This window comes from Solea solea, chromosome 5, assembly GCF_958295425.1.
Source record: "Solea solea chromosome 5, fSolSol10.1, whole genome shotgun sequence".
NCBI lineage: Eukaryota > Metazoa > Chordata > Actinopteri > Pleuronectiformes > Soleidae > Solea > Solea solea.
Window position 1 is genome coordinate 28769586 of NC_081138.1, and position 72089 is coordinate 28841674.

General features: G+C 39.5%; 1 protein-coding gene across 7 annotated transcripts; it reads right to left on the reverse strand.

Moving 5' to 3' along the window:
• Positions 1 to 674: 674 nt before the first annotated feature.
• On the reverse strand, positions 675 to 37127 carry LOC131459943 (LIM domain only protein 7-like). 7 transcript variants are annotated; one of them, XM_058630118.1, is made up of 30 exons: positions 37036 to 37127; positions 36717 to 36811; positions 30711 to 30781; positions 30289 to 30358; positions 28274 to 28380; positions 26200 to 26230; positions 21726 to 21839; positions 21503 to 21644; positions 20034 to 20187; positions 15259 to 15318; positions 14426 to 14594; positions 13575 to 13711; positions 13242 to 13422; positions 12651 to 13163; positions 11293 to 11628; positions 9752 to 9866; positions 8935 to 9096; positions 8657 to 8832; positions 8511 to 8577; positions 8357 to 8416; positions 6686 to 6711; positions 6241 to 6348; positions 6066 to 6155; positions 4841 to 5016; positions 4648 to 4692; positions 4449 to 4501; positions 4192 to 4366; positions 3002 to 3196; positions 1297 to 1393; positions 675 to 1166 (listed from the first exon to the last, which is right to left on the reverse strand). In XM_058630118.1, the coding sequence occupies exons 2-30, from the start codon at positions 36783 to 36785 to the stop codon at positions 1113 to 1115; spliced, it is 3753 nt and encodes a 1250-aa protein (XP_058486101.1). In that variant the 5' UTR covers positions 36786 to 36811; positions 37036 to 37127; the 3' UTR covers positions 675 to 1112. The 7 variants fall into 7 exon arrangements, with proteins under 7 accessions (XP_058486101.1, XP_058486100.1, XP_058486098.1 ...); XM_058630117.1 differs by having other exon boundaries at positions 4841 to 5013; positions 21497 to 21644; XM_058630115.1 differs by having other exon boundaries at positions 21497 to 21644.
• Between the last annotated feature and the right edge of the window lie 34962 nt (positions 37128 to 72089).

The following is a 72089-nucleotide window of genomic DNA, read 5'->3' on the forward strand; positions in this document are numbered from 1 at the left end:
TTTGGACAAAAGACTTATTAATGGAGAAAACAATTAAATTAAATTAAATAATTCTTTTTTAAACAGAAATAAACATGATCAAACTTTATGAACTTCATTTTCCTGGTCTAGTATTTTCAGGTATTACTTTTGTGCCATTGCATTTCATTATTTGTACCCTGTAATGTAAACTAAAGCACTTTAAACTGTTTTTAAAAGTGTTGTAAATACAAAAGCTTATTTTTTATTGTTGCAGTTTCTTACTGCAGAGAATTCAGACCAATTTTATAATCGGAGAAGTTTTCATACATTATATAAACTTCACTCTGCATTTGCATGTTTTTCACCGTGTCGTATTATGTACTTCATTTATTTTATGACGTGTCCTCCGCCTGGCAACAATCAAATTCCCCACATTGGTATAATAAAGTTTGATGGTGATGATAAAATAAAAAGGGCAAAAATACAGTGTGTTCTTTGTCCAGTATTGTTGTAAAACATGCAAACGATGCATCTTTGAAGCTGCATAACCACCACCACAGTTATGTATCCAAGTTTTAATGTTTCCAAACACACCGTTTAGCAAATGTATCCACATTATTCTAATGTTAGGACCTCAACACCTTCCTTTATTTAGCCATGAGACCAATGACGCCATCATGTGGTGCATAAATGAACAGCAAACAAATGCATACTGTAGCTAATGTTCAGTGCACTTTATTTAGAAAAAATATTTCAGCTAAGAACCATTTTTTTAACGTGACAAATACATAAATAACCTATTGATTTTCCCCCCCAGTTGTGCTCTTGGTGATGAGAGTTCAACAGAACAGAGTGCGTCAGTACGAGATTAAACTGTGCCACCAAAACATGAGATAACTGAGACATTTAATGCACTTTTAGGGAAAGATCAAAAGATAACACAGAGATAATATGACAACCATTAAAATAAAACACTACTACTTTATTTCATATATTAATCTAAAGGTTTCCTCAAAATAAAAAAGTTACTATGTGGATTCAGATTGTCAAGATTTCATAATCACAGACTTTTACACTTTTAACCATGACGGTGAAAGGCTTGGCCGCGTGGACGGTGTTTCCACTTTGTTTCCAAAAGGTTTTCCGGCTGCTTACTCTGTAATCTGGAGTACAGCGTGTTGGTCACACAGAGGCGACACAGGTGTCTAAAAAAATGTTAACACAACAGATTATATCGTGATTTTGAGAGAGAGATGATTGACAGGAACGATGTACAGAAAACTGAGTGAGAGACAGAAACACGACACCAATCGTGTCACCGGGACTGATACTCACACTGGAGTGGGACACGGCAGAGCTCACAGTGGGGCTTCTCGTGTCAAACCTGGGCTCCAGTTTCCGTTCTTCTGAGATGTCGGAGGCGGACCACACACTGAGGAACGAGGAGAAAAAGACGAAAAACATCAAAGTCGAGCTCTTTCCGGGCTCAAAAACCAAACCAAGTGTCAATTTTATTCACTGTTACCACACTTAAAATTGATGTTAATTGTGCTGTGTCACAGTGAGAAAAAGCACAACTAACTCTGAAACGCGTAGAACGGCAGATTTCCATTGTGGCACAGAAGGTACATCATATTTTCATTCAAGGATTTTCAAGGGCCTATAGGTTGTATAGTGCTGTCAAAATGTACACTTTAAATATTGCAATTCACTTATAATATTAAAGGGATTTAAAAAACTACAAGTAACACAGATGCAGCTAGTGTTCCATCACGACACCATTAAAAGGAGAAGCACAGCCACCTTTGTTAAAGATCGATAAAGGGCTGCAACTTTTTAATCATCAATTAATCCCTCAATTATTTTTTTATTTACTTTATTTTTATATACTTTATTCATTCCCTTAGGGAAATTCTTCTGGATTAAACTCATTCCTCTACTGGGAACCTTCCTAGAATTAGGAGCAGTGGGCAGCCACTGAGCAGTGCTCTTTATTCTAGGAAGCAATGGGGCTGGGTCAGGCCTGGTGGGGACTCCAACCAATCAATAACTTCTTGGTTCATAAGATGTAGAAAAATGTTGATTGGCATTGGCTAAATCTTGAAATAATGTATTATTTTGTCCACAAACCGAAATATTTTCGTGATTTACTTTTGTGTTACATGGTGCAAAGAAACCAGAACATATTCACATTTAAAAAAGCTGAAAAATTAGACCTTTTATTAATCAATTGTATTTTTTTTTTTTTAAATAAGTTAATAAATGATCAAAATATCAAAATAAATTCTAGGCAGAAAATCTCATATTCACATTCTATAACACTGGAGTGTGTTAAACAAGCAAAAACATGTACTCAAGAACAAACTCATACTGTGGCTACAAATGTCACCAAATTAGAGGAAAATGGACCAAAAGAGCAAATGATTTAAATGGCATCTTGAACTTTGACCTTGACACAGACATATGATGCAGATTATGAAGTGTGAGCAAACACAGGTTTGTTCCTCTCCTCTGGTCTGAGTAATGACATTATCTGGGCACCACAGCGCACCCCACTGACCAAGACTGGGAACTGCAGTCCTTTGCATTAACTGACTTGATGGTTTCTTTTGTTTGACCTGTGTTTTGTTTCTCGGTTAATGTTAAAGTTCACAGGAGAGAATCTATAATCTTTAAAAGATGCTTTAAGACAGTGATATCTGAACTTACTGTAAATATGCATTCTATGTTTATTAATAAATATGACTGCTGTGTGTGTGTGTATGTAACGTGTGGAGCAGTGGACTTTGACATCTCCATGTTAATGAGCATATGTTTTCTAAACCTGGGCTCCTCTGGTATTTCTCTCTTCATCTCTATTTCGACTCTTAGTGTGAAAAATGTGACCACTGCGACAGACACTGTACCCAGATAGGAGGCACAAAACAGTGTCAGAGAGACTGAATCCAGCAAGCACCTACAGTCAGACTGATAAAGACTAAAAGACATGTACAGTATCTAATCTCTACATCCACCACTGAGCTGTATATGAATTACTCGCCTGTTGCCGTGATAAGGCCCGTCCATGGATGCAGCCTGTTTCCGGGATGAAATTCCTCCGGTGCTGTAGCGGGAGGAGGAGTTCCTGGTCGGAGCGCAGTAACCCGCGGCCGCAGAGTGTGGACGCGGGAGACCGAATGTGGATGCCGAGACCGGGGACTGACGCAGAGTGTCCAGGAAGTCCAGAGACTCGTACCTGCAAGAGAAGGAAGACATCATAGTTGACAAAACATCTCTCTATAAGAAACAAAAAATGTGCAAGGATAAATGACCACCGTTTTTTTTTTTTGGACCGAACTTGTACTTTCACCAAAAGTATTTGTTTTTACAAATAAAATGTCATTTTCATAAGGAAACTAATTAGGTAAGTCCATCATGTGTGCGTTTTTGTAGGTAACTGCACTGCTGGTTTCAGGGTTACCACACCTTGGTTGATATCAAATTTAAGGACCTTTCAAGGACTTTTCAGGACCAATTCCCTCAAATTCAAGGACGTTTTGTTTTCCTGAAAGCTGAGAAGTTGCACGTCAAAGTCAACATGTGGTTATTACGGTAATTTTACTCTCACTGTTGCAGGAAGTCGGCAAATCAGTGTCTTTGTTGCCTGCACATGGTTTCCATTTATTGGAGTTAGGGAGGGAGGGAGACATTTAGCTAAATATCAACTTCATTTCTTTCTTGCACAGAATTCAAGCATTTTCAATGACCCCCATGTCTATTTAGGGCGATTTTCAAAAAACGTTCAAGGATCTCGAGGAGACTTGGAACCATGTGCTTTAACCTTTATGTGACAGGGGCAGAGAGAGCAGGGCTGAATGTGCCTGACCATACAGTAGCACTTTACTGCACTAATGCATCGCCGTTATATGAAAGGCTGAACTGAAAGAAAGGCAATGAGTCACTTTGAGTGCTTTCAACAGCCTGGCCCCCGAGTTTACGGCCACTTCCGAGGACAATATGTCCAAAGAAAAGGAAAAACAAATAATGGCACTCTGACGCCATTATTACTCCCACTGGTAAATGAAAGTTTAAGACAAAGTTCAGCTGCGACACCCCCTCAAGTCAACTTTCCGGCTCAAAAAGTCAGACAAAACTGTGACACAGGATTCCAACATGGCTTGACAACAGCTCTGACTTCTGATGCAGATTGAAAGCACCATCACTTCACCGAAAACGACAAACAGATCCCACCTCTTCAGCGGAGCCCCGACACAGACCGGCTCCTTGTAGAAGCTGCCGCTGCGCTGACGTATCCAGCTGTTGTCGGTGAGGAGCTGGGTCCTTTTCTTCATCTCCTCCAAGATCTGCTGCCTTTCCAGCTCCACCTTAGACAGCGACTGTGCTGCTTTGGTTTTCCTCTGATCACCTGCAACCATCACGGTAGGTTAGCGTAGGTTTAGAACCCGGTCCATCCACAGAGCTCAGAGCACAGAGACAGAGACACAAACCTCTTTTCTGTTTGTGGCAGCCGGCTAATGCTGAGGTGGACAGAGACTTTGCCCTAAGAAATATAGACAGACAAAATCCACATTATTCTACAAAACTAAACTCAACTGGTTTGCAAGCAGATGTCGGCTTCAAGGCAGCTTTTTTATTTATTTCTTTTTTAAAGAAAATAAGGGGAAATGGAGCTCATTTTGTTCTGACCTGTGCGCAGGAGACAGCTGAGCAAAGCCACAAGAATCCACAGCCCTGAGGTAAAAACGTGAGCAGCATCAAAGCCCAGCACAAGCAGCAGGAAGCACAGCACATTCAGCAGTTAAAATAAATAAATAATACACTTTTACGTTCTGCATGGATGAAAGAGACCGGACGATAACGGTGGATAAAGTTACTTTACCAGTCATGTTCAGTGTTCTTGTCACTCTGACGTCCACGTGCATGAACGTCACTCATGGGTTTGGATCCCGCGTCTTCTTTCGGCTCATCTCTGTCAGGTGTCGGCTGTTTTTTCTCGCTGGCTTTGTGAGTCTGTGTATTCACCTGCAGGTGTGTGCCGACGGAACCTCTGTTCTGCTTCAAATACACACACACACACACACATTTAAAATTCTGCACCGTCTGCAGCTCCTTCATTAACATAAACCAAAATGTAAAATCTTAGTAGGTACCTATACAAGCCTACTGGACATTTTACAAGATATGAGAAAAATATTTGGTGCTGCTTTGCATTCGGATCGTCTCCGTTTGCTCCGGGCTATCCCGAGCCTGGATTCTGGATAATCACGTAATGCCCCCGCCCCCCTGAACACCTGACCCGTCTGCTTTCATGCTTCAGAGGGACGCTTTATGGAAATGTGGACACGATAATCTTCACTTCCCTAACTCCACGGCGGCTTTGGTGCTCGCGGGTATTGTCCTTTAGTTCGCCTTCAACTCCTGCTCTGCAGCCGTGTTCTCACTATAACTGTGATTGCGACCTTATTGTTGTTTGGATTATTTATCCGTTTGTACTGAGATGTTGTTTCTTAATTGCATCTCATTCATGAGTGTCACTGTACCTTGCTGCTTGTCCAGACCAATGTTTTGCCATTTTTTGTTTTAGAGAAAATAAACAAACAACCAGAGTTGGTTCCACTGGGACTCCATTATTAGGGAAATTAGGAACCTAGACTCTGATTAGTGAAGAAATTACTATTCATCAACCTCATTCTTGGGGAGCAATAAAACGTGCTTTCTGAGGTAAATTTATAAACCCAATATCTGATATAATTACTTTGAAACGTGTTATTACATCAACTTTTAACTTTTTCAACATTCTTTATTTAGATGGCGTCTAGATTATTGAGATTTCTTTTTACCAGTCTGCCAAAAAAACTTTTAAACGATGCAAAAAACACTCATTTATAAGATTTTAAATAATTTATTCCCCTCTTACTCAAGAGCTCTGGTGAAACTCAAAGAAACTTAAAACGTATCTTTTTAATATGGCTTTAAATATCTAATAAAACTATTTTTTCTTTCATTGCATGTTTTTATTTGATTGTGTAAACCACATTTAGGCACATATCTTTGCATGAAATGTGCTATATAAATTAAATCAATATAAAACTTCTCCGCTTTACCTGTGACTGTCTGCACGTGTCCCCCCCTGCATCTCGCTGTGCCCGCTGCCACTCGGCTTCAAGCCTCTCCTGATCTCGCTGGTATTGCTCCTGAGAGGAACGTGGGGGGGGGATTATTTAGATGAATAGGGGGAATAAAACTCCTCAGTGTGAGGACGCTGTGTCCAGACTGCACCTGTAGGAGGCGCTCCTGCTCTTCCTGCCACTTCTCCTGACGCCGTCGCTCCTCCTCGCGGTCCCACAACGAGCTGGATGAGGCGGGGCTGAGGGATGGCACCTGAAGCTGAGGATGCACACACACACACACGCAGAGCTCCAAAACTGTGCACTTTATAGGGTTACACTGATTTCTTTATTTGAACAGCCTAAACAAAGCCTTATCCATAACCAGTAAATACCTAACCCTAACCTTAACCTAACCACAATTCAAATCTTGAGCCCTAAACTCCTCAGAAATGAGGTTCTGCCTCATTAGGTCCAAGTTTGTGTCTCGATGAGGACTGCTGGTCCCGACAAGGTCAGTGTTTATGCCGGAAAACGTCCTAATACAAGTACACATACACACGCACAGAGATAGCTTGTGTTTGAACATGCATAGAGGAGGCATTATGGTAACTTACGTCAGATATTGCAGACTCTGAGCCTCCTGTGTGAGGAAAAAGACAAACATGACACAAGGTGATTGGGATTAATATCGCAAAAGGTCACACAGAAAGGCTGGGGACACTTTAGCAGAGAAAAAAAAACATAATGCATAATAAATCTCTGCTTTTATTTCCCCTCACAGGGGTGACACGTGAAAAAAGTTCCCCCAGACTTTGTAAATCCTACTGATCCCGGACCAATCTGCAGCATTCTTCTGTAAAATCTGGATTTATTCTCTCGCAGATTCACAGACTGTTGACACAGCATCGGAAAGCAGTTAAGCATCTTGGCTCAAGGGCACTCACTCACACACACACACACACACACACACACTGAAGGAGGTGAAATCAAAAGCAGGGACTTTCAGAAAACTAGTCGATGAAGTGAAACCAAAACACAAACACTGCACAATGTCACGTGACAAACGCGACCACGCTGGCATGAATTTGAGCGTGCCGTAGTCGCAGACTCCTAAGTACAGTTAAAGAAGTACACGGCACACAGTGGGAAACCATTTACCACACAAGTAAACCCATGAGCTGAAGCCTGCAGAGCCTGCAGAGAGAAGCCACACATCAGATTAAATAAAAACCACAAAAGGACAGCATTACAGCATCGGTAAGTCACTGTGCATCAGAATAAGGAAGTTACTAATTAAAACACAGCCAGATAAATATTCTTGAATTATTATTATGGGGGTATGTGTGTGTGTAACTGAGAAGCACCTACAAAGACTTGAATTACTACTAGACCTGGTCCAGTAGATTGGTTTGGCCGACAGCCACAACGCAGCAGCAACGGCTACAGAGTACACCAATGGAGCAACTGATACGTTCTTCATTACGTGCGATAAAAGTGCTTGTTTTCACCAATAAATGCCTCAAATTGCTATTGTAAGGATCAGAATTAGCGAGACTCAACTCTCACAGGGACTCGAGAGTTGTTGCAGGAAGATAAAGTGAGAGCCAGAGATGAGACGCTGCTGGAATTATTCCTCAGAAGGCTCCAAAGTCTTCCTGAAACAACTCTTTACGTCTCCTGGGAATTCTCGGGAGTCTTGAGCAGAAGTCGATCGCCACATTGCGAGTCGTCTGTTGCCAGATTGTTGCCCACGTTCAAGCGATGTCGAGGCACTTTGAGAGGACATAAGGAAGAAAGTCAGAGTTTCCCCCCAGGATTACACTGTAGCCGCGCTGCAGCTGCGCTGTCGAACCGTTTTTAACCGGAGCGGTTCTAAAAGTTTTTGAAGTACAATTCACGTACACACCCACAGATGCCATCCAGTCACTATGCAGGTTCAGCGTGTAACATAAGGAGGGTGTTCTGGCCAGAAGCTCTTTGTATATGTGAATAATCGCTTTAAAATAGAATAATTTGATGTTGTAGCCTTAAAATAAGCCTTTTTGTTATTTTATTTATTATTATTTTTATTATTATATGTGAGGCAAGGGCCCTGTCATAATGCAAACAAAGAAGAATGACATCTTTCCCACACATGTCATTCTTCTTTGAGTACTACACGTGTTATAATCTGCAGTCTCACCATTAGATGTCATTAATCCTTAAAGAATGGAACTTTAAACCATTTAACCAAGCCAAGCAGAAGCCACCAAAGCTATTGCGCAAGGAAAACTGTAAATTTTTACCTTCATGTTTGAAAAACTCTGCCCTCCTTTCCTGATTTTTCATAACAATTTTACTATAATCTACATGCAGGGGGGAAGGATGAGAGAGTACATTAAGCAAATACAGTATGTGAGGAGTTACTCCTACAGCCACTTTTCTGACGTCCGCTATTACCTTTACTTGTGGTCGTCTTCCTGTGGTTGTCTACAAGCCCTCCATCCATGACTGCATCTTGTACAACCTGTGGGCAGGTGAGAGAAAACTAAGATTCACCCGACGACATCACTTCTTGGCTTAAACTGTCCAAAAATATTGCTTACATTGTCCGTCTGCCCGTTGAATTTCAACGCTTGGGCGACTGTGGGGTCTGTGGAGGCGGCGCTGTTGGCATGGTGATCGGCACAACCTCTCAGCACAGGTGCCGCCGCGGTCAGATTGAGGGTCAGCCGGCCGTGGCCTGGCTGGGCGTGATGACTCCCCTCAGTGCTGCTCCAATCTAACGACAACAAGCAGCCATTGAAGGCGACAAAAATTATTTCAAGGTGGTGGCAAAAGACACTACTTTCTGCCCTTTCTTCCTTTAAGCTCATTATATTACCCTTGTTGCCATAGCGTCGTATGTCCATCGTCAGACTGCCGCTCTGCAGGGCAGATGTCATTTTATCCTTCCACTGGTCGTAGTTCAGGAGTGCCACCGCCGCGCCATCGACCGCCACGATCTCATCGTCCACACACAGCTGGCAGAGCTCTGCTGGACTGCCTGAGGAGGGGAGAGGGAGGGGGGAGGGAGGGGGGAGAAAAAGAAGAAGAAAAACAAGATAAGAGCATGGACAGGAACGTTACAGAGGGACCAGCTTCAGGAAATATACGCTTGGCACAAACTGAGAGACGAGGCTGCTGAAAAGTAGGCCAGTAAAGCAAAACTGCACAGCAGCGAGTTAAGTGACACCTCTCGCACATCGAATTAAACATTTATGGCCGAGTTTTAAATCACACATGACGCATCTAGAGTGTGTGCGGCAGGTGAAAACTACCCGAATTATCATTTCTCCTCTGGTGTATGTGATTATTATGAACAGTTTGGACAATAAAAGGTCTATAATTTCTTTTGCACATTTCCTGTTCCTTTCTCCGCCGCACGATCATTTTGACTTGAGCACTTGACCCGCTAACATTTTACATATCTCTATTCTGTAAATGTGAACTGTCAGGTTTGTGCATGGCCCGCTGTTGTAAGTGCAGACTGACGACAGTTACACGAGCACAATGCATCCACGTTATCCCCGTCTGTTCGTGTCTCTACAACATCCAGTGACCTAATCACCACATTATTTCGGCCCGACGTCGATTTATTATTCATGTGACAAAATTCTCTTTAGCAGTAGAGAGTTAAATATATAAGAAAAATGTCTTACCGGGTTGAACAGATTTTACTCTCACGCCTGCGGAGTCCCAGTGAGTTTGAAGACCAAAGTCTGGTCTGCTGTGGGGTTTGAGTGTGAGGCTCACCCTCATGTTACTGTGATCCACCTGAAACACACACACACACACACACACACACACAGGTAAAGGTGACACCCTATGATCCAATATCATGCTCTTCCTGGGGGAAATCAGAGATGTTAGAGTTGTGCTACACAAATACAGTGAGACACACACCTCGTCTACTACAGTCATGCCTGGAGACTGGGTCAGGATCCAGATTTGGGTCACAGGAGTTTTTTTTTATTTTTTTTTATTGCTGTATAAAATTCCATTATGTGTAAGCATTTTTAAATAAAAGGCCTAAAAATTAAGTAGTGATTTATTCATCAATTTATTGAAATCTTACAAATGGCTGGTTTTCTCATTCAAAATCATTTTTGCTGTTACGGAAATGGCAAATATTAAAGTGAGAAGTCTAGAGCTTAAACAATTACTTGGTTAATCGCTTATTTATCGATCACTAAATGAACTTAAGCCACCTTTTCGTCACGACTAAAACAAGATTTCAGTTTGTTTCAGCTTCTCAAATGTGAACATTTTCTAGTTTCTTTGCTCCATATAAAAGAAATCATTAAAACTTAATCATTTTGGTTTGTGGACAAAACAAGACATTCGAGAACATCATCAATAACCAGGTTTGACAAACACTGATCAAGGTATTTTTAGTTTTCTGACATTTTATGGAATAATCGATTAATCTTGAAAACAAACAGTTTAATCCATTATGAAAATAATCGTTCTTTGCAGCTCTAACTAAGTCATTTTATTTTAATTGGGCCTTTCTCCTCTACATGCCTCTCTGATCATTTACTCATGACCAGTTGATGTAGCTCAATGTTCAATTAGTGTCTGCTTCTTTTTGGCTCCTCCCTCTAGTGGTTACCACAGTGAATCATCTGCCTCCACCTTGGCCTATCCCTTGTGTCCTCGTTCAGAAAATACAGAACAGTTTCTGAAAGCTGAGAAGTTGCACGTCAAAAGCAACGTGTGGTTATTACGGTAATTTCACTCTCACTGTTGCAGAAAGGCCCGTAAATCAGCGAGAGTTGGAAAAATGCCTGTACTTAGTTTAAATGTTTTGGACACCGAGACAAAAACTCAAACAAATGTTAACTTAAATGTATTTATACTGTTCAAATTTCAGATTTAAGACACAAAATCCAGTGTTTGTGTACAACTACAATATGTTTTCTAAATAAAACATTTTGTTTTTCTTCAAAATGGGCAAAAGCACTTTCTTACAAGATCATTTTCTGGCTCTTTTATGGTTAAAATAATGTGATATCATTAATTGGTAAGCTCTTTCTGTAAGCAAGGATGTTGCTAACAGGACAAACCCATTCCAATGAAAACACAACACTGGTGGAGGTAACAAAACCTTATCCAAGAGAGAAAGATTACAATGTTGACAGTGCATTAATATACACACAGTAAGCTGTGTACTGAAATGAATACTGACAACAAATAATACCTTTGTAGAAGGCAGAGCTGAGCTTTTGTAGTGATGGTTTGACTTGAAGTTTGAACTGGGTTGCGGTCGTGGCTGGGTTTGGATGGAGGAATGATGGTCATCTCTGTTGGTGTTGAAGGCCTGGCTGGAGAGAGCGGCCACTTTCTTCTTCTTCTCCTCCTCCTCCTCCTCCTCGCCATTCTGCTTCGCCTGGTTGTCTTTCTTCTCTCGGATCCAAGCCTCGTGCTGACTCCTCAGATGACTCGCGGCAGACTGCCTTTTCAGCAAAGATTTGGTGGGTGAAGGAAGAGATTCTTCGTTGTCACAATTCAACAGCAAACCACAGTTGGCATCCACCTGGAGACGACGAGAAAGGGACAATACAGAGGGATACCATTCAAAACAGCTTGATATTTGATGTCCAGCAAACACCGGGCATTAATGGAAATAAACATGTGTGAGCCTGTAAGTGAGTTGACACTGTTGCATATGCTGCGGCAGCATTTCTATTATTAATGAGGTGGGAGACGCAAGAAAGCAAAGGTAACACAAGCTCACTGACGTTTAGCACATGCAGCATGTGCCCACTCACACAAAAACAGGAGATGCTCTTATTGTACCAACTAGAGAAAGCACTCAACAAACCTCCACCAAGGCCACTCGGTTTTCACACCGTGTCAGTACACTCGTATCTCGCGAGGATAACAACTGTTGAATCTGCACACCATCACCGATATTTGGGCTTTTTGACCCTCTTCACTTACTGAATCATATCGCTTACAAAAGAGACAGAAACTGGCAAAAAAAAAAAAAAACTCCTTGATGAAAACAACTAGATAAAATCTATGTGGCTGGTTCCTGAGAGCTAAACATCCAGAGAAGCTGGGGACACACTACACACTTTTCAATCTTGCAGTGTGTCCCCCAGCTTAAGACAAACTACTGGTCATTTTTAGGGCTGTCCCTTGATTTGGTTTAGCTTGCTTACAGTATGTTCTCAACCTTCACAAAGTGGATCTATAGCCCGGCTGTGCCCACCGCACCCTCTGCTGGATTTATGCGGTAATTACTTCAGACAGTCACGCTTCTAGGCTGTATATTTTGAACTCAAATTAGTTGTTTTTTAGGTGGTATGCCCTGGTCCAAAATGTTGGGAATAGTCTTCCCATTTTTAATGGGCAAAACTGTAAAAAAATAAATAAAAATAAATAAATAAATAATATCTCAAAAACTCATTGGATTTGAATGAATGGTGCATGTAAGCACATCAGACACTCTGCCTCCAAATCAATAATCTGGATGCCTTATGTTAATGTAAATTTAACACATGAGGACTCATTTAACAAGTTCAGATGTCATGGTGTAGACCGTTCACTCACACTGCACACTCTCGGCAGTGACGACACCCTTGACGGCTTGGTTCCATAGGGTCTGGCTGTGATCGCAGACGAGAGCCGCGACGAGCCCTCAGACCGTCGGAATCCACGGGGCAGACTGGCTGAGCCTGACCACGTCCCAGCTCTGGACAAGTACTTGTGGACTCCTGTCGCCTGCTGCTCGCCTTTATCTTTCCCCACAAATGGTTCCCAAGTTTTCTTGTGGCTCTCCTCTTCCTGGGACTTGGGGTTCTGGTGGGACATATCCATCGGATGATGGCAGAGTGCAATTTCCTTGTGATTCAACGTTGTGACCAGGGTGGAAATTTTGGGCCGAGCCAGTTCAGGTGTGGGCAAGAAAGGAGCCGCGCTACCCTGGACTTTGACTTGAGTCTGTGAGCTAAAAGGGTAGTCAGGAGTGGCTGCATTTATGAGGTCTGAGGCCAAGGAGGAATAGTGGGCGTCCTCCCCCAAGATGATCGCATCAGAAGCAGGCATGGCCCCAAGTGACGATCCCTGGGGAGAAATAAGTCAACAATTTCTGCAGTGAAATAGTACGTAATACACTCATTACTTCCAGAGGGTTACATTTACCTGTGTGTGGGTTGAATTATAGGGAACAGTTGAAGCCGTGGGGGAGAACGGCGCCTCAGTGGCGTAGCTGCGGGCCAGCAGAGCTCGAGTGTGAGGTCGCAGAACAGAGCTTGGTGATTTTGACGTAGGGCGGAGTGAAGACGGGGGGCAGGTGTTATTCTTCCGTGGCGACTGCTGGTCTCTGAGGAATTGGTATGTAAGAGAAGAGGGGCCAATGTAATAAAGGATGCAGAAAACGGTGGAGGTGGGGGTGTGAGGGGGTGGGGTCATGTTACAGGACTTCAACGTAGCTTTTCATGCATAAAGCCTCTGCAAGTATAAGCAGGGTCGTACCTCTTTAATGAGTCAGTCTTGGCAAAGTTGGTCACGGCTGCATTGGTCATCTGGCTAATGACGTGCTCTCTGTCTTGTGACTTCCTGCGGAGGTCAGACTTGAAGCTCGTGCGACGATTCTTCCACTTTGTGAAGTCCTGAAACAAAAACAATAAAACTTGTGTTTGTTGTTCATATACTGCAATATAAGGCATTTTTTAAACCCATTATAAATGTTTAATCCCCCTGTTACTAGAACACAGAATCATGCATTCCATGTGATTATTCTTCGATTCTGCGGTTCTTTCATTGTTTGGCATACATTTAATCATCCTTATGTTCCAGCAGGTGGCAGTGTTGTATTATAAAGGAACTTATTCCGAAAACACTGCAAGTATTTCTCTTTTACTGATCAGGACTAATGTTAGTTTGAAAAAAATTAATTAATCTAAGGTGAAAAGTAACTTTTTCAGTTTGCTGAATTATATGGATTGGACATTTTTGGCCCTGAAGATGCCGAGTGTGAGTAAATGAAACTATAAGTTTGTTTGTATAAGTTTGATAGCTTTGAAATAAAAGTTTGGTGTTCATCGCCTTTAAACAAGATTGTTATATGTAATTTAGGCAAGGGCCTTGCTTTACAGAGACTAACATGTTTCTACGGCAGTCCTGACAGTGTGTGTTTTGCATTTTAAAGTTGACATTTGGTTTTATGCAAAGGCCACCATCTTTTTTTGATGCACTTGGGAAAGGGGAAGGTGAGTGGAGGAGTCCTTTTAGTAAGTTACAACCAGCAGTCGGACTATTAGATGTCACTAATTCTAACACACTGGACATTTAAAAGGATGATATGAGTTTGACTCTTGACTTACATCCTGCCACTGAGCCTCACTGTCCTTGGCAGTAACATTGCTCTTCTGCGTGTTCTCTTTATTCCACTCTCTTGCCGCGTTAGCGTCCTGCTCCACATCGCCAGTGGCGTTGTCTTTAGGAAGTTTCCGCACGGGGTAAACCATCGGGATGTCGCTGAGTGATTTGCTCCTGTTTAAAAGCCACACAAAGAAACAGAACATGGAAATGAATAATGGATATAGAATATAAAAACAATGCCGCCGTCACTTTAGAGAGCCTTGTAGCAGAGCAAGCGTGAGGAATGTGTCAACTAGTTACTATACGCACACAATACATGAGCGGCAACGGCATTAACTGCAGCGGCACGACACATTCTGCATTCAGACAACAGAATCCTTAATCAAGTGTGAGCGGCAGTGTACCAAGCAAGTCAAACAGCGCAGCAGTATAAACGGCAACAGATGCTGCTGTCGAGATAACAACAGCTTTGACTCCACTGCTGTGGGCAACAGAGGATGTCAGACTTGTCATTCCAATAACTTACTGCAACATTTAGTGGGTGGAATATCGTAAACCTATTTACACAAATTTGATTCGAGGAAAAACCAAGGTTGTGATCACAATCAATCGTCTAAGTTTTGTCGTGAAGTCCTCCGGCAAGTTTCTGCCCAGACAATTAGCAGAAAGTGAACCAAATGCTCCATCATTAACAAGCAAAGGCGATGTTTGCGGCGTAATTTCCTTTGTAGCCAAGCTGAAAACAAACCAAAGCCAAGACACGGACGAAGGACAAGCAAAGTAGGAAAGATCAGAGCAGCCACGGACACCTTCTCACAAAAATGGTTGGACTCACCAAATCCAGCCAGGGTTGACCTGAACTGGTCTCTCAGGCCTGACCTGGTTTTCATACACTCTATAGAACCAAAGAAACAGACATGAAGACGCACAGACCAGAACTACCGTTACAAAATAAACTTAATACAAAAGCAGAGTTTACTGGCATAGTCTCAAATGGTGAATGTGAGGATTACTAAAATATAAGACCAACTATATTTACAGAAGATTAAAGAGCCGCAAACAAATATGACTAAACACACACACACACACTGAAGAACATGTTGACAAAATTGAAATAGTGCAGAATATTTTCGTCCGTTTCTGTGACTTTTATTATTCCACAGCATCATACCATATCAGAGCACAGGTGGGTGACTGGGAAAAACATGCCCGGCACGAGCAGCGTTTATAAATAACAGGATTCTGTTATGGCTATCATACAGTACCATGAGTCATTATGGGCTAATGAGTCACTCTGCATGACGCCGTCACAGAGTCATCAGCACTATAAAAAGGTGCCGGAGTAAAATGCCAGATAATGACAACATGCGGTGCTTAGGAAAATAACCCAAAAGAAATTCAAATTCAAAGCACATATAATTTGCCTAATAAGAAGACAAAAACATTTGATAAACAAGCAAGATTTGCATTAAATTTTGCAATGTGTGTCTGATACGATACTGTTTTCCCAGTGAAAAAAAAGATGCAAATTGCCACTGTGGCACACAATGAGATCATGAGTAGAGTAGAGCTTGCACTGTGCATCATGTGTAGTGTTTGGTGTTATGAGTGCACGGAGTATGGATCTTCAGGAGAGAGGAGGGGGGAGGGAATGATCAGGTTGAATAGGAAGGCTCTCTGATGGCGTTTGTGCCTCTCTCTCCAGATGCTGCAGAGAAGTCAAACTTCTCCTCTGAAGATCTCAAAGCTTTTAGGCTACGGTCAAAGAAAAGGAAGACAAAATGAGAACAAGAACCTTTTTCAAAAGTCAAGGTGATACAGGGTTTGGAAACCAAAAAAAGAAGCAAAAATATTAAGGTTTTAGTCTTTCATCAGTGCAGATAAGCTGGATATATAACCTGTCCAAAGTAGGTCATTTTGGTGTCAAACACAAAAAGTGTCAAGAGTCATATTACTGCAAAAGTGTTCAATTCAGCCAAGTAATGTCCACTTGGACAATAAGCAAAATGGCAAAAACAGCTCCTGCTGTGTCTTGTATTATGCCAAGGTCAGACTTCATAACTATGATTGTATCCCAAGCCATTAAATGTAGGATTCAGTACTGAAATCCAATCTTTTCATCCAATCATGTAATATGTCATACTTGAACAAGAACCACCGTCACATCAGGGACGCCTCATTACCTCCTAACAAAGTCTGGCATGTTTGATTTTTGCCTTCAACGTCATCTTGGCAACATTGTCCAAGAAGAGATCATGCTCAATCATACACAAACAAAGAGAACAAAGAGTGATACATTTGGTGTTGTTTGTGTATTATACACACTGTTTATACTGCTTTCTCAAACTTAATCATTTCCTAATCTGGATATCAGTGTGAAGAAAGTGGCAAACAGTAATGGATTCCTGTTTTGAAGCCTTCAGATTCCCAATTTGGCTGACGCCATGTTAAGGATTTACAGCCAACTATTAGATATACCAGCTGTCAATCACACTGGTGTCCACTCATACGTGCTGTGCTCTTCTTTTCCCACAAAATGGAAACATCTTCTATAGATAGAGCTGAAACGATTAATCGATTTTTAATCGATTACTAAATTAATCGACAACTAACTTGATAATTGAATAGTAGGTTTGAAGCTTTTTTCATGATTAAAACAATATTTCGGATTGTTTAAGCTTCTTAAATGTGAGTATTTTCTTCATTTCTTTGCTCTGGATAACAAAGAAATCATCATTCAGGTTTGACGAACAACGATCAACATTTTTTAAGGTTTTCTGATATTCTGAAGACCAAACGATTAATCGAGAAAATAATCGACGGATTAATCGATTATGAAAATAATCGTTAGTTGCGGCTCTAACCTTCTACTACTTTATCCTCCACATGAGGGTTGCAGGGGACGCTGGTGCCAATCCCAGCTGGACAGACATAGGGCGAAAGGCGGGGTACAGACAACCATTCACTCTCACACTTGATCCATTTAGAGTGTCCGATATGCCTAATCCCCCAAAACAGCAAGTTTTTGGACAGTGGGAGGAAACCGGAGAAAACCCGCGCACACACGGGGAGAACATGCAAACTCCATGCAGAAAGGCCCTTGTTGCTGCACAGGCAAGAGTAAAATGGGAACAAAATTTACATCATTTTCTAGGTTGTCTTCAGCCAGCAAAGCAGAAGACCACATCCACTTTATATGGTCTGATGTAATCATTTTACATCTTTTGAACAACTTTCCTGTTTAAAAAACACAGCGCTCCGACTGTGTAGCAAATATTCTGCTCCTATAAAAGGATATAAATTGTCCAGAATGAAAAATGAAATGCCGTTGCTGCTCCCCCCCCATCTTTATAGTCTGAAATTTTCAGACAGTGTTATCTAGCTCGGCCACCGCGGACACGCCCCTCTTCCTTACTGTCAGTCATCACGTACATCATGATGATTGGTTGGGTGATCTGAAAAGATTGTGTAGCCTGACATTAGTTCGGCATTAGTTTGCTTTCACACTTGCTACGTTAGCACTGCCGAGCATCAGACAGCGGTAAAAGCAGACAACGGACCTGAAGCCGAGCATTTTACGATACCAGGGTCTTTTCTGGGAGCCCAGGTAGATTGTCCGCACGCGGGTCTCTTCTTCGGGTGTCCAGTATTGGGGTAAGAAACGGTCATGGTTGGGATTAGAGGACGTTTGATGAAGAGTCTGCCGCACCCAGCGGAGATACAAGTCATCGAGGACGGGGTCAGCCTCGGCGTCGTCTTCTTCCGAGTCTTCGTCGCAGAGAGCCCACTGGAGAAGCTCTTCATCAAAGACGCACTCGGCAGGCGGAGCGAGGCGGAGCCGAAGAGAGACGGGCGAATCTTCTCCGCTGCAGTATAGAGTGGTATATCCAACATCTGTGTTTACTCACAGCTGACGGTGATGATCACAGAGGCATCACTTTGGGTGGAATAATAACGCGAAGCGTCTCAGGAACGATCACAAACATCTCGAAGCTGCTTCATAATTTACAAAAGGCAGAAGTGTGACTGATGATTCATTCACGGTTTATGCAAATTCACAAATTCTTTTGAGGATAAAGGATGGGGTGACACAGGGTTCGTGTAATTTCGGAGCTGTGGAGTAGAAATGTAGTGTGGAGGAATATGAAGATAAGAGCTTTCCGTCTACCTGACCCCACAGCATATTATATGGGATGCAAATCACCTCGTACCTCATGATTTGAAGATTTCTTTCAATATTTTTCAACTTAACTTGAAACCTGTACTGTAATGGGTAATGTGAACCTGTAATGGCAGCATTGAATATAGAATGCACTATTATTTTTCTATTTAAGCGATTTTTTTTTGAAGTAAAACAATATTTACTGCATCTATAGAAAAATGTAGAGGGGAAAAAAAAAAAATAAAATAAAATAAATAAAATAAAATATATATATATATATATATATATATATATATATATATATATATATATATATATATATATATATATATATATACACACTGTCACCTGTGGCTATAGACGAGGCAGCACTGTGCTGCTGCAAGGTGCCAAGAGAAAAATAGACTGTGAGTCTGCCAGTTAATTATGACAGATAAATGAATTAATGAATTCAATTGCTCGGCTAGTTCTATTCTTTAGTAAGTCCTATAATTAACATGCATTTAAATGAATACTTCACTAGGACAGGGGTAGTATTTTTGAGAGTCGAGAAATATCTTCATTCTTCTTGGTCCCGTTAACGCAATCGTTAGCAAAGATAGCGGACACTGTTTACATTCTGACATTACATTGACACACATTCAGAAATGCTAATCGGCGAAGTATTCCTTTAAATCTGAGACCACTCCACGGGCATCGGCGTAACTGAACAAAGCCAAGTAGACTCGACAAACTGGACATTTTCTTAACTTCCATCGATTCATAGTCATTCAAGACAAAAGACAAAAAGACATCTTAAAAGTTAACTGTCACGTACTTCTCTAAAAAGTTACTCGACTTTTGTCGGGCACTTGTCTCGACCCCGGAGAGATGACAGGCTGTTTGGACAGATGAAGTGCTGCTTCCCCGTGGATGCAGAAAGCTGCTGATCAAACTGACCCCCTGACGTGTGTTACCCAGCCAAACACAGTCATCTGTGTTACTATGGTGACTAAAAAAAAGAGTGTGTGGCGAAGAGAAACTGACTCAGTTTCAAAAACCCCAGACATGATTAATCTGTAGATGAGGTTACTTTTAAAAATATAAAAATAGTGTTAAATAAAAAGAAAAAAGTTGTAATGTCACAAGATCAAGAAAGAAGTTACTGCCATGCTGAAATTTGAGGTTAATAAGCTCCAAAATCATGAATATTGTCAGTGTTTATGTGCAACTTGTGTCCAGATTATTTCAATTTAATCATATATAAATCATGAGATGTTTAAATAAAACAAACACATTTTACTGTGAAGATTCTCACTCATCCAGATCATAGTTATCCAAAAAGAACATTGAATCAGAGCAACTAATAATCCAGTTGCTACACATTTGTTATACATATACATAGATGTGAGTAAATTAGAACCTGCGTGTGAACTTTCTCTGTGCAGTAGCCGTCATATTTACAGTACCTGGCGATGGGACTGGTGCAGCCCCTTCCATTCTCTACTTGTCCTTGTTTTCTTCGCAGCAGCGGCGCCGGGACGTGGCCTTTGTTCTGATGGACGGAGGACTGCGAGGACGCCATTCTGAAGACCTGCTCAGCTTCCGCATCACTCCCACAACCTGCACAGACGCATGGAAAAATGAGCCGCAAAGAAAGAAAAGCTAAAAAGTACAACTTCAGATTAGAATAAATGACAAAACACAGAGAAACCTTTAGTGTGGATGAGCGAGTCTTCGCACAGCTCAGCCTTTAGGGAGTTTTGTGCCAAATATTTCACCCTCTCCTGTCACACACAGAGCTTTTTTTCCATCATGGTGTGGAACTTAACACGATCTATCATTGACGCGCACCGACACCCAGCATGACCAAGTGCAGAAAAATGCAAAAAATGAAAAGGGAGAATCAGCAGCTTCTGGAGAGAAATACAATGATCCAGTGTAACATGAGGGCAAATGGAATAAGAGGGAAAAAAAGAGTTATTATAATTCATGGTTTTCTGATGAGGACATTTCTTTTTAAAAACTTATTTCTTCCACAGCAGACACGAGGCCTTTAGAAAAGTTTTTTTTTATTTAACCAGGAGTAAAACTCATTGAGATTAAAAATCTCTTTTGCAACAGAGTGTCCTGGCCATGACAAGGTTACAACTATTCAACCATACAACATGCAGAATACATAAAGTGCAATCAAGCAAAAACACCTACAGCCAGATGTTACTGCCTCCAAGTCATTTAAGAACATTTTGAAAGCGTTAAATGAGAGCAGATCCTTCACTTTCATACGTTTTGTAGGTTCTTCCAGGCCTCATATCTAAATGCCTTTTCCCCCCTAGTTCAGTACAGACCCAAGGTACCGACAATAGGAATAAGTCCTGGAACTGAAGGCTGTAACTACCTGTACTTTTCTGAAGACCTAAAAGGTGTAAGATGGACTTTCATTCATTCAGTGTCTACAGCTTTAACCTCTACATGAGGGTCGCGGGGGTAGCTGGCGCCAATCCCAGCTGACATGGGGCGAAAGGCAGGTCTGGACAGGAAGCCAGTTCATCGTGGGACAAACATATGGAGACGAGCGACACTTAGGCACTTCTTTAGAGAGTCCAGTTAAACCAGAAAACCCATGCGCAAATCAGGAGAACGTGCAAACTCCACACAGGAACTGGGATTCTAACAGGTGACCTTCTTGCTGTGCGGCAACAACGCTAGCCACTAATCCGCCACTACGTAGACTATGTGAGCTATATAACACACCACCATGGTCCAGCACAGACTTAAAAATAAAGATAAACAGAGCTGAAACAATTATTCGATTATTAAACGATTACTAAATGAATCGTCAACTACCTAACTACCTAACAGAAGGGGATTTCTGTTTTGGAAGTTTGTGCACCACAAACTTTTAAATAGTGTTAATGTTAATAAAAAATACCTTCACCGTTTGTCCGGAGTGTGTGGGAGTCCATGGCGTCACCGTCCACAGAGTTCTGTCTCCTGTAGCTCGGTCTCACGTGCTGGGGCTCCTCCCTCTCCTGGTGCCAGTCGTCTTTTATCAAAACGCTACTGCCCTCGTCCAGAGACTGGATTTTGAAGGGTTAATATCATAAAAAATAAAATAAAAGGATTACAAACTGTAAGAATAACCTAGAGGGGCAGCTCACCTTGCTCAAAGCCAACCCTAACAGTCCCTCAAAGGCCTTGAAGTTCAGCTGAGGACCACTGTAGGAGGAGTCGAGCTGAGCTTTGCGGCCCAACCAGTAGATCGTAATCAGAACCTGAGAGAGAATAAAGACAAAAAACATGGATGAAATGTGTTTAAACGTGCATTTAAAGCAATATTCTATCACATTTGTGATAGTATATAATAAGCAGCCCACAAGATGACAAAATCTACTCATTTTAACCTTGGGTTATAAACTAATATGCCCCAAAAAATTCACTCTAATCCGTCTTTATTTTAGTTAGTGTACTCGCAGTGAAAACACATTGAAGAAAAACATAAACTTCTTGACAGCAGGCCGTAAAACTCGATTTTCAATTTTAGTAAAATGATGCAAGACAAAAATGTAAAGAGCCCGCGCTTCAATGACTCGCATCTCTGGCTATAAATATCCAGAACACATGGTCAATCTAAATGTCAGCAGAAATGACAGCCGGCGTGACAGAACAAGACTCTTTTACGCCCTTCACTCCAAAAGTGACAACAAAGTGCTGCTGTGTGTGACACTGTCATTTCACAGGCTCTCCCCCGTCAGGGAGGGGCTGGACAAAGACGTCCATCTGTCAATCTGTCTATCTGTCTGTCTGGTGTTGTTACTTTTTTTCACTTAATAAGAAAAAATAAAGAAAAATGCATTGAGGAAATGTTTGACCGTTAACTCATCCAACCTCGCCTGAGAGGCACTGAGAGCACATATTAAGCTCATATTAAGACAAATTACAAAAAGGTAGAAATGGAAATATTCTGATAATCAAACACCTTTTCATGTCAGCATTATTTTCCAAGAGATCTAAAATGTCTACAAAAAATATATAAAAAAAAATAGTGCCCACTCAAAAAAAAACAAGGAATAAACCCAGGGATTACACAAAATAATCTGCAGATAAATATTTTAATTAATAAACCAAGTAGCTCTAAAGTAAACAGTTCCTGCCAGTTTTACTCACCGACTTTAGGACTTTATGCATCTGGTTCTTCATGTTGTGAATAAATAGAGAAATCCTGCACTTTTAACTTTTCAGGGACATTTTGTTTTCTTCAGTTAATCACATAGCGATACATAACGATATCTGTCCATCAATACATTGTACATTACATTAAATTACAGTATTGGTATCGCGGACCATTGTATCATAGCCTGTGATTTTCACCCCTAACTACAATTAGGAGCAGCGCATGAAGAGCAATGGGGATTGGGTACCTTGCTCAGGGGTACCACAGCCCTTTTTTTTTTTTTAAACCTGGACTCGAACCTGCAACTCTCCAGTAACTAGCCAAGTTCCCTTTCCACTAGGGATGTGTTTTGCTTTACACGCATTTCACAATTTTACCATTGGGTAAACCATTGTTTTAGGAATGTTCAATAATGTTCAAAATTGGCTTCTGTTGCTTTTTGTTATACAACTGTGTTGGTGAAAAGAGATCTTAATCTCAATGAGAGATTTGATGAATAAATACAAATAAAAGGATGATAATATGATGCACGTCTCTCACAGCATCAGCCACATGTGGCAGACCTCACCTCACACAGTCCACGGTACGGAATACGAGTGTGACGGCCACTCAGACTCACCTGTCAACCATTAGGGAAGACGGTGAGTAAAGACCTGTGAAATATCAGCCTCCAGTGGCATTTAGGATTTCATTATTGCAGCAACTTAAGCGTTTAAGACACGATTTATTTCTCATTTGCCTGGAGGCTGGGGATATATTTTTGATGGACTGCCCTTCTCCCTGACAGAGATGCAGCAGCCCATGTTGTCCGCAAACAATACGGTCTCAGACTTTCTTCATTTCTGTCTTAACAAAGTCAGCGGATTAAAAAAAAAAAAAAAAAAAAATCCCAAGTAGGAGCTGAAGGGGATTTTATAGCACAATGGAATCGAAAAATGAAATGAAATTTTGCTTTCGCATTATTCTTGATCAGTCTCTGAAGTGATTGGATTATTTAACATGTTTGATACAACCTGTGTAAACAACCAATAAGGACTCATTTCAGGTATCCTTCAGATCTGTGGTTTTGTTGTATGAGGTATTGACACAAGATTAGATTCTGTAACCCAACCTGGGACCCGGAAACCTGCTTGTTAACATGGCTGCCAGCTGGGACGGTGGGTAAAATAGATTTCAACCATTTAACAGGCTCACCTAAGCTTAGGTCACTCCCCTCACCAAAGTCCATAGAGGAATTGTATGATTTTACACCATGACACAGGAGATTGTTGATCCATTGGTGCCTCCATCAATCAGGTTCAAATGTATAATTTTGTGAATTTTTTGCAACCTTTGGTTCAGATTTAGCAAAGTGACACAAACTTATCAAACAAGGCAGCAGCAGCTTCTATGATGCTGCAAGCTAAAAAAAAAAAAATAAAAATACTGTTTTTTTCTCCATGGAGTTTGGTGTGAGCGAGTGTGAATGGTTTACAAACTTCCGTCTCTAGCCATAAAAGGCTGTCTAACAGTCAAATAAAGCAATTGAAATAATGTTACGATATAATAGACCTAAGCGGGCATATGTTTTGTAATGTTCTGTAATCTTTTTTAATGTTGCTAATGGTCGCTTTTTCCTTCTGTCCCTGCTAACAGCAAGTTTCCACATCCCAGGCTGCTTTCACAGGAATGGCACTCAGCAGCTTGCTCGCCAAAATCTGTGTTATTAACGTGTCAATAACTCATACAACCGAAACAACAAAAAATTTAACCATCCCTTTAAATACAAGGAAACGTGTTAATTACTCTACACTGGCTTTGCCAGGAAAAAAAAAAAAAAGTAGGGTGGATCTACACACACATATATATATATATATATATATATATATACATATATATACACATATATATATACATATATACATACACATACATACATATATACACATATATACACATATACATATATACACACACATATATACATATATATATTTTTAATTCTTCTACTTCTAAGTTACTTGTGATGCACTGTATGAATAACTCAGTTATAACTCTTTCAGTTATCTGCTTATTTGGTTGTGAAACCAGGATGAAGCTGTGGCTTCCGATGGACGGCAAATTGACCCTAATTGGTTAATTCAAAGAAAAATGCTCGAGCCATTTCAAAGAAAGAGCGCGTTGACAAACAGCCTCATTAACGAGTCCGAGTTATCGGCCACTGTGCGTTTTAAATGAGGCTTCCCAGATAACCAAATAAGCTCACGGTGCAGTGAAACATGTAAAATACCAGCAGTGCACACAAGCGTGTACAATAGTGCTCACATGTTCCAAACACACACACAGTTAAATGCAAAGACTATATAGGATGTAATGCCAGATTATTGAGTTACTATTACTCAATTTAAAAAAAATTAAAAAATAAAAAATAAATTGGTTACATTCCTGCCAGTTATTTTGCTTGCTTGGTAAATGATCAAGGAGAGCTTTGATTACTGTGTTTGACAGTTTCAACCGAGACTTGGTGCTGGTGGGATGTTGGTACCAAATACTGATTAATTGTGTTGATAACGAGATTGCATTTCTTTCATGTAGGAAAACTCATGTAAAACACCATGTACACCAACCTTTACTAGAAAATATTATTAAATATTAATTATGAGTGGGAATCTTTATAATTAAAGATAGGTCTATTATTTTCTCAATTAATCGAGTACTTGTTTGGTCCATAAAATGTTCCAGGAAATAGTTGTTTCCCAAACCTCGAAATGAAGCTGCCCTCTGCTAGCTGCCAATGAAAAGCCAGCACCGTCAACTATTCCCCAAGGTAGAAGTCACAAAGATCTCAGAAAAGTGGAAGAAGAGACGGCTTCTAAGTATATCACGTACAAGAAAAAACTCAATTTCGGGGAAAGGTGCACCCCGGGGTTTAGGGTTAGCATGGAGAAGAAGTGAGGTTAGGGCCAAAATGACCTGGTAAGGCCATATAACAAGTAAAAAAATGTCACGGTAAAGGGTAAATTTCGTAGGCGTTTACGGCTATATTATTCAGCTAAGTCCTTGGTTACTCCGGCCCTCAGTACGTTTCGGCTCCACAGCCCTCTGAAAATTCCTCAACCCTCTGCTAGCTGCTCTCTGCTCTCTGCTAGCTGCTCTCTGCTAGCAACCAGTGTGTTGAAGGGAACATTTATTTTGTGAAACACTGGCTGTGCCGTTGTTATCAGTGAAGCCATTATTTCAATTTAACACTTTTCCTTAATCTCTGGTGACACATTAAAGTCAGTTAATGTCTTGATACGATACGTTGCTTGCATATTTCACCTTTAACATTTGTGGTTCATTAAACAGATGAAGCAGAGGAGGATACAGTTGCATCACTCGTTGTCGAGAGCGGGAATAGGAAAAAATAATTGAATGACATTAAAAAAAATAAAATGACTTAAGAGGAAAATGAATGGAACTCTAATTCATGTCATACTTACATTTTTGAGTCTTCTGCTGCTTTCATCTCGCCTGAAATAAAAAAAAGGGAGCTAAACAAATCATGCTGGAATAAAAACAAGTGCAAATACTTCACTTTAAAGAAAAAAAAAAAGATGGAGAGCAGTGAGGAGAGAACACATTTTAAGACTTCTCATTTGCAATGCTCTACTAATCAGCTGCTTATCAGGGTTTCTGCGGAGCAGGCGATCAACTCGTAAAGCAGCAGCTTGTTAGGCAAAGTTCATATCTTCATAAATGCAAAGCAGCTATGACACTAATACAGGAACAATAAAGCTTTTACAGCACAGGCACTGTCGTTAAAATGCCTTGGTGTATGACTTCAATGCTACCAACGCGACAGACATAATATTTCATATATTATGGACTGTGTCAAAGTATTTTCACAACCGGCTTGAGACGACTTTTGCCTTGGTATATAATCCAGTTGGATGCAACCATTAGGACAGTAAAGTGGGGCCATAAAATGATGCACACAATAATAAAAATACCCATATATGCTGTGGCATTCAAACAATGACAACCTGGTATTACAGGGCTCAAAACAAAAAGAAAAATATATATATATATAAATACATTCCCCACACCATTACACCACCAGACTCAGCCTCGACACACCCAATGATGAAATGACTATACTTGAAGCTTCACAGCAGCAGTTAACAATCCCATGGCTGACGTCACGGTGGGTTTGCTACTTGGGTTTAAATTGTAGTCACTAGTGTGGCTGTTCTCCTCTGAATTCATAAACGGGGTGCTTATGTCGACAGATCCGCCAACAGTGTTGGAAGTAACGTGTTACAAAGTATCAAATTAAGAGTACTCAATGTCACAAGTCATCTAATCTTATGGACTACTGTAATTTGTATTTATACATATCTAAGACAGACTTAACAATGCAATACATTCAAGTCCAGTAACATATTCCAGGTTGAAGGAGCAGAATATAATAAAGGCATGGGAGGCACAGGCTATGACTAAACTGTGTGACATGTAGGAGGATAAATAATTTGGCAACAAACCAAGAATAGACGACTAAATAAGTCGCCTAAAATATAAGCCATGCTTTATATTTTACCAAGTGGAAACTTGTAAGGTAACGTTAGCGATTAAAACTTCTGATATCTATGAAAAATGTTAACATTGTCTTTTAATAGTTAGTCCTGAGGGTTCAATGTGGCCTAAAATGAAGAAGGCGTTTAATTTTCACCGTCAAGCGCAGAGAACTGCTGCATTTCTCTGAGAACAGGCTCAAATTCTAATTAAACAATAAATCCAATTCTATGTGTCACTAAAAATAAAGAACATCTGCAGACATCGACTCTAGAGCATCTTCGGCGGACAGCTTACTGGAAGTAATCGGGCTGAATTATTCTGATTAAATTACTTTTTAAAAATGAAATCCATCAATCTATCACCTTTTATTTTTAACAGTTTGTGTTTGTACATCTTTCTAATAGTTTAACAGTATAGATAATAGAAAGCGTGGTTGTGTCTGGTTAAGAAGGGTTTGTAAATTACGTGAAACTAACTAATAACCGGGCTAAAGCCGTCACTCCTGAGGAGTTTATGAAATTCCCATGACAAAAATCAAAGAAGGAGCATTAACTGACAGAAACAACTCCTGTAACCTTGAAGTTTTCCCAAACATGGAGAAAGTAGTAAAAGTATAAGAAATAAAAGTGAGTCTTTGGAAGGCACGTCCACGGGAAAGCCAACAATGATGCAACAAGTTAAATTTTAATTGCAGAAACATCATAACACAACTAATTACTTTTAAAAGTAACATTCTACACCATCTACCACTCACTTTACATAAATCTTTAACTTCTTCTGCATGACTTTATACATTGCACTGCTGCCATATGATTGAATATTTGAATAATGCATGAATAAAACCTGTATCTTTTATATGCACAGCGGGTATACAACACTATACATTCTAAAACCATCTAGAAACATCACCGAGGTGTGACACACTAGAGGTTCTCTGAGGTGTGAGAACCTGTAGCATGAGGACAACTGTCAACAACTGTCCACCTGACGTGACAGTACCTGAGTGTGACACGAGTGGACAGGTCTTGCAGGTCTCCAGGATGAAAAAGCTTGGACTCGTTCAGTCCCAGTTTCCCGCAGGCTTTCAGGAACACGCTTACGTTATCCTGGAGAATTTAAATGCCAGAAAAAGAATGAAAGTGAGAGGGTTAGTGATAATGAGATGCAAGCAAACCTCACACTTTTCCTACATGCATTAGCAGATGTACAACAGGGGAACACTGTTAGCAACTATTCGGTTGAATGCTTGCAACAAAGTTTCACTCTCATACTTTCATGTCCTGTCAAGCATGTGCTCTGTCACATCCAGGGTGTCAATGTCGCGATTTGCTGTTCATCAGCTGGTCACATCTGCCCTAAAGAGTACTGAGATGTGCCCAACTCATTAGCAAATCATCACGTTGAAGTGTTTTTAAAAACGTGTCATTATTTTTTAATTTAAATGTTAAATATACTTTTGCCAAGTTATGAACAAAGGTGATAAAATTCTAATTGTTGATAATTGTCCGTTAAGTCGTCACGCTTACTTTACCTATCTCTAATGGGAGCCGAACAGTATAATTTCGCGAGGTGGCTGCTGCAGATCTAACACCCTCTCCTTATATTAACTCATGCCAGTCCTTTGATTAAAATACAAATGATCTTATTTACCATTTGTAGAGGTTAACTATACAACATCAATGTTTATTGACAGTATTGATTATTTTTATTGTTGTTTTATTATCCGATTAGGCAACTAATCGTTTCAATAATCGACAACAAGCCGTCTATCAAAATAGTCGTGAAATAGCCTTTAAAAACCACAAAAAGGGCACAAATGTTCTCACTGACCCTGAAATCAAAAGAGCAGGCAGCAGATTTCATCACCTACGGCAAATGAATACAGAAAGTTTAAGATAAAGTCTGCAGTGGAGAAATTTTTCCTGTTGTTCCTTTGCCGTTCTCCACTGCTGATCTAGAGCAGACTTTCTTCTCTCCATCTCTGCCTGTTGCCGACATGCTAAAATTAACCAAGTAGTGTCAATATTTATAAAAAAATAAAACAGACATTGGGACACTTCTATACGTGAACGTGTTTGTGCATGAACGCAGTCCAACGCTGGGTGTAAGCACGTCGATATTTTGGGAGAAGCTGGCAACCCTGCTTATGCAATGTTTTCAAACTGGTTATTGCAGCAACCACCACTTCTAGTACACATTTTACAACACATCACGTTCAAAATTGACTGAGTCTGATTTAATGCCGAGTAAAAGCCAGTTTCCTTAAAAAAAATTTTTTTAAAAAACACCAATCAGCACTTTTTAAGTTAGCAGCTTGCCGAGATTTCTCCCATCTGCCACATCAGATCTCTAATGACGACGCCACCCAGGGAGCAACAATCAAAGTCTAACCTTTCAAACCACTTCAAACGGCATGTTCATACACGCGTCAATATACTGTAGAGACCCATGTTACATGTCAGTAGTCGTGTAGAGAAAGGAAAAGACATTTAGTGTTGGCAGTCAAGTTAAACATGCAAAATAAACGGTAAGGAACTCTGAGCCGTCAAAGTAATTCTCTGTGGCGTGTGCATCTCACACCCACCACTGGTGAGCTCTGTCCATTTATTCATTGCTGCCCCCCCGATAGGTTGAAATCGATTTTTCTCTGCTCTTGCTTTGGGCAATGTCGGCAATTATACTTATATGAAGCTCATGGGAACACAGCCCGAAGGAAGAAAATATACATTTGCATTTGAATTTAGGCCCAATAATAACAATAATAATAATAATAATAATAATAATAATAATAATAATAATAATAATAATAATAACAGTGATTAAAAAAAAGGTGGATTGTGGCAGTGAAATGCAGTTTCAGGATCACAACATTGTTACTCGGCAGCTTTGACAGGAAACCACATGATGCATTCAAACTTCCTGGCTAGCAGGTGTCATATTGTCTTACACGGTGCTTATCCTCATTTCACAGACAGACAGACAGAAGTAAAAAACTGTTTATATTAAAAACTCACCAGGCCAGCGATGGGTGTAGAAAGTCTATTCACTTTCTTAATGATGCCAGGTTTCAAATGGTTGATCAGACTGTAAGCCAAAACAACAAATAAACAAATCATTCAGATTACAATCCCAATTCCACAAGGAAGGCAAAGAAAATGGAGCTGAACAACATCCTGAACGTCTTCCAATGAGAGGAATGCAACAACAGAAAATATTCATCAGCTTATAAACCACTTTAACTGCATCTTGGACAGAGAGCTTTATGGAAACTCAGATTGTCAATTACATCAAAATTGAACTCCTGGAATATGTTGTTATGAGCAAAAATGTAGGGATACAAGTGAATCTCCGGAGTGCAGCTTCCCATTAAACCCGACTGTAATTTAGCCTGTATGTAGTTCTCGGGAATGAAAGTGTGACTTTGTAAATAACTCACTCGCAAAGCAGGACTCCAGTCTCTAAGGCAGCTCGAAAGTCACTGCAACCAAACAACTTTCCAGTCACCTCCTAAAAAAAAATAAGAAGAAACTGTGAAGTGAAGAAAATAACACTTTTTTTTAATTAACAGGTGTGTTCACAGGTTCTCCCCCCCCCCCCCCCCCCCCCCCATCTCCCATCAATATTCAGAGTTAGTCCCTCAGCTGCTTTTAGAAAGACAAAGATATAGAAACCAACACAGTCTTTAACAGATGTAGCTGGGAAATAATTACAGCTCTTCCTATGTGGCCATGAAGGTAACAAGTAGGATGTCTAATTTCATGCAGGTTTATGGTCTGGCAGAGACTATAACTAACATTTGCATGTGGATACATCAGCAATGCAAGGGGATCCGCAGCCACTACAGCCGGTGTCGGAAGACCACTAACAAGCCGAGTTTATTTCAAACATAAAAAATAAAAAATGATCACAACACAAGGCAGAAACACTGACAATAAATTAAAAAAACAGAAACTGCAGAGTGGCTGACACAGTATTAAAAGTAACTTTTAAATTGACTATTTGAAGACTTGAGTTATACCTTTATACAAAAGGCACACAAATATATGGTACATACAAACATGGTATTATGTACATATTTTAACCCATACTGCAAGTTTGCCATGCTTCTGTAGTCCTGTGTGAAACATTTAGGAGGGTTTACTTGGAGAATTGGAACATACTACCCAAGTAATAGGGGGGGGGAAATCACAGGACACCCATTATCCAGCTGTAAACTCACTCTTCTTTGACCTGGTATCTTCCACCCAAATTTCCCCTCATTCATTTGAGCAGTGACGCCCAGGGAGTGAAACTAGCAGGGACTGTTTACTTTAGAGCGCCTTCATTTTTTAATTAAAATATCGACATTTGCCATGGCGTATCGTTTATCGTGCTGCACGAGGACGGACGACGATTTATCACCAAACTGATATTGTGACCCAACCGTGTTTCCATCATTGTACAGTCTGGTTTGGAACAGTAAAGCCCTCAGTGCTGCTTGTGTTCCAATTGAGAACAGTACCATTACTTGGTAGGAGATACGTAGCGTGACGTTGTGCCGGTGCGACAACAACATTAAATGCGACATGAGACAACAATGGAGGACATCCAACGGCTCCTTTTAGTGTCCGTTTGTCTCAACGAGACGTCAAACTTCGTATGAGAATAGACAGTAACCCAATCCGGTGGAGCTGTTCTAGCTCCACCCTGACCACATCGTACCATTTTACTCTGGTACCCCAAGGGTCGGGAAGGGTACCAAAAATGGAACAGTTAGGGTTGGTAATTTTGGTACTATTCCAAATGGAATCACAAAAAAATATGTAGCGTATTAACCGAACGGTTCCACTCAGTGTAAACACAATCTGCAATCTCACCATTAGATGTCACTAATTCTTGTATACTATACATATTTAAATCAATATAGTTATGAGTTTGTCAAAAATTGCTCTGACAGATTTGCCAACTATTGCACAAAAAGCCGCCATTCACAACACTAATGCTTGATAAAAGCAACAAATATATTTTAGACAATCATCTCCTCAAACCATCAACAAATGTTTTGATCAAAACAAAGATTCTATGTGTAAGCAATGAGGCCAGAGAGCTTTGTAATGAGGACACAGCAATGGGGCTATTGAGGTTCAGCTTCATAACCAGCCATGGGCCCCAAAAGACTATTCCTCTCACTAATTAGTCCCCACAGGAATCCACACAATCACAATTCATTGCCGCCGGATGGAGCTGGGCATGGAGCAGACGCTTCTCAAAAGGAACGGGGCAAACAAAGCAAAGCCAGTTCGACAACATAACAAAAAACTGTGATGGAAGTTTGTGTGTGTTCCACAGCACCAATCTTTAATTGGTTAATCTCAAACAGTTTCCATGTAGAAACCCCAGATTCAGTGGATTACATCCAAGTATGACTTACAAACTCCTCCACACAACATGTTCAACGGGGTTTCTCAAACCTAATATGGTCAAACATGACAAGAGACGCAACGATTTGATTTTTGATGACCAAGCAATTTGTTGTGTTTACATTATTTTTTAAAAGATTACATCTTTTCTCTGCCACTCTTTAGATTACATTGTGTGCAGACAGCTCACAATTTAGACTTTAAAAGGCATCAACTTGGGCTCCAAGAAACTATAACCGTTTTAATTCCTAGTCTTTTTTACGAAAACAGAGAAAATGATTAACTGAGGAATTGTTAAAGCTGCAGTGTGTAACTTCTGGTGTTTCGGTTGTCGTTATTCTGCCTCTGTTTGGTCTCAATGAGCAGAAGTGATGTCACGTTTGTGTGCTATGTCTATCTGAAAACAGCGTCTATCAAGCAAAACTATCAGTCTTGACTGAGGGAGCGATTGTGTGTATGCAGCAGCAGTCAGGGACAAGCACCATTTATGCCATCAAACATCTTCTTTCTTTTTTTTTTAAAGCAGGAGAATTCACTACTACGGCTGAAACAATTACTTAATTACTACATTAACGGTCAACTATTTTGACAATTGATTAATCGGTTTGAATATTTTTAAGGAATTAAACAAGTTTTCAGATTTTCCAGTTTCTTTCCTCCATATAACAAAGAAATTATCAAAACAGAATAGTTGGTCAAGTAATGGACAAAACAGGACATTTGAGAACACTGACATTTTATGGACGATTACTCGATTGATTAAATAATCGTTAGCTGCAGCTCTACCGGCGACACAACCCTAGTACGTAAGTAGTACGGAGTTGTGAGGCTTAATCAGGATTGTGCAAACTCATTTGTTTCAAACAGTTTGAATCCAATGGATATTTGTTTATAGGTTAAGTCAAGTGTATAAGTTATACACTGCAGCTTTAAATAAAAAAAAAATTGCACTAACTACAATTTCATCTCGTTACAATGGTGATGGAGGACTGTTGTGAAGCAGAGGAACACCTCTTCACTTCTGCGCCCGTTTCGCCACAAAATAAAATGGCCTCTTTGCACAATCCATTTTTATTTCTGCCGGAGACCAGCGGCCGCTGAGCGAACATTTATATGCAATTGCTGCTGATACTGTGCTAATGATAAACACCAACATTCGCAGGACACTTTAATGTATGAAGGCTTATTATACTCCAATCTGTAACGCAGAATATTAGTGCCAACACATTCCAAGTTTATGACACCATTTAGCATATCCTTAAAATCGTACACAAACACAAACACACACACACAATCATTCACTGGTGCAGAAAACTAGATGGGTAAAAATTGGCAAGGGCGAACTGCCAAGTGAGCGCTGTACACAATTCTCACAATGATCCACTCAGACACAATTGACAGTAATGGTCCCATTAAGACTTGGTCAACATTCGGTGCCAATGGTCTACAAGTTGTATTCATTTGTTATGATTGAAGGATTATAGTTTTCTACACAGCCTGGACAGGAGCAGCCACTGAAATACGAGAGAGTGTGCTGCTTAAAAACCACATCCTCAACAGCGCAAGCCTGGCAGAAAAAAAACAACAGAAAAACCTGCCGATATGTCACATGACCAAGTAAACATGTGCCAAGAGAGGTAGTGCTGTGGTACAGAGCGAGCCAAACACACGGTTACTCATATCTTTTGCTTTCTCCCCTCAACATTGCCTAATTATCTGCCTCCGAGGTTTCTGTGTTCACACCTGGGATTAAAATGACCACATTCAAATCTGAATCTCTTTTCTTCCCCACCTCCTTTAATCAAATACACACCAACATCACATCCGTTCACGTGGACAACAAAGATGATTTTTAGCGGGTGCGACTGTGGAGATGTGTCTGATATCAACGTAATTGTGTGTGTGCTGTGGCTGCTTTTACACTGCATGATGTGTATGAACCAATTCTGATCTAATTCTCTCATTCTGTGGCACAAATTCAGGGGAAAAAAAGGCAGATGAATTCCGATATTGTCAAGTCGATTTCAAGCCAAATTGTGTTTGGAAATAATATATGAATATTAAATATATATTATATATGCTATAAATCAGATGTGTGTATTTGTGTCTCCGTCATTTAAGAGGACAAATAAGATATTTCCCTGTCAATGCGACCTTTAACCAAGCCCACCCAATCAGTTGTCTCCCCAAGTGTTAACCGATGTAAATGCATTTTTCAGATAATGGGTCACTTTTAAAAGACACCAGCTATGCTTAAATGGACAATAAGTAATCAGAATTATTACTTAATTAAAGCCTGATGGGAATAAATGTGTGTCATGAAAACATGCAAATCTGAAAACTCCTATACAGCCTATTCGGTAACAAATTTCCTTCCAAACGTTTACATAAACAGTCGATCTGATCATGACTTCCTGGTTTGGTGCAATTACACGTCTGATCCATGTCAACGTGACATATTTCCATTGTGTTACTTATGTATTTTAGTTCTAAAAAAAAAAAGATAATGAACAGACACAGAAGAGGAGGAAAATGAGACAAATAGCAGACAGCGAGGGGGACAACTGGACACGTGCAGCGTTTGTTTACTGCAGAAGTGAAGCTGCTGCTTCGACTTCTGGGGAATTAGACAATACGAGTTGGTGAATAAGCCCTGTGAGTCATGCAGGGAAATCTATTTTTTCTGAATAATCAGATGGCAAGCGCCCCTTACCTGAGGCTGGTCAATATATCATCCCCAAATAAATTTCCAAAACATTCTTAAGGCTTTTTACTTAAAATCTAACAAATAACATAGATAAAATGAACGTTTAATTATGTACACCTTTTGCTCTTGGCACGATTTATATTACAAATGTGGTCACAATATTTTGTCATATTTGAAAAAGTGTTCGGAACGGTGTCTGTGAAGGTTCCTCAGTATCAGCCGAGTCATTAAAGACGAGCATCAGCATGATAATGTTTGAGAACTTATCCCCAAACCTTATAGTTGTTGTTGTTTTTTTGGCCCACAAACCAGAGAAATTCAATTCATTATCATAGATAATGGGCATTCACCATTTGTTGGAGCAAGAAGTTAAATATGACTGAACAGTAGGGCAGTACAATTTGGAGAAAATATCAAATGGTAATTCTTCTGACTATGATTATGGTTTGATTTTCACACGTGGGCCCACACAAAAAAAAAGTTATATCCGGCCAAAAGTTAAAAGCTCAATGTTATGATATAAGAATCATAACAGAAAAGGTATCTTGGAATGTCATGTTTTTAAACCAAGGTAGTGGAAATCTGAATATTTTTCGGAGACGAACGCTATACAGAATTAGTCATTTTTGCACACACACAAATGTGTGATAGTGAATTTGACCTCTGCATTTAACCCATTAATAGCATTTAACTAGTTAAAAATACTTTTATTTTTTTAATTTGTCATTAGAAAGGAAATGTGACCATGAGGTTAAAGGTCACATTTTGTATGTATTTTTACAGCACTTTTGCAATGTAAATAAGGGTTTAATGATTAAAACAAGATTTCCGATTGTTTAAGCTTCTTAAATGTGAATATTTTCTTAATTTCTTTGATCTGGATAACAGAGAAATCATTAAAAGTTAATCATTTTGGTTTGTGGACAAAACAAGACATTTGAGAACATCATCATTTCCAGGTTTGACGAACACCGATCAACATTTTTTAAGGTTTTCTGATATATTATGGACCAAACGATTAATCGAGAAAATAATCGATAGATTAATCGATTATGAAAATAATCGTTAGTTGCAGCTCTACTTAAATGTACTTAAGGGTCTTGCCTTGTCCACAAACCAAAAGAAATCACTTGATTAACCATTCTCAACATAGTTGACAATTCATTTAATCAGGATTAATCGATGCAGCCCTAAATTGTTCAGCACTAAAGGGCAGATTTGCAGGTGTTTGAAGGAAATAAAACACAACAAACAGGCCAACAGAGATTATTAAACACACACACACACACACACACACACACACAGAAAGGGAGAGGAGAAATGAAAGTTATCAAACCTGAATCCAGCGTTGAGCCTCGGTGAAAGCGTCTGCACAGCTGACACTGGTCTGCTGGCGCCACTCCATCTTTATCCTCTCAACAACAAGCCAAACTGTGGTGGAAGGACAGTGAACGTCAACGCGCTGTTAATCTCATTAATTATGGCGAACAGCTGCAGGTCAGCTCACCGTGAGCCAAACAGAACGACAAACAAGTGTCAACAAACACAACAACACGTGTAATTTACTTTAGAAAACATTAATACAAGTGTTTTCTACACAATTGGCAGCAGAGGAAGCGTGTTCAACTACCGTGTGTGTGTGTGTGGCTACTCACCGGTCTCCTCCACTGATTGTCAACGGTTGTGTGTGTGTGTGTGTGCGCGCGCGCGCTTCAGCCGCGAACTTCTTCTTCTCCAGCATCACTTCCGCTCATTTGGTTCAAGTGCAACAGAGAAATGTTTCCTCCCACTTTGAAGCTTCAAGTAAAGTTTTTCATAATGAAGTGCGAGAGTAACGTCGACCCCCTGCTGGACCATTGAGGAATTACAGGTGTCCTGCAGTCTTCTTGCAGAGGTGGATACTCAAGTAAAAGTACCTCTATATTGATAAAGTTTTACTTCAGTACAAGTAAAATTACTGGTATTAAAGTGTACTTAAGTTAGAGTAAATAAAAAGTAGCTTGTTTAAAATTTACTCTTTACTCTAGGACTAGTAAAAGTTAGTCCTCTGTATCAATATTTTCTCAGGTGTTTGAGAGCCTCTATTTTACACAATTGGAGAAAATGAGTGAATGCCAAAATGTTATGTTGCTAAATTAAATCTAATTATATTAACCAAGATGAAAGCATTACCTGTAGATGTTTTTGTTTTTCTGTGTAAGAAAGTACGGAAAAGTGCCGAAACAAATCAACATAAACAAAAAATTAAATTAAATTAAAAGAGTCAGACATGTTTTTGTTTATTTGTATAATTTACAGTATGAGAAAGAAAATACAATAAAATGCCAGAAGCAATTTGTTCCATGTGGCGCCCAAAACACATTAAAATAAAAAAGGATTGGATTCAGTTCAGCTCAATTCAAGTCAATAAAAGAAAATGTAAGAAAATCATGAATAAACAAATCATCTAAAAAAAGTGTTTAAACATTCAACAATTCACACAATAATGCGTTGTGTTGTTTTATGCAGGACAAGGACGTCATATGTGCCAGATGACCGCAGTCGTACACTCCAATCTCACATTTAAATAGCAAAACACACTGGTGCCCTTGGTGACTTAGTTCCCTTAACCTATTGTTGTTTGTCTTATATTCAGTGGTCCTTTACTAACTTAAGTTCCTCTCCTTGTTGTTGTTTATTCCTCTGATTTGACCCAGGAGCTTCCACCACAGTGTTTGAATTATAAATAACGTATTAACCTCAGGCTGCCGGGGCATTAACATTGCAAATATGTGAAATTACAGGCCCAAGAAAAGAGATATGTAAAATAATCCACATTTTTTTCCCTCCCCTTCTTTGTTCTTCCTGTTAAAGACATCAGCAGCACATGCAGAAATGGGATGACGCGTTTCAAGGGCAGGTCTCCACACTCCCGTGCCTTTGATACTCAAGAGATGAAGGATGACAATTTCATTTTCGCGACATGAAACGCATACATTTTCTTGCACATTTGAAAGGAAAGTGCAATGATAATCAGGTGGGTTTAAACGCCGTCTTCGTCCTGTATTACAACACGTGTTTAGTCCAATCCAATTTCCTGTGAAATGCCCAAGGAGGTGCACTGTGGGTGATACAAGGGGGCTGTGATGGAATCACAGAATTTTAAAGTAAAATGAGGCGCAGAGGCGTAGGACACGGCAGCACATCTAATGAGATGCCCATTAAAAACACAAAGGAATTGTGGGAATCAATAATCCTCACACGTCATCTGCTCATTCACCAAATGAGGCAAATTAAAAGATAATTTCCTGCGCTATTATGACTCCGGCAGAACAAAGGGCCATTGTAATTTTCTTCATTCAGTCCTTAATTCTCTGGTTCTCCTCTGAAAGTAACAAACAATAATGAGTGTCAGCAGTGTTGAAAACATTTTTTAATCGAGCCAGTTAACGCAGCGTGTACAAAACACCTTTAAATCCACACACACGCATACCTGTCTTTGACATGAGTCCATTCACCTCTGGGGTAAGAAACAAGTTTTTATAGTTCATGAATGTCTGTAATTCTTCTTCATGTAAGTGTACGTGACAATGAGCCGCCACTGCTGTAAATAACAACTGGAAATCTGGAATACCTCTGACACGGAGACAAGATTAATGGACGTGTCTCATACTGTAGCATCAGTGAGAAACTAATGTATGCTGTGAGGCAGGGCTTTCAAATTCTATTGACCAATGTGGGGGGGGGGCCAATGAGTGTCCAGTGTGGTCATATGGGGACCCGTCATGTGAGATCACAATATTCCATCATGATAACGCAATAACAGTACATAGAAAGATCATATTATGTGCAAATACCAGTCTTGTATAAAGTACCTAAAAGGGATACTTACAAGTATCTTACCAGAAAATGACTTTGGTAGAAGTTTTTTTTAATAATATTACTTAAGTAAAAGCCTTGTAGTATGTTAATGAATAAGTGTATATATGTCTGTTTATTTGTACATGCGTAAGTATGTGTACAATTAAGTGTATCTCCATGTGTGAGGGTGATACATGAGACATTTTTTTGCATTCTCGACACCAGCTTTCATCAAAAACCGAAAAAGAATACCTTGATAAATTGAAACAGAATTCACTGTGGCGTCAAAGCGCAAAGAAAAGATTCTGTTCACTGTCTGTGGTGCTTGATAATTATGTAGTAGCAGTTAATCCCTGACATCCTCTGACTCTGTGTGTGTGTGTGTGTGTGTGTGTGTGTGTGTGTGTGAGAGAGAGACCACGACTGCAGCTCCCTTCCGCTCCATGGAAACGGCGCTCCGCAGTCTCTGCACATGCAAAGCTAATTGATCCTAATTGATCTCGAAACTGAAGAGTGGCGCACTTGAGGAAACAGACTGATACTCATCATCTTTATTACAGAAATGAGGCTCGCTGCACACACACACACACACACACACACTGATCCACGACTGATTAGAGCAGGAATATGATTAGTCCCAAGTATAAACAACTCGTACTCCACAATCATACAAACAATATTAGCATGGATGCAGATAGATAGATAGATAGATAGATAGATAGATAGATAGATAGATAGATAGATAGATAGATAGATAGATAACTTTAACCAAACTGATAGATAGATAGATAGATAGATAGATAGATAGATAGATAGATAGATAACTTTAACCTAACTGATAGATAGATAGATAGATAGATAGATAAATAGATAACTTTAACTTTAACCTAACTGATAGATAGATAGATAGATAGATAGATAGATAGATAGATAGATAGATAGATAGATAACTTTAACCTAACTGATAGATAGATAGATGGATAGATAGATAGATAACTTTAACCTAACTGATAGATAGATAGATAGATAGATAACTTCAACCTTACTGATAGATAGATAGATAGATAGATAGATAGATAACTTTAACCTAACTGATAGATAGATAGATAGATAGATAGATAGATAGATAGATAGATAGATAACTTTAACCTAACTGATAGATAGATAGATAGATAGATAGATAGATAGATAGATAGATAGATAGATAGATAACTTCAACCTTACTGATAGATAGATAGATAGATAGATAGATAGATAGATAGATAGATAGATAGATAACTTTAACCTAACTGATAGATAGATAGATGGATAGATAGATAGATAGATAGATAACTTTAACCTAACTGATAGATAGATAGATAGATAGATAACTTCAACCTTACTGATAGATAGATAGATAGATAGATAACTTCAACCTTACTGATAGATAGATAGATAGATAGATAGATAGATAGATAACTTTAACCTAACTGATAGATAGATAGATAGATAGATAGATAGATAGATAGATAACTTCAACCTTACTGATAGATAGATAGATAGATAGATAGATAACTTCAACCTTACTGATAGATAGATAGATAGATAGATAGATAACTTTAACCTAACTGATAGATAGATAGATGGATAGATAGATAGATAGATAGATAGATAACTTTAACCTAACTGATAGATAGATAGATAGATAGATAGATAGATAGATAACTTCAACCTTACTGATAGATAGATAGATAGATAGAAAGATAACTTCAACCTTACTGATAGATAGATAGATAGATAGATAGATAGATAGATAGATAGATAGATAACTTTAACCTAACTGATAGATAGATAGATAGATAGATAGATAGATAGATAACTTCAACCTTACTGATAGATAGATAGATAGATAGATAGATAACTTTAACCTAACTGATAGATAGATAGATAGATAGATAGATAGATAGATAGTACAGTATATGTGGTCATTTTCACACTGTCAGAGCTGAAGAACAACATGTTGCAGTTACCAGAGATGACCAGTAGGTGCTGCTGTAACTGTTCAGGTTGGTGGAGGTTTGATGACTGATGGTGCTGCTGCGTCAGGAGACGGTGTGGACACACAAGTGGACAGAGACGACGACTGCCCTTCACAAAAGCAGCCGTTTCCCATATTCTCCTGCCCCACCCCACCCCACCCGAAAACAATTACCCTTCCCTCCGTTGCTGATGAGTCAGTCCAGTGTGAAGCTGCTCAGTTTCCAGTTACATCCACTATCATTGCATGATTATCAGCAGCTACATCAACAGCTCATCTGCTCTCCATTATTTTCCAGATAGAATTAGAAACGAAAGCCCAAAATAAACCCTCTTCACATTGTAAAAAGATACGTTTGAGACAAACTCTGTGTCTGACGTTCCATCTTAGCAATTTAGATTTAGATCTAATCAATACATACGGGGGTATTCTCAGCATTAATACTACGTTCTGTTCACATTTAACTTTAAAATGCCATGAACAAGTTTTTGTGACATTAAAACTGACGCCCTCATGGGGGAAAAAAAAAACGCAGCTCGCTAAAGTGTCCTCATGAGTCACAAGCCATGGTTTTGAATGGAGGCCAGATGAGGTCATGCGATATGTGTGGGGGCTCAGCTGCTTCTTGCATCAGGTGAAAATCACATTGACAAACAAGGCGTTCAAAGACACAGCACTTTAAAGATGGGACGAACATCACACGCTACAAAACGCGACTTGAACTTGCTTAATTAAACGATAGTGTGTGGAGGTCCACAGGGGCCTCAAACTCCAATGACCCGGGGGCCAATGAACTAGTAGACTGGACAGGAGGCGAGGGGGGGGGGGGGACAAGTGAAAAAAAAGTCCAACAATTTGAGAAAAGTCAACAGCTCAGTAGTGGTGGGGTGATCTGAGCCTAAAATTAATTACACACTGGCATTCCATTTTGATAGCTCAATGCAAACCATTTCATAATAAAAATGTTGTTATAAATTACAAAAACAGACAGAAATATACAACTTAATCAAAGATTTAATCATCAATAATAACATGTTGACAATTGTAATCAAAACACTAGACAAACTTTTATATAATTCAATGCTGAATTAAATATGTGTATTAATGTAATGGTGGGCCACATGGAATTGACAGGGGGGCCCACATGTGGCCCATGGGTTTGAGACCTCTGATATAGAGAAATTCTCCATATGAAATTCAGTCTCCAGGGCCCCGGCTGCCTTTGGCCCCAGGTTGCACTTTGGATGCGGCTGCCTTAAGCGTACTAGTAGTGCCTGCCCTTTTAATTTTTGCCCCCATATATATGTATATATATATATATATATATATAAATATATATACATATATATGCATTAGTGATACATTAAGGTCATTAGCTGGAGGGTTTGCCTACAGTGCCCCTCAGTGAATGGCATTAAAGACATAACTATGGTCATTGTTTACAAGACAATGACCAAGAAATACGCTTAGTGGATGGAAAAAAAATTGCATATTCATTCTTTTCTGCTCGTACATTCTTATTTATTGTCTCTAATTAAATTACGCACAGGACACAAATGAGTATATGCACTCGTAGTCACCATGCACTCTCAGAGAGCAATCCACAGTAAACAGTTTAATCTCATTATACCCGATCATTAGCGAGGATATAACATATCCTAAATATGAGACAGTATAAATGCGTCTGGCATAAAGTGGACTAAAAAAGAACCCCAAACATAATTGACCAAACTTGAGTAACAAAGCCAATATTCAGATTACCAGACTGAAGATGATTCAGATCTCGTTACTTCTTTTTTTTTTTTCATTAGTGTGACTCATATGTGACTTTTTCAGGGCTCTGTTGACACATGAAGTTATCTGTAGCCGTGTGATATTTAAATCCGTGTGGCAACAGACTGGTCAGAGAGTGTCGTCACTGGAAGAGTCATGAGCGCGACGCCCGACACAGGAATTACACCAAAAGATACCAAACCAAAAGCGACATTAGTGGAGAAATGACAAAAGTGGAGATTTAAAGGGACCTGTACAGGGTGTACCCCACCTTTCGCCCTGTCAGCTGAGATTGGCACAGTGCCCCCCCACGACCCTCATGTGGAGGATACAGCGGTAGAAGATGAGTAAGTTAGATTTTAAGGTCCTAACATCTAATGGTGAGATATAAAATGTTTCATTCACCATTTTGCACCCTGGTGAAGATCTTCAAGGTCGCAACCGGTTGGTACTTTATTGTCCTGAAGGTAACCATGTTTGAAAAACCTCCATTTATGTATTATTCTGAGGCAACAAACACTAACAAATTACTATTTTATTTAAAGTGATTACAGACTTATAGAAACACACCTATGGTCGTATATTTCATTTTGGAAATTACCAGTGTGGCTGATATTTTCAATCTGAAAAGGAAAAATGTCTTTTCTTCGACAAGGCAAGGTAACCTTACTTCTAGAACACACTTTGTTTCCAAGAAAAGGGAATGTTCTGTACAGTGAATAAGAGACATAAAGTAAGTGTATGCATAAAACAGCGTGACACACAGTGGCACAGCCCTATTAGCTGCAGTTTAGGTAAGCTTCTTCACCTCCACTGCTCTCCTCTCTCTCTGTAGTGCCTGGTGTGTATTGTCCCCGCCAAGGTCTGAAACATTATCACAACAGGATGTGGGCTGGGATAACACAGAGTGCTTCCTCTGCAGTGTCAGCCACCTGGGAGATTCTTCAATTATCACTGCATTTAAATGTAACTTCTGAGTCTGAGCTGTGCTGCAACTCAAAGGAACCAAGGAGCGAGAACAACCTGGGCTTTGGGCTTGTGAGGAAAAGCTAAATCGATCTTCTTTTGTCTTTCTGATTGCCTTAAAGTGGATTTTCACAGATATGTATGGAACTCTTCTCTCAGCATAAAAATAATATTATAAACTGCAGACGACTCCAATCAGTGGAGCATCTGCTATGTATTTTGCCGTCCAAGGGCCTCGCTGCTAATCACGGCACCAAAATTATTTTAGGATAGTTTGGATGTTTCACTGCGTGGGCAAAGTTTCCATGTGGAAAAAAAAAAAAGAAAAAGCTGACTACAGCCTTCATTCCCTAAAGCTGTGGATCCAAAGCTGTCATATGAGAGTCCTCATGACAAAAAGTAAATGTTTACAGCCAGTAGAACTCGCCGTGATGATAAAATATATATCTCAATTTTATACACACACATTTGAATCAGGTGGAGAAGATTACTAGAGTTACAGTATAAAGGAACAGCATTTATTTTGTAGACACTGCGGAGAACAGCGTAAACTCGGCCACGTCATCCTCCTTAACCTTTCTGCAGCCTGTGAAACCGTCTCCCACACCATCCTCCTCACTTGCCGGTCCAATCACCTCGGCTTCTCTGGTTCAGCACTCTCCTGGTTTAGGTCTTACTTAACTAATCGAAAAAAACAGTTTGGAGTGCCCCAAGGCTCTATGCTTGGGCCCCTCCTCCTCTTCATCAACTACATGCTGCCTCTTGGCCTCATCTTCCACTCCAACAGCAACAACACCTATTCCTAGTACTAAACCCTCCAACCTGCTCCCCCCCAAACTGCCAGCATGAGATTAAAAGCTGGATGTCATCCAGCTCTGAGGGAATGTATCTGTTATCTTCACCAGGGTTTTGCTGCTGCTGCGTGTTTACAACATGTCACCAACCAGGAACAGGTAGCTTCACACAAGTTGTCTTTTGTCCCTTTACTTTAAAGAAAAGCTGTCCAATTTTATTTATATCAGAGTTAAAAAAAATGCTGTTATGCTGTTACATTTCAGCAAAATGTAAACCAAGTGAACTGAGACAGCTTCAACCAGCAGCACTTTCTGGTGAAAACACCAGGAAGTGCCTACGTTTCAGAAATGGATTCTACGTCCAAAATAAACCCGGGGGGGTTCAGGGGGATTTCACAATTGCATTTTTTAACACAGTCACAATTTTTAGCTTCTCACAAACATGATTGCTTGAGATTTTAAGCGCCGCGTGCTCCGCCAACAGCGCTCCCCTAAACGACTGCTTGACTACACGCCAGCGTGCGCCAATTTGCTGGCGTCGCTTCCAAATTTCATGGATGCAGTCTGGACAAGGAACGTTGCAATGAGAGACAGATGAGCAACACATAACTTGCAGAACTAGTGCAGAAAAAAGAAATCTGTGTGACAATACCAGTGTACTCTGCATAGACTATGTAGACATACCAATATACCTATAGAGCTCTTGATGTCTCTAGATGTCATCCTACCTCTGCTCCTCACCCTACGTGTACACATTGTAATATAAGTGTACAAAATAAACAAGATATTGAACTTTCATATGTCGGTGCACGTTGCATATCGCGGACGGTATATCTGGTATACTTTGCGTGTGGTTCCATGCCGTTTGGTCCACATGCGCGGAAGTATACCAGGGCCTTCACACCGTAAACAGAGCGTAAACAGAGCGTAAACAGAGTGTAAACAGAGTGTAAACAGAGCGTAAACAGAACGTAAACAGAACGTAAACAGTGTAAAAAAAAGATTATTTCATCATTATCCATTCATTACTGCTTTGCTGACATGTTCACTCAAAGACCATTAGGATGACAGGAGTCATACAACAGAGGCCGTGAAGTAATGACAGCATTCAGTCAGTGGGCGGAGATTCGTGCAAGGATTTGCTTGTGCGAGAACATGAGTGGAATGGTAAGAGAGGTGCAGCTTCTGCTGTGGGACAGTGAAGAGTTGATGCAAATTGGATATGATAATGACGGCCCGGAGAAGGAGAGTAAAAGAGGCATTAAGATGTGTCAGCACCTTTGTCTCCAGCTGACAGATGGGAGGGGAACGCAGGAATTGGTTATGGTAAATCTCAACTTGTCCTTTTTATATATAGCTACATGATTTCATTTATTTAGGGAGTTCAGCAGCCGTTGCTTCTCAGATGCAGAAGTCAAGGAATACATATCTCTTTACTTTCTATGTATCAGCGCTGACATTAAACAAAACATGCTTTACGGTGTCACATTAACCTGAGGCTTGTACGTCTATAATAAACTAACAGAATATTGTTGCAGCACATAACAAAATCACAATGTTAACATGAAGTGACCTCACGTGCACTACTAAACCAACAGTCGGTTGCTTGTTTAGTGTGTTTGCTAGCGGTGTTTACTGCTTATTGGCAGTTAACATCCATAATAATGAATTACGGCCTACTCGTGGTCAATTATAGGTTTCTATGTCAATGGACAACTATAATCAATTGTGTCCGTGTCAATTCAACACCAGTGCTGATTGGGACAAGATACAACCTGGATTTGTGTTCAACTGAACTCATTTATTGTTAATAACATGAAGAGTTAAATTACTGTTATTTTAACACTGCTGGACTGCTTTAGGAGTCGCCAAATAACTGATGTAGAGTGTCTTTGACAGGGTCAGATTTATAGTATATTGTGGGATGGAAGGACGACCTGATGATGTGGCCTCAGCTAACGACTGGCATACAGACGGTGAAGCTGTGAACAATCTGAAAATCCGTATTTGCACAGCGGTAAGGTCGGTGTTGTTTTGTTAAAAGGAGGTGGGACACAGTCGTATTTATTTAAAAAGGCAGAGCCAAGTCAGAGCCTCGGTGTACGGCCATCACCAGGTGAAGTACAAATTGCAGCACAGACCACACGGTGTGATCTTGTTGCTGCGTAACTGCCACCGACGTGAACGCCTCTCACACATCACTTCACTCATCCACACACATGCACCCACTGATCTTTCAGATGATACTTTGCGTCTTTTCAGTTGGAGGTTGTGTTTTTCTGTCATAGATTCACTTTCCTTTTATTTGCACCAAAGCTGTGTTTCCCTCGTTTATTGTTGTGTCCTTCATGACGGTTCATGACGGGGCTGCAGGAGGAGGAGGTTTTTACAGGACTGCCTTTGCTTTCCTTTTATTCTATGTCCTGTAAAGCGTTGTGAAACTGTGTGTCTGTATTTGCTGTATACAAATTAAGTCCGTCAGACACTTTATTAGTGTAAATCTGCTGCCATCCTCTCTCCTCTCACTGCTCCTGATAAATAATATTTCCTGGACATAACACCAGCTCCATGAGTACTTGCATACCCTGTTGGTGTGAATGAGTGTGCTTTTTATTTCCCATTGTTAGTTTGCTGGTGAGAAATGGAAAAAAAAAAAATGCTCTTCAGCACCTGCAGGAGACAAAAGTGTGGTTCTCACTTCAAACTAATTTAAGTTTCTCTGTATATTTTACCTTAAATTCACCCGGACAAGCAGGTGAGATGGGACAGTGAGCTGCAGGAGACATAGTCAAGACTTAAAGAAGAAATATTCATGCTTATAAATGATTTTTTTTGTCTTATTCAGAGAATCATTTGAGAAATACTAGACCTATTTAAGCATATATACACTATATTATGTAAAGAATTAAATATTAATATCAAATATGAAATATCAAAACCAAAACAATTATAAACTTAAAAACATTTTTATTTATAAAACAGGTAGAACGATTAGTACAAATCCATTTGCCCTGCAATTACTGTTAATATTCAGGCTCCCCCTTCTGGCATTTTGTATGCTATAGCATTTCAAGCTCACTCACTATAACATTCATGATTTTCTCCATTCACAGTGATCCCGACTGCCACAGTCAACTTATTTATCATAATGCACAAAAAAAAAAATCATGATCTGCTCTGCTCTCATTTAAAACGATATAATGATTATTTCCCCTCATGAATCATACATAATTTCCACTATCCATGACTCCAGTGTCACTGTCAGATTATCCGAATTGAATGAGGATGAAGCTGCATTCACTTTTGACCAAAATGTAAATATGTATATTTATTTAAAACTAAAATTCATGAAAGCCCTCTAATTTTCTGCCCCCGCGTGACCTCTAAGGTAATTATGACAGATTAGCAAACAGCATCAGGAGCAGCAGGTCAATACTAAGGCACCACATGGGCACACAGGTGAAAATGGAGGTAACAAGTCTCTGGTCTGTGTTACTTTGTAACAACTCAGGAGGTTTGAAGCACCAACGCTCAACACAGGAGCAGGCAAAAGTCAGTCAACAGCTTACCTGGCAGAGGTCACGACACTGGGAATGCAGTCCAGTAATGAAGGGGGGGAGGGGGAGGGGCAAAGGAGAAATAAAGGTAAAAAAAACAGGCTGAGATTCAAAGAAACGCAACCGGTCAGGCGGAAAACAGAGCGCAGGGACGGCTTGGCAAAACACACCCGACAATCTGGCAGAGAACGGTGGCACACACACACATGAATATATACACTGCTGCCTAATTAGGGCAAATGAACCGCAGGTGGACGGGGGGGGGGAGACCAGTGAAGCCAGGTGAGGTGACTGACATACAGGATGTGAAGTGACAGGAGAGTCAACATGCTGGGATGTTTTATTAAAAACTATCGCAGAGCTGGAGACTTGCAGAGGTTGCAGGTGTTGAGCTCCCGCCAAAGTGTAAATAACTAAAAAGGTGACTAAGATTTTGGGAAATGCCAAGAAGTGGGCTGAGAGCTGACTGCGGGAGTAGAGGAGGAGGTGGGACGTAGCGCAGGGGGGAGTGGAGAGAGACTGGTGACAAAGCATCTCCTGTGTTTATAAAAGGGGGGAGGAGTTTAGGACAACAAGTTTGACCAGAGAGGCAGTAGATACACTGATGTATAACTTCTTTATTTTCACTAAACTGAAGATTTGCACCTGGATCTGATTACTAGATACCATATACACTGGTTTACACATGAAAACAAGTGGTTTAGGGGTTTAGTTAGACTTGAAGAGATTGGTGAACAATGATAAATCTTTCACTCTATATCGTTATAAGAACATCGGTTCCACTGTTTCCATTAGTCAGGGCTATGGTCAGTTTATCCCTGGCTAAGTGATATTTAAGTGATATTTTATTTAATGACACAAACAATGTATCTTGATTGTGGAAAAGAAGAATCTGAAGATGCACAGGACATGAAACTCATGTTTTTGCATGTTAAGCTGATTTTATTATGCACATTTACTGAATATCACCACAAGAGAGAGAGAGAAAAAAATCAAATTTCCTCACAAACATTATTCAGAATGACATATGTCTCACATCCATAGCTACAAAGTCTGTATAATTCAGTTTAGGTTTATGCCAGTAATATCTGTTTACCTAATAGTCTCTATTGATTGTCTGGGAAAAGACAGACGCAGCAGAATAAATCTCAGGCCTTTCAAATGGGCTCCGCCATGGCTTAAGGATACACAACACCATGACCCGACTTCATTACAATAAGAATTGTGTAAAGATGTATTCCAGTTGTTTTGGTCTAGAACTTGTCTGAGTGAGACAAACAGGAACAGGAAGTATAAAAACACTACAGACTTTTACTGTTTGTCATGTTGTGACTAAAATATGCTATTATTATTATTACTGCTACTATGATTTATTCTATAATAACGTGTGTGCATTGGCAAGAACCAGGTGATACGGTCTATATTTTCCCTCAAATAGTTTGATTTAAACACTCTCATAGTACAAATAACAATGTTTTATGCACAATGAGGGGGAGGGAGTCAAATGGCCAAAACCCTGCTGCCAATTAGTGGTTGGAGGCCGAAATACAATGAAGAACCATGGCAGTTTCATGCAGCCATGCTACGATGACTCCACCCACCTACAAAAATAGTACCTACTCAACGTGGGCGGAGTCATCACACACACAAACGAGTGACTAGTGACTTGTAAAGCAGTTGTTTTCAGTGTCACTGAATCATTAGAATCAGTTAATTCAAACGATTTGCTCCGTTCTTCCTCCATGACCGCAGCACAGACTCCGTCGCTAAACACACCAGACTCCTCTGTTAAATAATGAGTTTGTTTTATGTTGTTGTGTTTCCAGCGTTGTGTTTCCAGCATTAATTCTTGGAGATTAAAACCACATTTTTAAGATCGTTAAGTCTTTTTAACTGATCTACAGTTCCGCATTGTTCTGACCTTCATCTTGCACTGCCTTATTTCTACAGTAGCCTGTACAGACAAACCAGCCAGAGCACGAATTCTGCATTTTGAAGCTGAATGCATATTAGGAAAAACGACATTATTTCTCGTATGTGAAGGCCGGTGTTTGAAAAAAGGAAATCTTGAATGAAGTACTTTTTTACAATCAGCTGATTCCAACACTGGAAGGTAAAGCAGGAAATATAAGTAGTCGGTAGTAAGACTAGATATGGACTGAGTGGGTGATCCTGAAGATGAAAGCTCTCAGGAAATGTTAGATGTTTTGTGCCCAAACATAAAAGTATTCCATTTAAATGTATCACTCTTCCATTTCCATGAATAAATGCAGAGCTTTAACTGTGGGGCTGTCATTTTGACACCATGAAAAACAGCGTCAGTACCTGCGGCTTTGAGCAAACATAAATTGCGAGCCAGTGTGTGAGAGACGGCGCCGAGCGTCGTACAGTAGCTTCTGAATGATAATAAGTCAATCAGAAATTCTGCTTGCAGTGCCAGTGACTTTTATTCCGTTCAGAAGCCTCCCAAACTTTGGAGGTTTTAAGGCTCCTAAATTCACATTCAGGGTCACAACATCAAACAATTATTTTAATATTGATAAACCTACGTATTAATAACTCATCAAAAACTCTCTTGGAAGCGACTGTGAGTCAAAATGAAGCAAAATAAAAAAGCTACAACATTGATAAAGCGTTGGAAAGATGATCCACGTCATTGAAACTGACTATGCGGATAACAGAAATTAAAGGCATAGATCATAATTACCGTGAACACACGGCGTTCACTTCGCCTGTTCCAATCCAGAGACATGGACATTTTATTTATTTAATATATAGTTCTCATGGCTTTTTCCAATTTCTACTTTTTGATGACGACAGAAGTATAAAATAGCAAATACGGGAAAATAAAGGATACAACTAATAGCCCTTAAATCGGGGATGGAAAATTGTAAATGTTAAAATGATAAATGTATACAATATAAAAAGAAACGACTCATTCCTCCACTGACAGTAACAATAAAAAAAGCCTATAATAATCAATTCTATATCATGTTTATGTGTAGGGCACACGCTGACATGTGAAATTCTGGTTTTAAAAGACTACAAAAGCAAAATATTTGCCGTACTAATATTTGAGGACAATAACATTCGGCGTTACTGGCGGAGTGAAGGTTTGTGTGAAGTCACGTGGTCCCTTTGCAACCTGAAGCATCAGAAGTCAGAGAAATGAGCAGGGAGATTACAGTGGAAGCAAAGAGCCATTAAAAAGCCATTTACCAGACAGCTCCCTGTAGTAGCAGCAGCAGCAGCAGCAGCAGCAGCAGCAGCAGTGATGGACAGGGCTCAGCTAAAGAGCTCACTCTCTCAGGACCGCTACATTTACGGCTTCCAGTGAGAGACGGATGGAAAAACAAAGGATTACCTAAGACTCAGCGGGGACGGACTGCATCTTACTGTAAGACATGAAAAGCAGACGTCTGGATTCTCTGTCTGTCGTCCAAGCAAACAATTTATGTTGTGCCCCTGTTGTACAATAAAGTATGGGTTTTTTTTCCACAGACACTCCCAAAAACAATATTTATTTTACATTTCCATGAAAAAGAAAACCCTACATATAATATATATATAAAAGGATATATCATATACATTATTTTACCTGAAACCCAACATTTGACACAATGAGCACAATTCTGACATTTCCAGAAACGGTCGCTCTGATTCTCCAAACTCAAAGAAACAAAAAAGTGGAAAAAAAACCTTAATTACTTTATATAAAAAATGAAATGAAACACAACACACAGTAAAGCTGTCACAGAGAAGATCACAGTTTCATTAACTCTGTTGATCGTAAGCATAATTTGAGCATCATGGAGATTAGTCTGTGTGACTGAAGTCATCACGACTTCACTGTTTATTAAAGAAAAATGTGCAAAAACAGCTGTACCCCCCGTGCCGGTCTCACAGCACGCTGCCACAGCGTGTCATTCCTACCCCCGCCCCCCCCCGTAGACATCGATCAGCCTCAACATTAAAACCAGTTAGCAGATTTAATGTCGAGGTTCACAGAGTCTGAGACAGCAGACCGGCTAAATCCCGTTATGTGCGGGGAGGTGTGCATCTGTCAGACTTATTACAAAGCCACAAACATCCAACACCATCCATTTTCCTCATCCCTTCTTGCCTCTAACCTGCTCTCTCACGTTTCCCCCACGCGGCACCGACGGCGGGTGTTACATCTGTGCAGGGTGCGTGGGGGTCTCATCCCTTCATCCCACTGCCACTCGTTCAAAGGCTTCAGCAAACATAAAAGTCAATTCCCCCCTCATTTCTAATTCCACATTTCATCCATCCGGAGTTTTATAGGTTCGGCTAATGTAGCCAGACGCTCAGCAGTGGTGTGATCTACACACACACACACACACACACACAGACGAGGTGAAGTCATTGTAAACTTTGAATTAATTTATTTACACTGACCTACATTGTAAAAATGTCGCACTATTACTGTGTCCCAGATACCGTGCTTTCACAGAAGGTTACCGTATCCTTTTATTGTAAATTACTGGAAAGTGACATCAATTTGCTGCAACTTCACTATCGCAATTATGGCATCCAATATTTGATCACTGTGATTTGGCAGTATTTTTCCAGTACACAGTGTATTCAAAGTATAATATGTGTCATTTCTGCATTAACATATCTAAAAAGTACTAAAGGCTGATGGCCCTTTTCCACTATGGCCCCGGCTCGCCTCGGCACGGCACAGCACAGTTTAGGTTGTGTTTCCACGACTAAAAAAAGTACCTACTCAATGTGGGCGGAGTCATCGCAGTGACTTCGTTTTCCACGCGACACACACAAACGAGAGACTAGTGACTTGTAAAGCAGTTGTTTTCAGTGGGATCAGTTCATTAAAAACCATTTGTTCAGCACTTCCTCCATGACAGGAGCTGCTGTCGCTAAATACACCAGACATGTGAAGATACACAAGTGAATTAATGCTTTTTTCCCCTAAAATAACTTGGAATGGCCTCAGAAGCTTCAAAGTCATGCACACATCAGTTGGAAGGACTCACAATATTCTATAAAAGACCATAAATGCAGAAAAGTGGTAAATATTATGGGGATAAATAATTGATGAATGATTTCCCACTGAAATCAGCAGAAGTGCATCTGTCTTAATAAATAATCAACTTTGAAATGATTTAAATGCTCCACTGGACTCAATAAAGGGGCGAAGAAAAGTCAGAGTGCTTTTACTTTGAAATGGGTTCGGAACGTGTTGTCAGACTTTAAAAAAAAACAAAAAACAGTTGATGCTTGTATCCCACTGTTAGGAAGATCATGGTTACATACTGTGCCTTTAATTGTAAAAATCACACCTAAAGTAAAGTGAAAACGAGATACTGCGTCATTTTTGTAAATGATCGCAGTCGATGTTACAGTTTACAGTTAAAGCCTCTAAAGTGTGTATTCATTATGAAGGTGTTAATAGAAGAAGGAACACATCTCACAGACACACACTTTAAATCAAAAGTTCTTAAATTCTGTTCGTTATGTGAAAGTTTCATGCCTTTTTTCAAAAGCCTGTGTTTGCTGCCTGGAAGTGACTTCTCATGAGATTTAAACATGAGTTGCGTTCATTTGTAAAGTAAAAAGTCAAATAATCGAAATTTCAAGACTCGTTAATTTGCACACAATGGATTCGCCGGAGGATCGTTAATTCAACACTCGTTCGAAGGCTGTAATTAAAGATGTTGACGATTCTAACATTGGGGAATCAATGCTTTTTAAATTATACTGTGATCACGTTCACTCTTTAGTATCGTGTGACCAATTCATCTTAGGGAATTCTTTTCTTACACGTTTATCGCATTTTCTGTCCATAAACACAGTAGTTACTTCAACTTTGAATCAAGTCTTTAATCATCTGATATTTAAGTGTGTAACTTCCAGGAGGGCTCATGGGCAGAAATTGAATATATACTACCCAGAACTGTGGTAATATTATAAGTTTGTTACTGATTTAAATTAAAATGGATTGGTCTTCATAAGTACTATAAGAGTTTGTTATAATCCACTAATAAAACCCTGTTTTTCTATCCAAAAGAATAAAATAAGAAGAATAAAACTATAATGTTACTGTTTTGATGATCTGCCAGCATGTGCAGACGGAAGTTTCATGCAGATCGGTCAATATACGGCAAAGTTAGAGGCCACTAGGCCATAATATACCCGAGGTACTGTATAATCTAGCATAGGCCGCTTTAATCTCGCGTTTATTCTGGACGTGGGGTTACACTATGGGGTGGTTTCACTGGTTTCATGTTGTCACGTTTGGCCTGTACAGCATCTGCAGTAACTTTATACAGCGCTTCACACACCCTGAGCATCATGTCACCATATGTCTGGGCGTATCAGACGTACTGCCTTTGAAACCTCACTTCAGATAAAATATTTACACGGTCCACATTCCGTCGTCTATCTTTTATTTTTTTTTGTTATTTGTTATTTGTTTTGAGATGCTAGCTCCAGTTCTGTCACCGCCGCTGCTGATATACGCCTGTCGTCACCTGATCAGCACCAGCAACCCAGTCTGTCTGTGCATGTGCATAAGCGTGGCTACGTTCCTGTCAAATTTAACTTGAATTTATTGCAGATTGGGGATTTCAAAATAATATAATGTTCAATTTTGTTTTAGAGATTAATTCTTGCAAAAATACATACACACTAGGGGTTAGGTTAAGAATTTCCCCTTTCACTTTATGGCAGATTGCAACCACGACTGTAATAAAACAATGCAATTTGGCAATATTTGGCAAGAGCATAAAGTTGTATAAAGTACCTAAAAGGTGAAGGAAGAAAATGACTGTGGTAGAAGTTGAAGTCACTTTTTTTATAATAATAATAATATCATATAATAAAGTATATGTCATTTACTGTACTTAAGTGTCAAAAGTCGTTACAAAAAATGTCAGAAAAGAAGAAACTTAATTAAAAAAAAAAAAACAAGGCGAGAACAATCAACACATTAATATCAAGAAAATGTGAGATGTCAAAAAGTAATTAGACACTTGTTTTGAATATATATATATATATTTACATATATATATATATATAATATGTCTTACAGTTTGTTTGTTTGCTGATGAAAAAAACCCTCATTTCAAGAACATGTTTTATTTTAGGCTAAAATATAGATTATTCCAGGGTAAATACATGTTTCTGCTTCTGTTTATAGATATTAGTGTATAGGTATACTCTATCTACGTTGGCTGATTTAATTTGAAAGTAAAATGAATTCAAATGGTGTTTTTCTTTAATTGTTTCATGGAAACTATCACGTAAATAATGAGTAGATAGACGTGTTATGTGCAAACATGACAAGTAGAAACTGGTAAGTGGTTGACACGGTGCTTCCTTTTATGACTATTTTACAACAACAACAACAACAACACGGATATTATCATTTTCCTCCACAACATAATAAACCACGATGTTTGGATTATGTAACTCGTAATCAGAGGTTACAGTTCAATAAGAGCTAATTAAGAACGGATGGTCTAAAATCTAATTATTCTCATAAGTGCTGGCGCTAACTCGTAAACTGTGATGACTCGTGTTCATGAAGCTGGATGTAACCATAACTTCTGTCATTTGCCATAAACCTAAATTAAAGCTAACAACCACCTGCGCGACAGTTTGCTTCAGCTTCAGTGTGTCGGGTGCAATCAATAATCTCCTGGGATTAGCCAGCCTGAGCCGCACCCTGCACTGCAATGCTTTATGACCATGTTATCCGATGCCTACTAACGTTTCGAGCAGCTCTCATTGAAACCTAATAATGCCAGAGATTAATATGACACTATTTTAATATTTGTAAATAAGAACAGTACTCAGGTATTCAGGGGAGAGAGCTTCGCCGGGTTCAGATGTAAATGCATTGCTGGATCTATACGTCATTGATCCCCGGGATTCTCGTTACATCCGTGGAGTGCAGATGAGCTCAGCTTTGTCTTTGTGCGCTCTCTCTCTCATTTGCATACTGTAACTGTAAAAAAGAAAAAAAAAGAAGCTGCTCTCAATTTAGTCCGAATGCATGATTAACACTATCTCCATGTGTGTGTGTATGTGTGTGAGGAATAATACTGTAACAACACCCATGAAGATAGCGATTGCAGCGCGGCTGAGTTACGCTGGGACGCGGACCACGCAATTAAAAAGAAATGAGAAAATAAAATCAATGGCGATCACTTACACTGTGGTGACAAAAGACTCAACGGGGGACGACGCAGGCCTAAATCTTAATTAGTGAGAATATTGATGCCGTGACACAGAGGCCAATCCAATGCTATGGGAGCACAGTGTGGTGGAATAAAGGCACCAAACATGTGTCACGCGTTTGCAATTCAAACAGTTAAAAGGAGAGAGGACATAAACTTTTTACGGCGTATGTTGGAATCTAATCCGAGGCGGATATTCAGTCTGCCTGGAGTTATAATGGGAAATAAAAGGGAGGCTAAAGGTGAAAAGGTACTCCCACAACTAATTTTTCTCCCCCCCCCCTCCCCGTGCCCCCAAGTGCTTGACTTGTAATAGAAAAATCTTGAGTTAGAATGTGTCCACGCCACTGTGGCTAGACCTGATCCATCACAGCACAGAGGAACTCTCTCCTGGTTGAGACATGAATCCTTTGTGGCAGTAAAGGTTTAAGGTTTTAGCTCAGTATTCAGTTATGTCTTGTCAGCAGGGCAGTTACCAAGAGGATACTGTGTCAGTCAGCTGTGAATCACCCAAGCCGGGCTCCTTCCAACTTCTCTCTTATACGAGATGTTACAACAAGATAACTTTTTTTTTTACTCTCAAACAACTGAATTAATCTGCAGGCTTTAAATTTTCACAATTATGCCATTAGTTTATTTCGGCCTGTGCTGAAAAAAAGCTTAACACAGAGTGCGGTGACTTGCAATAAAGGGGGGTATTAAGAAATTAAGTAATCCATCACCTTTTCTTTTATTTGTAAAGCAATGAAAGTCATTTAAAAGCCCTTTATAGGTGCATTTAATTTCTGTATTGTTAAAGGAGAATGTCCTCTGTGCAGAATGTTGAACAAAGGCTGCACCTGCACTCATAGGAACGAGTAAATGCAAACGTGTGATGGACTAAATAAGAATAAATGTGAGTTGTTTTCCACATATTCAGACTACATTTCATCTCCGGTCTCTCTGTAACAGAGATTTGCACATTTTGAAACATCAGAGAAGCCCTACGTTTCATTTGGAAATCACAACATACAGTATGTCGTTAAAATATATTAATATAAGTTATTTTAAACACCGTGTTTGGATTAATTTGGTACATGCAGGAGCTTTTATAGCCCCAGTCTGATGTCCACCTGCAATACCAGCACGGCCCACCAGTTTGGAAAGCACTTACCAAGTAATGAGACTTTTAATTACTTACACATTTGTTGAATAAACTAATTCCGATTGATCATTATCAAACATCAGCGGATGCTTGCTTACACGCAACAGAGATGAAGGTGTTTACTTCTTCGGGGGGTTCAAACGGCACCACTGAGAAACCATTAAAAACCCATTTACTCCATTTATGCGCTGTATTAAAATGCATTTCGGATGATCCGGCTCCACTCAGACGTTTGCCTCGACTACCGAGGGACATTTTTGACCACATGGAAAGTGGAAGCGCAGTTGTTTTGTCACCCACAACAATTACGTGGGCAGAAATAATAATTGCAAAAAAACCAACAAAAGAAAACAGAGTTGTATGTGTCGACAGTGCAGCAGACGGCAGAATATCGGTGCATGTAATGAAAACAAGACCAACAAAAATTGTCATATAAAGCAGTGGTGTATGGTCTACTGTAGTGAGTACTACAGTAGACCATACACCACTGTAGTGAGTGCTACAGTAGACCATACACCCCTGTAGTGAGTGCTACAGTAGATCATACACCACTGTAGTGAGTGCTACAGTAGACCATACACCCCTGTAGTGAGTGCTACAGTAGATCATACACCACTGTAGTAAGTGCTACAGTAGACCATACACCACTGTAGTGAGTACTACAGTAGACCATGCACCACTGTAGTGAGTACTACAGTAGACCACACACCACTGTAGTGAGTACTACAATAGACCATACACTACTGTAGAGAGTACTACAGTAGACCATGCACCACTGTAGTGAGTACTACAGTAGACCATACATAATTGTTGCCTCTATTTGATTGAGTTCTTCTGTAGGCGACCGGACTTGCTTGAGTTGCTGAGTCCATGTCACCTACAATTTGGCGATATATCGTCGTCCTTCCTCGTACAATACGATAAGCGGTGTCGTATGTCTCCTCACAGTGGCACTGCCCAAATGAATGAGGGAAACTTGGAATGATGGAAGTTATCTGGCTGAAGAAGAGCGGCATAATGTTGGAGAAAGCTAAGTTAACAGATGCTCCATCCACGTTCAATACATGAAGTAACTTGTCCACTTACAGGTATAAAGTAAATGATCATCTTTCAAACTTTGTTCACAATATCAAAATTGTTCTGCGTTTTTTGTTTTTTTTTAACGGTTCAGCGTCAGCGTCTCTGTGTCGTTTGACATTGAGAGATGAGAAATAATTGTCAAAAACATTATATTTTTGGAACACCAGAGCTATAAAACCTCCACAACAAACTGAAGTTTCCGCTCTAATAACATGCGGGCCAGATATGAAGCAGGATGTTCCAGTGGGGCTGAATGTGTTCATCTGTCTATTCCTGTGAGCCGCAGAACCAGACCCCCTCAGGGCTACATGCCCCATTATAATAAAAAAAATGCCAAGGAGACACGACTACTTAGGTGCCAGTAAGTAATCAGTTGACTTGATGTGTCACACTTATCACAAGCACATCGAGAGACATGAGCCAGAATCCGTGCTACATGCAGTAAAATATATAACATGAGATTCTCTGTGTGGTGGTGGTTGTTATTTTTATTATGCTGGAGCAACAACAGCCATGTGGAAAGTGGTGGATCTTAAAATGAAAAGAAGAACATTTTATGAAACATTTATTAGCACCATATTAATATTAATAATCATGCACGTAATGAATATTGCTCCACTTTTGGACATCATAGTTAAGAGTGGATGGTTCGCCACCATAAACAAATAAATGTACATAAATGCCAGACTAGATTTATAACTTTGTGGTATCATTATAAGGTTTGTCTGATTTGAGTATCATCACAACTCTTTTTATAAACTTCATATATCAATGAACGAGTAACCTATTCACAAATTGATCAAGTAATTGGTTATATTATCAAAGCCCCACTGAAAGACCAACATGAAATTATAAATAATGAGTTCATAAGTATGCACTCATTACGCAAAGGAATTTGCTCTAAAAATGAACCTTGAATAACTAGTTCTGGGATTCGGGGATTTATTAGCCTCATCCTCTGTGGGACAATCAAGTACTAAAATGGGATTTCACTTGTCAATATTCCAACATATCTGCCCTCAGCAGTCATAATTATCTCCTTTCCAATGCTCATTTTCAAGAGAATAAAAAAAAAAAAAAAATAGTGTATAATACCAGCTTCATGCCCTCATTCTCTCCAAGGCTCTGTTCTCTTTTACTGAACGGATGAATTCTGCTCTTCGGCGACAACAGTGTGGAAAACAATTACAGCATCACCGGCACAGGTTAAAGTAAAGAGGGCTTAAGAGGGTTTAAGGGCTTCCTTTCATGTGTTTGAAGGTGTACACCGTGATGCAGGTAACCCTCGCAATAAAAGTAGCAGACTGCATGCTCAACACAAAACAACAGCAGAATTCCCTTGAAGCCCTATCTGTGAGCACGATACGCCTGCTGCAAATGGATTCAGCCTGCAGGATTAGACCCCACACACTGTCCTGTGTGCATCTGTTGAAGAGTATTATTCAAAACGGAATAACAATGCTCTCTTCCCACAGACAGACAGCCATTTTTGTTTGAACATTTTGATCCTTTACTGTTCCGCATAGAGTAAGTTGTGACTTTGTAATAATCTGACATAATAATATCCTTATTAAGAGCTCCACAAATAAAAGGACGGCTAAAAGACACAGGTGAAAACACAATAAAATCGTAGGTCAAAGCACAGAATGAAAACAAAAGCAACAAAAAATAAACACAGATTTCATATGAGCTCAAATCTGGGAAGGTGATATGATAAAAATATGTTTTAAGCACTGATTTAAAGACTTAATCTGCAGAATTTGCTCCGAATTTGTCTCTTGTGAAAAGGCTATTGCATTAATCAAAACGTGTAAAGCTGTTTCTGTATCTTTAAAATAACATGGGTTGAATTCTGGCAATATTCCTTAGTCGATACTAACAGGTCTGTACAAGTTTTATTATATGCTGTTCAAAATTTAAATAAAAACAACACCTAGATTTATAGAAACAGACTGAACGTGAAGATTTCTGTTTCAGACTGATTCAATTGTCTTACGTCTTGTGTCTAAACGACAGACATGTAGAAAACTACATTTAATAGAGTCCAGAGGTTAGCGGGCTTAACAGGGACATACAGCTGAGTGTCATCTGCATAGAAATGGAAGGAGACACCATGTCATCTGATAATGCAACCTAAGTGAGGCCTATGCAAAAAAAATAAAATCGGTCCTAAACTTGACCCTTGAGGTACCCCACACAGTGGCACCAGACAACAAGTTTTATTTATCCAAGATTAGTTTGGCAGATGTAAACAAAACAGGTTTAAAGTTTCAGTCACTTCTTTGACTCTTAAGTTATAGTGAAGGTTTTTTGTCTGGAAAAATCTGTCATAGCTACATTGTTATAATGAGTAGATTTCTCTGCACTCCATTACATATTAACTATGGATGAGGAACGATCCCACTGTGTCTCTGTGACGTGATGATAACTTGGAATTTTTATGACCTGCAAGTGTAAAAATTTGATTATCTCGTAGTTCTCCTGAAGCTCTGGCATCCTTGTGTGAAGGATTTATTATTTCATATAATTCTGCATTTGCAAAGCATTCAAATTATTCCCATTTTCCCATAGGAAGAAAAAAAAAGAAGAAACAATACAATGTGTGAATGTACATGGTTTTCACAAAATATTCATGTAGAGTATATGTATTTGAATGCACAGTGAATTCAAATGAGTCTAAGATCTGGCGGCGTGTTGCTATAGCAACCTTATTTTACTGTCACCATCCACTAATGCAATGTTGTAACAAAGGAATTAAAGGCAAGTTTGTCTCGAGGGAGTTTTGTTTTCCTCTCTCTGCTCAGTGACTTAGACAGTTCAATCTGTATCTGAGCTGACATCCACATTTTGGTCAGACATAGACAAACAAACAAACAAACAAACAACAACAGAAAAAATTCCCAGACTGAGTATTTCATGTATCGTCTGAGATAAAGTGGACTTACTGTGCAGCGGAAATACTGCACACACAAGCTTTAGGCTGCCACTGACTGTGGCACTGCCCGCCGCCTAATGGCCAAACCATCTGAGCAGGAACCGGCCAAACTGGACACAAAGCAGCCCCATCTGGCTGCAGGCTTGGTCTGGCTTTAGACAGCCGTTAGCTTATAGCAGTGGAAGGATTGCAACTCGACGGACTAATTGAAAAACTGAAAGCTTGATGAAAAGTAAAAATTAACCAGCTTTTGACCGGGAGTAATAAAACAAACTGACTAATTTGAAGTGATTTCTAATGTCCAGGCACTGCTGTATGAATTGTGATACTGAGTACATTCGGTTTAAATTCCGACTCAGTCAATCTCATTATCATTAGGTTTAAACAAAATCAGCACCATTGAATTCATTCAAAGGTAATTTGAATAATAATTAGATCTTTTAAACAGTCAAATATCAAATGTTGTGCAGCAATGGAGATGATTTGCCACTATCCCATGTAATGATGGACTCAACTCTATTGTAATTTGGTGACATCAAATCTGTCATCTCAATAATATCCCTCATCCATGCTTTCCTTCCCTCACGCCTGGACTACTGCAACGCTGTCCTGTTTGGGGGTCCCCAAGAAGACCAAAACTTGGCAACAAACAAATCTTCAAGCTTCTCCTCCTCTGCTTCTCCTCTCTCTCATTTGCTGAAGAAAACTCAGCAAATTAAACAGCTCAATGCAGGCATTACCATTAGCCGATGAATCGAAGGAATTGATTGACAGCTGAATAGCTCTGAAAAAAAAGACATTTACCTGAAATATTCTCATAAATGCCCAACACAGTGGTAGTTATGTCACTGTAAGAATAACCCCTTTTTTGCCAGAGGTATTAAGAGCTCAAACCACAGCAATTTAGTGAGTCAGTGGAACTGCAAGCTGCTGTTTATTTGGTGCTATCTTTGGTTCTCTTGCTGACAAGTCTTTGCAGCTCAAGTGTTTTCTGAGGGCACAAGGAGCAGCCAGTGTGAACACTGCAAACAAACAACCAAAAAAAAGTGCAGTCAAACTTACCACTGTAATTCATGTGATTAATTTCCCATATTAAGCATGTTTGTTCATCCAGAGAAGAAGGGGAAGAAGAAGAAAAAACACACCATATGCTTCCACATGAGTCTAAATGAGATTCAGATTCCAGTCTTTACAAACTCGCCCGATGGATCCAGATCTATGAGTGTGTTAATTGTGAGCAAATAACATGTTTTTGTCAATTGTTTTGGCTACTTGCATCTAAAAACTGATGCTAATGTGACATTTGTAGAACATTTTCCACTCAACCATCAAAAAAAACGGACAGCATCCTTCTGTTATCTCTGTGAATACAATCAGGAAGCAAGAATATACTGAATAGACACCAGGGGGCGACTTTGCTGGTTGAAAAACAAGTCAATTTGAATGGAGGTCTATGGGAAAATTAGCTGCTACTTCTCTTTTGACTTAAAATGTCAATGAATAATATTTTACTGGAATTCAATAAATAAAATAAAAACATTGGCTAGTTTCAGGTCATTCCAGGACATGCCATCAGTTTTGTAAATTACGTATGTTCCAATTTTTATTCTTCAAAAAAGTTTCAAAGTCAGTCATATTAGACCAAACACTCATGAAGGGTCAAACAATAGTATTTATATGGGTAAATTCTACATTAATTCTGTGATTTCATTTATTACAAGCTTCAGTAATAACAAAAAAGTAACGCAGTTACAGTAAAGGCTGCAGTTAATTAGGTGCATTTTAGAGTGATAGATTAAGTGGTTAAAGCCACATATGTACAGTTTAAAATAAAAGACACATTCCGTACGTTGACAACAATGTAACCCTCACGCTAACAGTATATGCATAACACAATCACCTTGTTATTTCAGATAAAGATTCTCTCGATGTACTGAGAGTTGTCTTAATTGGCACCGTGATGCGACTCGTAAAGGTGAAGACACGGCTCCGAAGGCAGTAAAAAATCTGGTATCACAATGACAGATGGGCTAATGTTGAAACATTAATGGTGGTGGCACAGCAGTATGACTCCCCGGAGAGAACTAAACAAGCTTTCAGTCAACACGTCTCCGGATATAAGTAATCCCAGAGAGATGACGCCAACAATCTTTCAACAAGTTTGAATCCAGGTCTGTCTAATGAGACAAATTGCATGAAGTTTGGTTTATCAAAGCATTGTCACATTTATCTGACAGCTCCCTGGTTTTCCCTTCTCTCTTTTTCTCTCATTTTTTGAATGGATTCCCCCCCCTCTTTTATTCTCTTTGTTGACTGATGTGGTTTTATTGCCGTGTCATTTGTGTTTGCCTCTTTATTGCTAAAGGTATTCTGTAACACTTTCTCTAACACTCTCTAAAAATTCAAGTTGATGCGAACAAATCAGCATAGATAGATAGATAGATAACTTTAAGCTAACCGATAGATAGATAGATAGATAGATAGATAACTTTAAGCTAACCGATAGATAGATAGATAGATAGATAACTTTAAGCTAACCGATAGATAGATAGATAGATAGATAGATAGATAGATAGATAGATAACTTTAAGCTAACTGATATATAGATAACTTTAAGCTGATAGATAGATAGATAGACAACTTCAAGCTAACAGATAGATAGATAGATAACTTTAAGCTAACCGATAGATAGATAGATAGATAGATAGATAGATAGATAGATAGATAGATAGATAGATAGATAACTTTAAGCTAACCGATAGATAGATAGATAGATAGATAGATAGATAGATAGAAAGATAGATAGATTGATCGATATATAGATAACTTTAAGCTAACTAATATATAGATAACTTTAAGCTGATAGATGGATAGATAGATAGACAACTTCAAGCTAACAGATAGATAGATAGATAACTTTAAGCTAACTGATATATAGCTAACCGATAGATAGATAGATAGATAGATAGATAGATAACTTTAAGCTAACCGATAGATAGATAGATAGATAGATAACTTTAAGCTAACCGATAGATAGATAGATAACTTTCAGCTAACCGATAGATAGCTAGATAGATAGATAGATAGATAGATAGATAGATAGATAGATATATCGATAGATAGATAACTTTAAGCTAACTGATATATAGATAACTTTAAGCTGATAGATAGATAGATAGACAACTTCAAGCTAACAGATAGATGGATAGATAACTTTAAGCTAACTGATATATAGATAACTTTAAGCTGATAGATAAATAGATAGATAGATAGATAGATAGATAGATAGATAGATAGATAGATAGATAGATAGATAACTTTAAGCTAACTGATAGATAGATAGATAGATAGATAGATAACTTTAAGCTAACCGATAGATAGATAGATAGATAGATAGATAGATAGATAGATAGATAGAAAGATAGATAGATAGATAGATCGATATATAGATAACTTTAAGCTAACTAATATATAGATAACTTTAAGCTGATAGATAGATAGATAGATAGATAGATAGATAGATAGCTTTAAGCTAACCGATTGATAGATAGATAGATAGATAGATAGATAGATAGATAGATAGATAGATAGATAGATAGATAGATAGAAACCCTAACCTTAACCTGGCCACAAATAAAATCTAAGCCCTAAAGTTCCTCAGGAATTAGGTTCTGGTCTCCATGAGGACTTCTGGTCCGTGCTAATGCCAGAAATTGTCCTAAAGAGGAATCAAATACAAGTAGCTACACCGTCACGCACATACCTGTTTACTGACAAGCCTTGAACTAACGCCTTGCCTGTCAAATCAAATCAAATTAAATGTTCTTGTATTCTGCCAAATCACAACATAGAGTACATTATCTTCAGACACTTGCCACCGTGAGGCCGAACATACAACATTACAGAGGAAAAAAGAGAAACACTGCAGTTCTCAGAAAAAAGCACTTAGCTTCCATGAAGAAAAAAAAGCAGAAGAAATCTCCTGGCAGAACCAGACTCTCAGATGTTCAACCATCCGACACGGCCGGTTTGTGTGAGAGGAGAGAGAGCAAAGGTGAGGGTGTAGAAGGAGAGGGGGGGAAGAAGTGGAGATGGTAGAGAGACACATAATAGTTGTCAGACTACTTTCACACTATATGAGTGTTAAAATATGTATGTATGTGTTTATAGCAGATGTAGATTTGCAACAGACCACCTTGAAGGAATTTCTTATGCAGAGGAACGTTAATGTGGTTGGTTGTCATGGTATTGCATTCCGGGCTGCGACTATTATGATAATTGGTTCATCAGTTTGAGTGTTTGAGTGTGTTAAAATAAGTTTCTCTGATTTTTCAGCTTCTGAAATGTGAATATTTTCAGGGTTTCTTTGCTCCATTAATATAACAAAGAAATCATTACAACTGAATCCTTTTGTGGACAGAACGAGCCATTTGCAGGTTTGGTCAACATTGATGAAGATTTTCCTGGACCAAATAATTGTTAGTTGCAGCCCTAATTGTATTAAGATACAACCAAGACCTGGTATCCCAGGTTTATTAAGTGAACATGCTTTTAACTGTTAACTTTACGTGGTATGTTTCTGGTCACACGGCAGGTGTCCAAAAAGTCAAACAGTCCAACAACATTAGGCAAATTGGACACTCTAGGTGTGAGTGAATGGTTGTTTGTCTCTCTGTGGCCCTGTGATGGACAGGGTGTACCCCGCCTATTGCCCTATGTCAGCTTAGATTGGCACAGCACCCCCGTAACCCTCATGTGGAAGATAAAGTGGTAGAAGATGGATTGATGGATGGTAGGTTTCCTTCAAAAAAAGATCAATTTCATTAACTGTGAGCTTTTAAAGTGTGTGTTTTAACCAATCAGAAATAATCTGCCTCCCACTCACAATATCAGTGACCACTATTGTGACACATGACCGTCTGGGAAGCATTGCTCTGCCTTTATGTGTATGATTTACACACTTTACGACTTTGGCCTGTCCTTTTCTAGAAGAAACGGTAGCAGCAGCCACCTGACAGAAGAAGTGCATTTCAGTTGCTCATATTTGTATTCTCATTCCTTTGGTCACAAGCCCATGACCACATCATTGAGGATCTAAAAGTAGATTAGTTGGTAAACTGGCTCATTTCCCTCATCAGCACAACAAGTCTGGTACAACTACCACATTACTGCTGACATTGCATGAGTACGCCTCTTAATAGCACGCTCCATTTTACATCCAGAGATACTTAAACTCCCTCACATGATGCAGTATCTCACTCCACAGAGCCGTGGCCCCAGTATTTTCAGAGGGGTGATTCTGACATCCCCAAACCAGATGTTCTCCTCTTGCCCCCAGCTGTAACCTGGTCTGTCCATGGACAGAACAGGTGACCAGGGAACAAATCTGGCAGAGGCCAACACCATGGATGTAACTCACACTCTGGAGGTGTGTTCCTTAAACCCAACCTTATTTCAGTGTTTGTGACCAATGTGTCTCTCATGTTAACACAAAAACCAAAAATAAACACTGACCTTGTCAGGACCAGTAGTCCTCATGGAGACCAAACCTGGGTCCTGATTGAGGAACCTCATTTCTAAAGAAATGGTTGAGTTTAGGGCTAAGATTTGAATTGTGGTTAGGGGTATAGGGACTTAGTTGTGATGGGTAAGGTTAGGGTATAAGGTGCTAAGGAATGCATTATGTCTATGATATGTTCTCACTAAGATATAAAAACAAGTTTGTGCGTCTCTGTATGTTGGATGAACACAATAGAGTCATTTTTGACTGGGAACACCAAAGATATGAAACTAAGTTAAATAAACCACATGGAATTCTATGAGTTTGTTGATCAGCTGTTTTATTAATTCAGATGTTTAGTGAGAGGATACCATAAGAAAAACACAATATTTATGCTTAAGGAAAGTAAAGTCAGTCAGATTAGACCGAACACTGGAGGAACAGACTTCTTCACCTCAGTAGTGCTTTGAATATGAGGTCCAACAATTGTTCAGATCATTCTTTCCAACACAACACAACCTTTGGGGACAACATCTTGTTACCTACTTTAAAGATAATGGGAACCTCCATCCTGCTTTGTCACTGGGTCAACTTGGATGCCATCATGAGAAGTATCCGTGGGCATGAAGAGCCACTTCCACATCGGAGGCTGTTAACACCAAAACTCAGCATACTTCAGCATAAATATAGGTGTAATATGCAGGATTTGTTGGTTGCCATTTGTAACAGCATCTTTCAAAGTTCACTCCATCTCGAGTCATCAAAGAAGAGACAGAAGAGTGGAGTCGAATGAGGGGGAAATAAAAACATATGACTGTTTTATCGGCTATGCGTTAAAGCACAAATGAGCATGTTTATCTCTGCTCTGTGTGAGGGCAGAAAACACTACAGAATACATGGAAAGCAGTGTCAATTATATTGCGGTTCCATTCTTATACAATCCACTTCAGCACCTTTAAAACCCCCCACAGTGACCGAGTGATTTCAAATCACCGCTTCCACTCTGCATCTCGTTAAGTTGCACCAGGAAAAACACAGAGCCAGAAGCCAGACGGACAAAATAAAGCAGAGGAAACAATCACAGGATTGTCTGTGACTGAATGACAATTGCATCATTGCAGTGAAGAGCCTGACATTAAAGATTCGGTGTGTAAGGATTAGTGATATCTAATAATGAGCCTGCAGAGTGCAACAAACAGAGGACTTCTTCCCTCACCCCTCGCTTTCCCAATTGCATCAAAGAACTTCGGCAACTATTGCGTAACTGAAAAGACGTAAACAGCCCTTTCACAGTGCTCTCTTTATGCTCTCAGAAGTTTCTTCCATCTCCATTGGTTTATCATCAGGTTTATGGCGATGTGATTTTTGCACAAATGCTTGCTGTTGCAACATGGCTGCACAAGATGATGGCTGCTGTAAAACAAGGACCAAATGAACCCGTATAAAAAGCTTATTCCAAGTCTACAAAAAAACAAAAACAGGCCATTCATTTTTTATACGCTCATTCCACGGGACCTTTAATTTGTGTTAGTGTTTTATTTCTGGCCGGCGAAAAGGGGGATTTAATTGACTTCTGCCGTCCAGAAATATCCTGGACCGAGCAAAATAGGACAAATAATGGGAGTATAGCGAAATTGCGTGAAATGCAACATCTGTCCGCCGTAAAAAAACTGCCATTGATCATTATCATTGTCAGGGTAAAAGCATCAGTGGCGCATCCTCAGGTGCAGAGAAAGTCAATAGCAGTGTGTGTTTCTGGGCTGTTTACAAGGAAGGTCTTTTCAGCGCAGCACCATTAGAGGCCGTGGGTCTGGCATTGTGCTGCAGCGCTGTCACAACTTTTAAAAAAAAGCCTGGTTTTGAAACGTTAATGACAGCCACACTCCATCTGTCACACAGGCATTGTTATTCAGGAGGTCCGTTGACTGTCTAGAGAAGAGACTAATGAGGCCAGCGGTTCCTGCGTAATGTATCAGCAAATTAGGAGCACGCCTTTGACCTTTCTCACAAACGGGCCGCACCAAATAGTGACATTTGACAGTGAGATTCGGTAAATGTTATGTTATCATGCAGCACTTAGCGCAGTCACATGACAATAAAAGGAAGCAGGCGGCGGTGTGGCCGTTTCCTTTTAGAAGGTTTGGTGTCAGAAGCTTCTGAAATGGCCGAGGAAAAGGTTATATGATCAATATTCCTCCAGCTTAATTCATCATTACTCTTTGTATTTTGTGTTGTTAAGAAGAAAAAAAAATCAATACAATTCATACATGGGAAACATGAGAGGTGTAAGTACATCTTTTATGTAAAATAAAAGACAGACAAGATAAAAGACATGTATCATGTTAGATATTCTACAAAATGCCCGGCAGGAACTGGTGGCGTGCTTGCATTGCAGGTCTAAATGCACCAGTAATATTGTATAATAATTATAATAATCATTTTATTTATGTAGCACTTTTAAAAACACACGTTTTGTCAGTATGTACAGCTGGATGTGATAATGATAACTTGATCACAGGTGTATGCACCTGCGTCTTCATCTAAACTCTTTGATTCTTACGCTGAGTGACAGAAATTGTTGTATTTTAATTGTAACTCAGTTTCACTGATTGGATATTTGTCTGAATTTGAATATGAAATGTCAGTTGTTTTCCCTTCATCCATTTTCTGTCAACTGCAGTCTGATGATTGTCTGTGCCAAGACAACTCAAGGAACTTATGTAAGGTCAGAGAAATAATTAAAAGAAACAAAAAAAGTTCATGATGAAAGGTTCAATGTGTAACTCTTCTGAGGATTTGTGTTGTTATTGTTCTTATTCTGCCTCCATTTTGGTCTTCATGAACAGAAACAAGGTAAACTGTCTATAATGTACATTCTACATTCTATTTTTACACATTTTTTTATAGTCTTAGTGTTAATATCTTTATATATTGTAAATTTTTTGGTAATGCATTTTTATTATTTATTTATCTTTACTGTTTTTGCGGCTGTAACAATGTAAATTTCCCCACTGCGGGAAAAATAAAGGACTATCTTATCTTATTATTTTTATGATGAACTATAGCTAAACTATCATTCCTGACTGAAGGGAGTGTTTATGTGTTTACAGCAGCAGCAGCAGCACATGGGTGGGTCAGTCTCCTCCAACTACTCCAAAATGCTGTTCTTCTGATGTTCCATTCTGTCGTAATTTGGTAAGTTATGTGTTGTATACCTGTCTTTTAACGTAGCATAACTAATCCTGACTGCGTCCAAGAAACTTGGAGCTGCGTGGTGAAGGTAACAGCAGCAGTTTATGTTCAAAGAGTGCTTAAGTGCTGTTGGGGGAGCACACGTTATCAATAAAGGACGATCACATTTAGCAAGAAGCCAACATTGTGAAGTTTTCATGTGCGCCTCGTAGCATTCCACAGCGCTACAGTATGATGCTATCGTGCTTAATTTGCGGTAAGGGTACTTCTTCTGCCTGCTCAGTGTTGATGTTAAATGCACCACTCTGTGTGCAGCGTGGGACTGAAACCACGGACATGAAGACAAAACATTTCATACTGAGAAAGAGGGAGTCACACAGAGTTACGCAGCGAGAGTAGTGTGGAGCTGACAAGCTAAATCATTATTACGTGAGCTCATTTGACAATGGTTTGAATGTAGTGGAACTGCACGGGCCCCATTAATGTGATATCACACGTGACCGTACCCATTAATAAAAACCCAAGCGACCCTACGTGTAACTGTGATTGAAAACACACAGAAACACTCACTCATTGAACATTTTTTGACAATTCTACAGCAATAAAATCAAAATAAATCCAGCTGGCCTGAATATCATGATGGTCATAAGAAGGTTAACCATGGCCAACAATACAAATCACAAAATACAAAAGAATAAAATATAAATACACTCCATGTGCGCTCACAAAATGCAACAAAAGCTTCTAAGAGACAGTAGAAAGAACACCTCACACACACACACACACACTCACACTGTACGGTTCCATTATTCTACATTCATTGCACATCTTTTTCCTCCCTTTGTTTTGCCTGACTTTCAAAATAAAACTCTAGTGGACATATGTTTATATTTAAAAATGGCACACTACAGCTTTAAATGTAAAAGTGTCAAACTGAACTGAACTGTTGAAATGAATGCTGACCTAAATTATATAAAAATATAAATAAACATGCCCCGGGCGTTTATTGGGATTGTGTTAGTTGCAACCCAACCACAAAAAAACTCACACAGATAAAACAGTGATGAACACCAGAGCGTCATATCGTAGGATTCAATATTTGTCTGCGTTCTCCTTCTTTTCTCTCCTCCTCGCATGCACAGTGCACCTCGTTAGAATAACCATGATTAATAGATCAGAGATTGCTGTGGAAGGTGTGCAGTCCCATGAAAGAGCGCCGGCCTCACGTGTGCAATGGGGAGGGTTTTTTTTTTGCATACAGTATGTCATAATTATGAAGAAAAATGAAATGAGAAAAATGGAAGAAAAACTTAGTACTTAGTAATAATTCCCACAAAGCCTGGGGCAAAACGCATCAATTGTAAAAAGGTTACTGAGAGCTCACGCCACTCGAGACTGGTGAAACCACGTTTTTATACAGTAGTCATCGACAGCTGAAGCCTGGCAAACCAGACCTACATCAAGATGTTTGGTCGAGGCGCACACACAATTGGCAGGGTTCAATCCCCAAGGGGCGGGATAAACGGTTGTCTTTCAAACTCCTTCTGCACGCGATACGGACAACGCTACAACCAATCAGAGCAACGAAGAAGGTTTGGTAGTCAGGGCGACGGAAAAGATTCCATGGACAAGTGTTCGCGTATGGCTGATTTCCTTACGATTTCTCATTTCTCTTGATTAGTTTTC

Coding starts and splice junctions, on each gene's coding strand:
- LOC131459943 (XM_058630115.1), bottom strand. CDS start 36,785: ATGGAGTGGCGCCAGCAGACCAGTGTCAGCTGTGCAGACGCTTTCACC. Junction 8,833..8,934: donor ACGACGCTATGGCAACAAGG/GTAATATAATGA, acceptor TGTTGTCGTTAG/ATTGGAGCAGCACTGAGGGG. Junction 4,367..4,448: donor CTGCCACAAACAGAAAAGAG/GTTTGTGTCTCT, acceptor TGATGGTTGCAG/GTGATCAGAGGAAAACCAAA.